Here is a 72,089-nt window from a genome sequence, read left to right on the forward strand (position 1 = left end):
CTTGCTTTCTGCCTCCCTTCAGGGACCCCTTCAGACAAGTATGGGAACAGAGAGGGAGACACAGCATCAACGTAGAAATGCAGAAGTTATAACAGGTGGGGACACCCAGCCAGCCTTCTCTGATTTTGAAAAATGCTAAGCAGAGACCGGAGACCACCAGGAAATCCGAAAGCTAGAGGACTTAAGTTAAAAAAAAGGTTAAAAAGTTCTACAATTTTTTTTTCAAAGTTTGTAAAGTTAAAATTCTTAATTTTAAAAAAAAATCCCAGAGGAAGAAGGAAGTCAGCAGCAAACAAGTTCCACATTGCTGCCAAGAAAACTACACAGGTGTGTCCATATAAGCGTATCCATACAGTCATCAAAAATTGAACTAGATTTTACCATTTTACTTGCAATGGAGACAATAAGAGAGGCCAGTTTTCCTCTCCCAATACGATGATGATACGAAGAGATCTGATGATAAGAAGAGAGATTGTAGTGACTGTGATAGAAGTGATGATGATTAAAATATTAACGATGGAGGATGATAATAGATAACTGTCCTGCAATTTCTATCCTGCTAATCCGGTTGGGGCTCCTGGCACAGACCACGTTGTTGAAGATGGCCCCTCAGAGTTGTCTGGTCTTGACTATGAGTCTTTAAGAGCTGGTGTGTGATGAGACTCCCCCAAAGCAGATTGTCGTGTCTGTTGGAGTCACCTTCTTCTGGGAATAAGAGCAAAGAGAACCATGACATTGAGAAATTAGAAGACCTCACAGCTACGTGGTGGGCTGCTGATTGAAGCCCCCTGTGTATTTCTTCAGTAATTTGCTCCTTAGGTTTACATCCCTGCCAAAATACCCAAGAGTATTTTGGCTCCCAAATGTCGGCATGTGGGTTTATCTGGGTGGGTGGGAGGGAGGGGTACAAAGATGAGCTTGTGGACTGATTTACATCATTGCTTCATTTAAGTCAGTGTTTCTCAACCTTGGCAACTTTAAGATGAGTGGACTTCAACTTCCAGAATTCCCCAGCCAGCCATGCTGGCTGGGGAATTCTGGGAGTTGAAGTCCACTCATCTTAAAGTTGCCAAGTTAAGAAACACTGATCTAAGATATTACTGAAGTATCCTTTCTTTTAGTACTTTGGCTTTTTCATTGTTTTTAATAAACCCAGGAACCCAGGAATAGTTACACAGCTGTGGGGTAGTTCCCCACTTTCTCCTGTCTGCAGACTGGTGTTGGTGGGCTCTTGGATTCCCATCTGACAAGCCAGCAGGGGCTGTAGGATGGGTCTGGTCTGTGGTCTTGATTAAAATGCAGGTGGGAGCTTTCTATGAATGAAACCAACGACTGGTGGGAAAAAAGGATGCCAGAAAAATCCCACACCAAATCCTTTTCCCGTCAAATTAATTGTGGCTTTCCTGGGTTCTCGTTCATCAAGTAGCCCCCATCTTGCATTATTTCTCCACTTGCATGCACGAAGCCGTGGATCTGAGAAAGGTCTGTGCAAAAGAGTACCTATTTTGGTAGGCAAAACCACAGCTTTTATCCGGTTCCCCTCCTTATGAATTCTCAAAAGGTTGGGGGAGTTTGACAAAACGAGGTGCAACGTTCGAACACGTGAGTTGCGCTAACAAGGATTGACGCAGGGGGTGGAACATTTTTCGGTCTGCCAATAGGCCTCTGAAGGTGCTTCGGTGTGACCCCAATTGTTCTTTACCATACATACACGAAGCTGGTATCATTGCTGTAGGAAGAGAGTTGTGGTTAAGCCCCAGGGTTTCCAGGAAGCCCATGTCTGCTTTTGCAGAGACTCACAGCAGCCGTAACTGCGCAATTGAACGCCACAGCCACTATCTAATGATGGCTCAATTCACGGAGTCTTAGTGTCATGCTTTCTTTACTACCCCTGTTCCCATGCCTTTAATTATAGTCTGATGCACAAAGAGATCTTGTAGGAAAACTCAGAATCATTGAAGCCAGTGTTTCTCAACCTCGGCAACTTTAAGCTGGGTGGACTTCAACTCCCAGAATTCCCTAGCCAGCCATGCTGACTGGAGAATTCTGGGAGTTGAAGTCCACACAGCTTAAAGTTGCCGAGGTTGAGGAACTCTGCTTTAAAGGCTTGGGGCATGCAGTTTGATCCTGAATCTCCCCCCATATGGGCTAAAAATGTTGGCAAGACTCCTTGTGGCCCAAGAAGATGGAACAAACTGGGAGTGCCAATTCTGGCAGCTGGAGGAGTACTAAGCCCTGCCGTAGAGTCAGGGACATCCTCAAGGAGTCAAAAAAGTCAAGATGGCAGTCACCACCACGTGGTCAGAGCTCCACCCATGTGTCGCAATGCATGTAAAAAAGGGGGTGGGGCTTTGAGCATGCAGTCATAACTGCCATCTTGACTTTTTTGACACCCTCGCTCCCTGCAGACATCCCTCCCATCTCTTTAGAAGGAGGATATAAATTTTCTCAGTACGTTCATTCTAAATGGCCTTACTCTTCTGATCGTATCTATGGAATCTGGTTGTATCTCTCTAGCATTTCTGTTTTTTGCATTAGAACTTCTGCAAAGTTGACCCTAAGTTGGTTTATCTTCCTTCAGGACTGTCTCCTACAACAAAATGGGAGAATAGTTCCATTGGCCTCCCGATCAGCACCCCACCAGTCATGGAAGGTAACACCAAGGATTTATTTTTGACATCTTGCTTGCAATAATAGCAAATTAATTCTCTGGGTGGACCCGTCTGAGACCCAATGAACACCGATGCACCTCATCCATGCAACAAGGTTTGAGGACGGCAAACAAGGTTTTTTTGGGGGAAAAAGTCCCTGAAGGAGGGTGTGTAAAAAAGATAGCTATTACAAAGGGATAGGCACACAAAACTGGCTGCAAATGTTTGTGCTGACTTTGAAGACAAACGCCAAGGGATTCCAAAATAGGATGGAACAAAGGTAAAGTTGGAAAAGTCCTGAACAGAATGAAATCAGATCCTGAGAAAGGCTTACCACGTCACTGCAACATGTACTACACTGCAGGACTGGTGGAGGGAGCGGGCAGAAGGGGGAATTTTTGCCACTGGGTGGGGAATTCTGGGAGTTGAAGTCCACACATCTGAAAGTTGCTAAGGTTGAGCAACAGTGCACTAGGCTATTCTGATGAATTCAGGGTTGCTGATTTTTGCGGGGGGATGGGTCCTCTCATTTTCTCCTGGCACCCCACAGGATTTTGTGGAGTCCCCATCCCAAAGAAGCACACCACTGTTAAGGTGATGAAGTATAAAGTGGGACAGCAGCTAAAGGTTAAACACTTGGATGGATCTGACATTATTACATGTGAGAACGCGGACAGAAGTGGGGTCTGGTCCAGCTCCAATCTGCGACGCGTCAATGACAGCCACTTGACTTCAGGGAAGCAAAATCCACGCCTCGATGCAGGTAAGAAAACTGTCTGGATGCGATGGAGTTCCCTTAGGGCTAAAACTAGGAAATCCAGGGTTCTGCTGTGCCTCCCAATTCATCTCTGTGCAGGATTTTTGCTCCGTCCTTTAGTCCTGAAGTTTGGAAAAGAATGTTTGCTGGGGATGGAGGGTGGGAAGCAATAATGTCTATGGCAGAGTTGGCACCGAATCTCATAGCACCAATTTCTTGGGGCATCAGCTTTTGCGAGCAGCTTCCTGTAGGACAGTGTTTCTCAACCTCAGCAGCTTTAAGCTGGGTGGACTTCAACTCCCAGAATTCCCCAGCCAGCATGGCTGGCTGGGGAATTCTGGGAGTTGAAGTCCACCCAGCTTAAAGTTGCTGAGGTTGAGAAACACTGCTATAGATAGCATGGAAGGTGCCACCAAACTCCACATCTGCTTCGCTGAAACTATTATGAAGTGGCGTTAATCCTGATGAAAGGATGTAGCGAAACTGGAAAGGAAGATGCCCCTGGAATTCATCTAGATTTGCTCCCATACTGAAGGAGTGGGAAGCAACCGCTTCACTTAGTGACCATGAAGTTTATGGCTCCCTTTTTCTTTTCCTTCCTCTTAGCAACTTTATCCATTATGGCTGTAGCGACTATGGTCTTCGTTTTATAAAGGTTCCTTGCCAGCAGAAGGAATCCAGGTAACTTTCACATCTACATCTTCTCACACGCCTCCCCTAACAGCGAGAGGTTTCCAGGAGGTCACTTTTCTTTGAAGCGAACTCCTGAAACGCTTAGAAGCATTTGGCATGATTAGCACTCGGTTGCGTATAAAGATCCAGGTTGAACATGAACATGAACATTAACATGGGGAATTCTGGGAGTTGAAGTCCACTCATCTTAAAGTGGCCAAGTTTGGACAACACTGCCTTAGTGAGACCTTCTGGTGTAACTTTTTAATGAGGGACCTGCAAGCTTTATATAGTTTAGGGCCTCACCAAGTCTAAATTCAGCACCGAAAGCACCCTGATTCTTTCAGAGAAGAACTCACCGCTCCGTGATCTGGTTCATACATCGTGTTAAAGTATTGCTCCCCTAAGCTGGGTTTATGGAATAACTCAGAATTGCTTAAATCAGCCTAAGATACTAGAACTGTTAACATCCTGGATTCGAAGAGGAGAAGGGTTTGAGGTGTATGTACCAGCTGTTGGCACTTCCTTAAATCAGACTTGCCATTTAAGGAGTCACCAACCGGTTTGATGTAAGGACCTTCTTGTTGAAAGTTGAAACATTCTGTACGTGCCTGTGAGGGAAATCTGAAGTACGTTTGATAACTGTAGCGGAAAAGGAAGCTATTTACCAGAAGATCATTACTGATATCGGTAAAACACCTCGTTAGCTATATCTCCCCAGGAGAAGAGTCAGACCGTGTGCTCCCTGCGTGTGCATTTAGGGTGGAAGGCAGAAGGAAGTGGACTCAGATTAGCAGCCTCTTGTGACCCTGGGAAGAGATGCAGCTGCTTTAAAGACTTGCAGACAGGGCTACATCAGGGGTCCCTGCACTGCACTGCATCTCTTTGGCATGGGATTCAAAGCACCACACAAACAGATCATAGCCCATGATATGTACCACTTCTTGGGGTTGGGTATACCACAGGACCAAACCTATGATTTTAAGGTGGAGTAGTCAGGGCCAACCTTCCCTGACTTAGATGAATTGGACCAGCAGATCTGCTGGGTTTGGGGTGAAATTGGCTGGGAAATAGGAGGATAGGTTGAGAAGCAAGGATCTCATTGGGCTATCGGCCAGGGACTGCAGCAAATCAGTAGACAGACAGTGCTAGGGTACTTTAAAACCAATGATTCTCAACCTTGGCAACTTTAAGCTGTGTGGACTTCAACTCCCAGAATTCCCCAGCCAGCCTTGTTGAAGTTGAAGTCCACACAGCTTAAAGTTGCCAAGGTTGAGAAACACTCTTTAAAATTATCACCTTGAAGATAGGCAATTTTAAATCCTGTATTTTATTATGTTTCTACAGGCTCAAGAAACCTCTCTGGGAAGACGCCCATCCAGTCTGATGAGCTCTGTAGTAGGAAAACAGGAACAGAAATGGGTCACCCAGAGCTCTGGTGTCCCATATGCATATGAACTGAGATGACTGAGGTCACACCACATGCTTAACTGTCACTTGGTTAACCCACTTTCTCAGTTTACACAATACATTAAACCACAAATTAACCACAAACAGGCTGGGTTTATATAACAAACCACAAAAAACCTAACCAAGTTTAAAGCTAATTAGGCTTAGCGTATTCTAAGAATGAAGCCACTGGAGTTTTAACTGAGCTGGTTAAATGTATTATAGAAACCCCGCTAGCAGGTTTCCAAATCTTTCTCAAAAACCATGTTTGCTACCCACCGTTGGAAGTAAACCTGTTTTTACAGAGCCTTTTCAGGAATGGCCCCTGATCATCTCGTTTCCTGAAGACGATCACTTGCTTTCTTCCTCACTGGCTGTGGACATCAGGAGGACTTCTCCCTGGGAGTTTCTGATTGCCCAGATCCTTCATCCTCCTCTTTTGTTATTTTTCCTTCTCTTTTTCTGTGACTGTCTTTATCCTGTTCTTAAAGGCAAAGTTTTGTTATGGTGTTACATGGTTTTTATTTATTCCTATGACTAACCAACATCATTCAAAGACTGACTGGCTGTTTAAAGCAAAGGTTGGGGTTTCCACCTTCTCTTAGGTGAGACTAAATGGAAGTGTGGCCAACGTTGAAGCTATGGAACTATCCAGATGGAATATTGCAAAGAGAGTCCATTGATGTCAAATATTAACCTTTACGTCTAAATGGCATCGTTACGGTTCTGAAACATCTCTGTAAATGAACTGTTGTTTTCCTAACTGACAGACATAGGAGAACTGGTTGCAAAATGCTTCTTTCAGAGTCTGAGGACTCAAACATTCCTTCTCTGCTTTCTGGAAGAGTCCTCTGAACAGAAGGTGTGCCAACCAGGCCCCAACCATGGGTCCTCATCCTTGGCTGTCTCCTCATTGCCAAATAAGATTTAAACCTCATTTACTTATTGACTGTGGATGGAATAAAGATAACACTGTGAGGACAAATCAGGAAAAAAAGTTTCCAGGGCACGTTTGTCTTATTGTTAGTCCAAACCAGATCTGCAAAAAATTGAGACCGTCATTTGAGGACATCAAAGACTTTGATTTTTCGGTATTTCCTGGCAGCCATCTACTGGCCACCCGAATATTTGCAATCCAAGTCTGGAATCCCAAAAACTCCCTGATTTGTCAATATGACTACAGTAATGCTACTTCGCTGCAAACCCAAGGCAATTTCTGTATCTATCTATCTATCTATCTATCTATCTATCTATCTATCTATCTATCTATCTATCTATCTATCTATCTTTGACACCACAGCACCCTCTGGCCTGGCAAATAATATCATTTATTATGATGATATTAACTGCATCCCTCTGGAATCCAGAATCGGCTTTTCTAAACCATTTTGACTGCATTAAAATCATGTGTGTGTAGTTTTGGAATATGCTTTACTAACTGCTTTGCAAACTTTGATGGAAAGGTGGGTTATAAATATATGAATGGATGGATGGATGAGTTTTGCAGACCGCTAACCATTAAACAGAAATAACAACTGAAATGTATTTATTGTCTCTGTGTCTAGTTGAGACAGTCTGTCTAGGTCACATTCTGCAGACAAAGTCTACACCACTGTTTCTCAACCTTGGCAACCTGAAGATGTGTGGACTCCAACTCCCAGAATTCCCCAGCCAGCCGGCTGGCTGGCTGGGGAATTCTGGGAGTTGGAGTCCACACATCTTCAAGTTGCCAAGGTTGAGAAACACTGGTCTGTACTCTCTCTGTTATTGAGTGAGTATCCCTACATGAAAGCCCATTTAGATTAACTTAGGCTCAGGGGGTTGGAAATATTTATGATTGACTGAAGGACCGGAAGCCCCTTATTGCCTCAGAAGAAAAAATGTGTGACTAGGTCCCTCCATTTCCCCAACCTTCTGCTGTTAGTGGCTGCTGAAGGATCCCCTCCATTTCCTGATCAGCTTATTCCCAAATGTTTGACCATGGAAAGATGGAAAGGAGATCTCTTAGTGTTCCAGCCAGAACGTTCCCATCTGAGGCACCTTTCCTCCAACAGGTTTGCAGTTAAAGGCGAGGAAGAATAAGCCTTCTTTACATCCATTTTGTGATGACCCTCAATTCTGTGACGTGTTGGAATATATGATTCCCACCAGAACTTTCCACACATTTTGCTGATCAACTGTCTTGTCATGCAACACACACAAACCCTATAGAGGATAGATTAGAGCCACTCCATCAATTCTACCTTGTGTGGGGAGGGAAAGGGTGTCCACAGTCTGCAAATGTAATTTGAGGAAGGAAGATCATCTTGTCCATTCTTTGTAAGATCTTTCCCCTCTCATTCTCCCTCCCGGTTCTCTCTTCTGCTTCTCTCTTACATTCTTATGTTGCTGTTCCTCCTCTTCTTCTGTTAGGAAACCTTTAAAAGGTGCTTGTGGGTTTTATTAAGTGGCGAGCTGCTGCCACCTTCTGCCCACAGTTTAATACCAACGGGGTCCTGGAAGCTGCTGAGTAACCATTTTTATCTGCACTGTATCCTCTAAGATCAAATCAGGATTTCTAATTGCAGGTTGATGGACATACTGTATACATGGAAAGTGCTAACAGGAAGGAGGCATTTTGGGCCCAGTACCACTGATATCTTGCACAGGTTTCTACATTTTCCATGGATAGAGAGAGAGACTCGGGGTTCTGCAACATCTATATGAGTGGTTTTGTTGGCAATGAACTGGATGATAGCACACAAATTTATCTGAACCCAGAGAAACACCAGGTCAGCTTAAGATAAAATAGAGGATAGGAATTCTGCCTGCCTTGGATGACTTATTCTCCCTTGGAAAACTCAGATTGCCAGCTTGAGTCTGTTCCTGCACGCTGTTGCAGAGAGGAATTTTTTTTTTTTTTTGTCTGCGCTCAGTCATTGCTGACCCTGCAGTGACTGCTTGGACGAGTCCTTGCAGTTTTCAAGGCAACTGTTTTTCGGAAGTGGTTTGCCGGAGCCTCCTTCCTAGGGCAGAGCCCAGCTGGCGAGCGCAGGAGGCGGGGTTTCCGTTGCTTCGCGCCCTTTTCGGGCACGCACGGTTTTTCGCGCTTACCAGCAACTGCTCCCGACTCCTTTTTTTTTGCAAGGCGCCGCCAGCATTTTTCCTCCCACCGGAGTGAGAGTCCCCATTTATCTACTCACGTAAGTTTTCGAACTGTTGGGTTGACAGGAACTGGGGAGGAAACAGGAGCTCACCCTGTTTAACGCAAAGGCTGGACTCGAACCGCTGAAGCGTCGACCATTTCTGGCCGGCAACTTTCAGCGTCATTAAGCCACTGCGCCACCGCGTCCCCCAGAGAGGAATAATAAGCCATAATCGATGTTATTCTCATAAACTACATGAACATATCTAATGGGCACAGATTCCAAAAATATATTGCAAGGATAGGCTTAACCTTAACATAAACTGGGTGTCCACAGAGTAGGGTAAAAAAGTCAAGATGGTGGCCGTGATGGTACACTGGAAGCTTCACCTGTTTTTGGGTGTGACACATCTAAACTCATGGCCACAAGAAGTCCACAGAAAAATAATGTAGCACTTAAAACTGTTGAAACTGATTATCTTTCTTCTTCTTTTTAAGTAATCTAAACCAACTGGCATTGTCTCTCTTTTTTTATTATAATGTTTTTTTTATTTTTACAACAAACACAAAACAAACATGAACAAACAAAAACATAAAAAGGCATAAAAAAGCATCTTCCATTTTATACCGTGTGTCAACCAGTTAAACTCGTTGGTGCCCCTTTCATAATCTCAGATTCTCATATCATCTATTCAAAAATATACTTGTATACTTATCAATTAACAATTATTAATCATTCATAGCTAATCTATAAAATCATATATTACAAAAAATTTTAACTTTCAATAGGATTAGTAATACATCTCCATCTATCTATTATATGTGTATATATATAATAATTAATATCAAATTTCTATTATAAAATTTCCTAATCTATTACATTACTATATTTTCTCATCTAATCATTAATAAAAACAAATCCCGTGTCATATAAAATTGCTTATCTTCTTACTCTAATTTCAAATCTCAATTTAACTCATCTCTGCACATTCCATAATTTTGAATAACTTCCTCCTGCATAAGTACTTTTTAATTTTTCCAATTCTTAAGAGTTACAATTCTAACCAATATCAGTTACAGTATCAATTACAATTCTAACCAAGTTACAGTTCTAACCAGATTTCACTACATGTTATACAATTTTTAACTATATATCTCAGATTTATACTTTATTCCAGCGCTTGCATAATTTTGAGTTCACCCTTTTCATTCAATGTCCCAAAATATCTGGCTATTCATTCCTTTTTTCTATATTATTGGATAAGAGAAAGCAATAATAAGTGTCCTTTTGAACATTCTGCTTTTGGAAGCTTCTGTCAGTTCCATCATTGTTGTATTCCCCTAATTTTCTCTTTAAACATCTGCAATAGTTTCTTTCAATATTGTTTTACTTCTTCTTTTTGTACATTCTCTTAGTACGATTTTCCATTATAATCTTGTATAATCTTTTTCTCACCCTCAGTGCCAAGAACAAATCTGTCTCTCTTCATTTATCAGTTGATTAACCCTTTTAATTCTCAGTTTATAGGCCTCACAATAATTCCGTTTAATGTTTCTGATTTCTTGTACTATTTCTTCCTTTTCCAATGATCCCGTTTTATGTTTAATTAAGTCCATTTTAGCTTTAATATCTTTTTTTTTTTTTTTTGAGAATTTCTGCAGCTCTTCTTCCAATTTTTTATAGTCATCCTCAATAGTTTAAAGATCTTTTTCTGCATTGTGTTTCTCGTATAGTCTATTATCTTGATAAACCTTCATTGAGTCAAAGGATTCTTTATCTTTGTTCTTGCCAAAAATAAGAGAAAAAAAGAAGCAAAAGGAGAGAAAAAAAAAGAAGGAAAAATAAAAAGAAAAGGAAAAGAAGGAAAAGGCTAAGCCTCTTTAAAAAAAAAATCCATCTGGGGGGAATAGAAAGCAAAGCAGAGCTTCTAGCAGAAAAAAGAGCTACTGCCACTAATCAAGGCTCTTGTGACTGGCTCAAACTTTCCATCTTAATGTTTTCAAAGTCGCTTTCAACTCCACTTTCTTGTTTATAGTTACGGATGGCACCTGTATAAACATGCACATCCCACTATCTTTTTAGAAAGCACAGGGTCTTTGAGCGTGCGTCACAATGAAAAAAAAAAAGCACTAATTCGCGCCTCTAAATGGCAGTGCAACTTTCTTTCATTTACTTTCTCTTAACTCCACTTTCCCCATTTCAAAGTCAAAAAGATATAAATTTCTTATAACAATAAAAAAATCTTAGTAAAAAAAAGGCTTAAAATAAAAAGTTATTGAGTATTAAAAAGAGAAAGCCAATCCAGTTAAAAATATATTTTTTTTAAAAGAAAAACATCTTGTCAATTCCACTAAAAAGGGAAAGTTGAAAAGAAAAATTTTCTCCCCCTTCTTTTTTTTAATAGGGTTCAATCTCGCCGCTTAATCCACTTTTCTTCACTTTTAAAAATCTCTTTAAGTTACTTAAGGTGTTCTCTAAGAATAGTTGAATAGTAAAAGTCCATCTCACCCAGTTGACACCCTTCTCTTCCATCTTCCTTTGGAGCTGTCCCGGCTTTCGCAGCCATTTTTGGCTGCCTCTCCTCCACCGGCTTCAAGAGCTTCTCCCCGGATCGATCTGGGACTTGCGGCGTCCCTGAGATCCGCGGGACGCGCCCTTTGCGTTCGCCATCTCTACGGGACGGCTTAGGTCCATCGGGACCGTCCGGGCGAGGAGATATCGGCTGCCATCCTGGGAGCCCAGGATCGCCCGCCGTATCGCCGCAACGCCAGCTCCGCCCCTCCGGCATTGTCTCTCTTGTTCTCTCGTTGTGTGTTTGTGTCTAAAAATCAAAGACCTCCTTGAGTTGAGCCCTGCTGCTGGTGACTTCATGGACCCAACCATCTGCTGGTTGACCCTTGGCTGTCGCTGCAATCTCTCTCCTAATTCCCCCTTCCTGGCCTGGGCTAAAGCAGCTTGGTCTTCCCAGGGTCTCCCATCGAAGGACTTTACAGGCCCAACAACTCTGCTTAGGTCCTGGACAAGATTCATATTGTGCGTCTGTATTACCTCTCCTTGTCACCATCCTTGAGATCTTTGCTTTCGCATAGAATGAGAGTTTGAGCAGCAGCTTTTGTGACTTCTCCCGTATTTTTACCTATATTACTGTACTATTGAACTATTACTAATGCACTATTATATATGATATTAATGTCCTACAGGAAAGAGGAAGAGTGGATGACCAGCAGAAAGGTGGATGGACTTAGTTATAGCAACAGTGAGTACACTGTTAGAAGATGTGAAGGACCACATTGCGGACAGATCATCCCGAAGAAGGTCTGTCTATTTCTGTCTATGTTGCTAAGAGTCAACACTGACTTGATGGCACATAATCAATCAATCAATCAATCAATCAATCAATGTATTGTCGAAGGCTTTCACGGCCGGCATACAATGGCTGGTGTGGGTCTTCCGGGCTGTGTGGCCGTGGTCTTGAAGTCTTGTTTCCTAACGTTTCGCCAGCACCTGTGACCGGCATCTTCAGAGTGCAGGAGCACAGACAGGAGCAGTTCTCTCTGTGCCCAGGGTGATGTGGCCCTTTTGTGGGTATTTATAGAGATCTGGGGGGGGGGGGGGAAGGGGGGATTGGGTGTGTGTGGAGAGGTTGGGTTACTGAGTGGCTGCTTGTTTTGGTGTCAGAATATGTGTGTATCTTCCTGGGGGTTATTCATGTGAACTTGCTAATCACCCTCAGCAGCCCCTCGTTAACAATTTAGTAGAAGAAAAAACCCTGCCTAATCCCCAGGAAGATACACACATATTCTGACACCAAAACAAGCAGCCACTCAGTAACCCAACCCCACCCACACACCCCCATCCCCCCCCCAGATCTCTATAAATACCCACAAAAGGGTCACTTCACCCTGGGCACAGAGAGAACTGCTCCTGTCTGTGCTCCTGCACTCTGAAGATGCCGGTCACAGGTGCTGGCGAAACGTTAGGAAACAAGACTTCAAGACCACGGCCACACAGCCCGGAAGACCCACACCAGCAATCAATCAATCAATCAATCAATCAAATGATCTCAAATTCAATCAGTCTAAGAGTATGCATAAATTTAATAAATAAAGAATAATAACTAGATTTATCGTTCTAATGTGAGAGAAAATGGAATAGATAAGGGAAAGATAATTAGATATTGTAAGAGGATGCTCCAGAGTTGGCCATTTGATAGGCTAGATTAACACAGCCCTGAGATTTGCTGGTGGTCTCCAATCCATGTACTAATTAGGCCTGACCCTGCTTAGTTTTGATCCCAGACCAGTTCGTTCAAGGGCCACCACTTGCTGAGGCATTGTGGAACGATTATACCTTTTATAAAACAGTCTCCCCCGGTTTCCTAAAGACACACAGAAAGAAGAAAGCATTTTAATTCATGAAGTGATAGCAGAAACCGGGAAAAAAGATGTATTGTAACACGATAAAATACAGAATCCAGAATCAATTCAGAAAAGATCAAATAAATCGGAAGGCACAGGCTACTAAGAAACATCAAGCAGATATATATATTTAAAATAAAATGCTATGATTCAAAGCCACAAAGAGCTTAACAATCATCATTTCAAACGTGTGGCATCGTCAAAAAGAATTCTTTGTGAAAAATACAGGAAATGCCAGTTTGGGAGCTAAAGATAATAGAACATTAGAGGGTGTGATTAAAAGATGAGTTTCTCTTCACTTGTGGGCTGATATTGCTAGCGAATAGTTTACAGGCCCCATTTTTCTCATATTGGATCAGTGTTTAAAATGAGGTAGGATTTTTTTTTCCCACCTGGGCTTAACATCTTCAACTCTAAAGATTGCAATAATAAGGATTCCCACCTTAAGGTCCACAGTATCTAGCAATACAGAAATCAAATAGCGGAGTTCAAATTCTCCACAGGCAGTGGCTAAATAGGATGTTACGCTGCAGCTGAAAACCCTTCAAGTTCATTCATTTTGCCAGTCTCAGTTCTGAGCAACATGTCTCCCCGTCCCCAGTGCCTCTCTGGTGGGGCTGATCTTGGCTCTGGTCCTCCAGGGAGACTAATTCTGCACCATTGGACCCTCAGCCCAGGCAGGGAAGGATCTGGTCAGAGATCTTGTCCTCCATGGGCCACCCCCAGGTTTTGAAGGAAGGGCCCAGATTTCTGTTCACTTCCTGAGAGAAGGTTTCAGCCCACAGGTTCATCTTGGATTTGTTGTCGTCTGGGATATTGCTCATGGTTTGATATTTGGCTAAAATGCAGATGTAAGGCTCCCACCCAAAGGCTTCCTGCAGCTGAAGAAAAATAAGGATTCCATCACTTTACTCCATAATTCTGAACTTGTAAATGATATACCACTCACTGTATTATTAGACCCCGAGAACTACAGACTAGTCTGACTATCACTGATATCAGGAAAAACTGTGGAGCAGATTATTAAGAGATGGTTTGCGAGCATTTAGAAAAGGAATGCAGTGCTCTGCAGAAGTCAACACGGTTTATCCCAAAACAAGTCATGCCAAGCCAACATCATCTGTTTTTGATTGAGCGACCATTTTAAGTGACTGCAGGAGTGTAGGCACGAGGTACTTTGTCTTCGCTTGTATTACATGAAATCTTTTATGGAGTTTTTGCTGCTCGGTGAGTTTGGTTGTTTATTTGCATATGTTTCATTACCCAACTAGCATTTTATATCAAGCCAAATCCAAAAATGCTAGGGAATCCCTGGAAGCTTGGCCTTCAGACAGATCAGCCATCAATAGACATGTAGAGATAAACCACATTTATACACCATTCAAAAGAGGCAATAAAAAAAATAGGAAGGAAACAAAAAAGACTTCCCCTCCAGCAACCAATGCTCAGATAAACAAGGATGAACTCCAGACAGACAATCAGGCAGAAAACAATACTCTAATCAAGGAATCACCAAGGAGGAAACCACACTCCCACCAAAAACTGGCAAGGGAAGCTACGATATATAAGCAATTCCACATCCACTCACACTGTTGATGTTACCTGGTGGGGTAATCAAATGTCTGCAGACGAACAACCAAGCTGAGCACCAAGAACTCCAACCCTGAGTTACGTACAGCATATTCTCTTCTATTGAAAGCCTTTTATGCAGTTCTAGTATACAATATGATAAAATGTGTGCAGCACTGTGTTACCATTAGAGGGTTACAGTGCTGACTGAACAAGGATACCTGTATTGAAGGTGAGTGTACTTCAATAGTTTCACATCGAGCTGGAAGGAAGTGTCAAGTGAAGAACTCACTATGCTAGGCCCTGTGGCGTTCAGCATGTTTAAAAATGATTTGGATTGGAACATGCGATTATTAAATTTGCAGAGGACACAAACATGGAGAGATATTAAAGTATCAAGTACCTTGAATAGCATGACAAACTGGAATAATGGGCAGAAAACAGCAACATTAATTTCTGCAGGGACAAATGCAAAGTCTTACGAAAGTATAAGATGAGGAAAAAACGCTGGGCACAACAATATATAAGAAAAGGATCTGGAGGTCATCATGGATCACAAGGTGAACATGACCCAACACCTTAATGAAACTTCAAAAAGGGCAAATGGAATCTTAGGCAGCACAAGAAAAGTATTGTGTCAAGAGGAAGAGATTCACTCTTCCTTGCTATTCTGTATCAGAAGAATAGAGAAGAGGAGGATTATTTATCCTCTTAATCAAACAGATGCCAGGCCCTAGCACCAGTGGAAAAGCAGGTTTATGTTCCTGAAGATCACATTGTGAAATCTGAATTCTAGGGGAATGCCATGTCTTTTAGAGACCCAGAGGGCAGAAAATGAGAAAAATCCAGCCTGAGCTGATGTACTGAAAAGGAGCCAGGCTGTGAGTTTCCAGGGTAACCGGTGCCAGAGGTGGATGTCACTCACCTGAAGGCAGCACGGGGACCACTCTCCATGAGAGCTCTGCCTGGTGTGATCCATATCTTGCTTCAGTGATACAAACCTATTTAGACGTTTGATCCCAGAATGCAGCTTGTGCTTTAGAGTTTCAGCCCATAAGGCATTCCTTGAGAGGAAGAAGCTTGCTCTTCAGCCGGGATTGCCCGTCTTTCCTCTGGGCCAAAAGTTACAGCTCCAGGACATCTTCCAGGATTATGAGGTTTTGTTAAGTCTGTAGATCTGGAACAGACACACTAGAACAATTTTGCCCAGTGTTGCTCTGTGACCTCATTCATTGTTTTTCTGGATCCTGCATTTGATTGTGGGTCTCCATGCAACATACACAGAAGCTGTCGCCAAGCTGTATTCAGTCACTGAATGCGTGTATCCACACAGTCTAGGAGAGCTGACAGATGGATGGTGCCAGGTGTAGCAGGAATCTCTCTTCTGCACACTTGCTTACTGCTCAGCTGCTTTTAGATATCCTAGACTAAGTTTTGACAGATGACTGTTTCTCCTGTTACCGCCCAGTTAAGGAGAAGACTGATTTCTGCATGTTCCTCTGCCAGCTGGTGACTTTTGGTAGGAGGGGCACGAAACAGTGCCAGGAGAATCCATCCATTCTTTTTTTAATGTGCCCTGTATACTGTAAATAAGGATGATCGAATTTGATAGCGGTATGGCTGTGACAGAAGAGGGGGCAGTAAATCTTTTCCTCTTTTTTTTTTTTTGCCAGCTCAAAGGTAAGAGGATGTCATTAACTCAGCTGTGGTGATGAGCGTGTGACCAAAGGAAATCGATGTAGAATAGAACAGACATAATTCTTTCCAGGATGCAGACGTGTAACAGTCAGCCTCCCTTTGAGCTCTTGAAAGATTTACACTTCCAATTTCCTTTATTTGTGGTAGAGCAATGTTACCCTTTGAAAATTCCCATTTAAAAAAAGGGGATTCCTGTTTTCCCTGGCTGCCAAGCTGGTCCCTCTGCTAGCTTCCCACTTCTCTGCTACTGCGCATGATAATGTAACCCACTCAGAAGTTATTTCCCATAACTTTGCTTCTTTTACTTCCAGATAATTTCCTCCTGTCTCCATCCATTTCTTTGGATAATGGGAGCTGCTTCCTTGTCCCTTAGCGTGCAGAAAGTTGTCACCTTTGTCATGATGTAAGGCTGAAGGCATTCCAATCTTTATTGAAAGATGAGTAAAAAACAGAAGAAAAATTTCTTTTTCCTTGACCCTTCCCCACTCCATACTTAACAAACTGTGCATTAAGACCAAGCTACAGATTAAACTGCATAAATATCCCCAAGGAGCTCCATATAGGAATACATTGGATGCCATATTATTGTATTCATAAGAAATTTCAGCTGTTTGACTGATATTTCCTTTGCATTATCTTTCCAAGTCACATCTCAAAACTTGACTCCTTATAACATTCAGAGACAACTGTATTATCTCTTAAAATTACTCCCTAAAAAGATTGGAATCTGGTTGTTTTCCAAGTTGTTTCTAGCTAGCTCTCGGAGTTTGCATTTCTGAAAGAGCAAATCAGCCTAAGATTTAAAGTTCATGAGGAATGTCTCCAGTTAATGGAACTGCAATATCTGGAACCAGAGTTGTGTATCTGCTATATTACAGTCCAGACAAAACCCAAAACCTAATTTAGTCTTCAGTATGTTCAATGAAGCATCAAGTAAAACTTTTGCAACTACCTGACCTAATAATACAATAATTGCCCCAAGTTGAGCTGAACTAGATATTCCCATGCATTTAATCCCTGGTATTTCTAAATGAGGTCTTTGAAAGCCCCTCCAAAATTCTGGAGAGCCATGTCCAGTTAGCATAGACAATGCTTAGTAAAGTTCTCACTTTTTCTTTATACTTATCATTTTCTTGTACCAAAGGATTTAATCTATCTGGTCTAAGTCAGTAAATTTCCAGTTAAACATGAATGATTTGCTTACCTTTTCAGAAACTCTTGCAAATTAGATGTGAGTCCTCAAAGTGTCTGCCTGTAAAGTGGGGCTAAGCACTGCCATGAACATCCTTTATATATTATTGGAATGAAAATTGTGGGTGGATGACACATTACTCCTTTTGTCAAATGACACAAATCCACAGGAGTGTTTCAAAGTGCAAAGGACGAGCCAAGAATTCCCAAGGCAGAAACAAGAATTCAGATTTTCAAAGAACTGGCGTATAAAATGTGTGGCTTTTCATTTATACAGAGTGCTTAGATAGACCAAGGATACAGGAAAGCAGGAAAAGAAAGTTGAGATAGCAAATTATATAGTTTCTTTTTCCTAAAAACATTCCAGCTGGCTTACCAGAAACCTATTTGCTGATCTTCAATATGTACATGTCACATAAATATCTGATAAATAAATATAAATATCCAACAACCTATTTACACACAGTGTTACATAAATATTTACAGCCTATTGGCTGATCTTCAACATCCTAGAGTGGGAAGGGGTCACTGAGGCCATCAGTGCAGGAAACTAAACCAAAACATCCCTGACAAATGGCCATCAATTTGCATTCAGTGAAGTGGATTCTGTGACTGAATTCAAAGAGACTAGGAAGTTTCTAATAAATGCATTTAGGAGTGCATCTCTGAACTCTTTCTTGCATTACTATAGAGCCTGTTGATCCCTCTGGAACTTAAACACATTGCAAAGTTCATCTTAATACTAGGATTTGGTTAGGACTACCACACCCGGCCTGCAAATGTGCAGTCGCTGAATGGCAGCAAAGGAACTCAGAAGACTCCTACTCTTGGTTAATGTCATCGGTCCTCTTGGGCTTTTGCAGCCCAACTACGCTATACCTATGTACTTTTGTATTTTCTGAAGTCTTGTTCCATCTTTTAACTCAGACTGGTAAAAAATTGACTTTGTCCTTAGCACCATTACTACTCTCATTTTACTGATCCTTAAATAATGTCCTAAGTTATCTGTCTTGTTTATTTCCATTACTGCTCTGATTTTAATGCTCCTCAAGTAATGTTGTCCTAAGTTATCTGTCTTGTTTATTTCCATTACTGCTCTGATTTTAATGCTCCTCAAGTAATGTTGTCCTAAGTTATCTGTCTTGTTTATTTCCATTACTGCTCTGATTTGACTGCTTAAGTAACATTGTCCTAAGTTATCTGTCTTGTTTGTTTGCTCTCAGTAGAATTCACAAACTGGTCTGGGTCTTAAAGTCCTACTGACATTTTTAATTCAGCCACCAAGGAAGAAACAACTTAGACAAAGTTATCCAGATGCTCTTATCTTCTGAGACATTACAGAACTACTATTGTTTTTATACAAGCATCTTGATAGTATCACAAAGAGAGCCACTTATATAATTCACAGTCATTTTTATTAAATAATAATGCAGATTTAGTATGGAAAGCAACAAAGAAAAATTGTTTTGAATCTATTTTGTACTATATATAATCACAGAGCAACAGCAGAAACTGGGCGGGGGGACCCACAGCAGAATTTCAGAATACAGAATCCAATGAATACAGAAAAAAGCTGAGAAATGGGAGAGTACAAACCATCCAGCCCCATCAAGGGAGATAAATTCTGAAAATAAAAAGCGACATCACCAAGACCCGCCTCAGAGCCTAAAATCATAATTTCATAAGTGAAACATTCTCAAAAATAGAGTTCTTCATGACAAGTACAGAAATGCCAATTCCTGAAGCTGGAATGGACCAGCTACATTAACTACTATAATGAAAATGTGAATTTCTATTTGCTTGTGGTCTTACATTGCTGCCAAATAGTTTAGAAGTTCAGGACAATCAACTTTGGTATACTTGATCAATGTTTAAAATGAAGTGGCTTTTTTCAGCTTTCTAGGCATTCACACCTCTAACCATGATGGTTCCGCAATGATGAAATAAGTCACAAGTTAATGATACAAGCTTCACTCATACTTGTGTTATGACGTTGCATGCTATACGTAAGGGGCAAAGCTTGCATCACAATATCTAAATGCACTTTTTGTCACCTCCACCCTCTAGGGATATGAGAGGCTTAAAAGCTTTCTCAAGGACGAAACCCCCCAACCTCTGCAAGATCTGCAATGCAGAGACAGATATTTCTTTTTAAAAAGCAGTAGTGAAATAATAGAGCTCAAATCTTCCACGGGAAGCAATGGATTAGGATTTTATGTTGCAGCTGATTGGTCATTTATTTTAGTTATTTCAGTTTGGAGCAAGCTGTTCCCCCATTCCCAGTGCCTCTCTGGTGGGGCTGATCTTGGCTCTGGTCCTTCAGGAAGACTGATACTTCACCATTGGATCCTCAGCCCAGGCAGGGAAGGATCTGGCCAGCTTCTCAGAGATCTTGTCCTCTATGGGCCACCCCCAGGTTTTGAAGAAAGGGCCCAGATTTCTGTTCACTTCCTGAGAGAAGGTTTCAGCCCACAGGTTCATCTTGGATTTGTTGTCGTCTGGGATATTGCTCATGGTTTGATATTTGGCTAAAATGTGGATGTAAGGCTCCCACCCAAAGGCTTCCTGCAGCTGAAGAAAAATAAGGATTCCATCACTTTACTCGATAATTCTGAACTTGTAAATGATATACCACTCATTGTATTATTTAGGTCACAGGCTAGAAATATAAAAACAAGTATGGACAAACCACAAATACGTATTTTATACAAATTCAGCTAATTTACTGGCCTATCCTTATATCCACCTATTCTTCAGCTGATCAGATTATCTCTGGTTAGAATTACTTCTCTCATGACATTATGAGTGGACATCGGTTTTATTCATTCCTCATGAGAGACTGTGGGAAGGAAGTAGAGGAGGAGTGTAGTTTAGATAACAAGAGGCAACACAGCTCTTGGAGGTGAGGTGAGAGTCATGGCAAGGAAGTGTTTCAAAGAGACTCTACCTTAATAACTCATCTTTGGCTGGGAATATACTGTACTCTTACAGTTTTCATAATTATGTTTTTACCCCAGTCTAACATTCAAGATGTCTTTCTGAAGCCTGTAAGATTCTTGCTTCTTTGGTTTGGCAACTATATTTCTAAACCTAACCTAAGGGTCTGGTTTGATTAGTCAGGGTTTGGTTAGTAGATTGGGAATTCAAGAAAACATCCTGGAAGAAGACAATAGGAAGCTAATTCAGTCTTGATCCCAAGAAAACTACATAGATATGTTCACCTAGCCTCTAGGATTTGAGCTCAACTTATGGAAGTTCTTGTTTTTCATAGGAAGTTCCTCCCCCTCTCTGCTCATCCCATGTACAATGGACCAATTTTTGGTGCCAGTGATGTCACATTAACATATTACTCTTACCTGCAGATATGGTTCCAAAGCAGTGAATACTTTAAAGTCCTCCAGGTTAGCTCCATTTTTAATGTAGTTCTCAATCCTCTCCTTTCTTGCTTTCGGCAGAAGATCTGGATGGGCTATTTCTCTGGAGATGCTCAGCACAGTCTCATTGACGTAAACAGACCAGAGGTTGCAGGTGGCTTCCGTGGTATGGGGTGGGAAGTTCCACCCACTTTTCTGCTGGTTGTGACCCAATTCATGAATTGGGCCCCAGGTGCCTTTGGCATAGAAAGCTTGCACGTCTATGATGTCAGGCAATGCTCCCACGTTACTCATGATTGGGTAGCCAGAGTGCATCCAACCTAGAGAAAGAGTTGGGGTAGATACGGTTAGATAGATCTCTCACTGTAGATGAAAGCGTAGAAATTGGGTGGGCAGGCTCCAGTACCAGAATTACATAATGTGGCCATTGGTCTGATTTCAAAAATCCTCTGCAAAAATCACTTCATGCTTCTGGAAATGGCTACCTATCCCTTCCCTGCAGTTTTCTGCTTAGCAAAGAGAAGGGGTGCTAGAAACAGAAGGAAAAAAAATAAGTGGCTGTGCCCTCACTGTCTCACCCACCATTTCTTTCCAGCTGCTCCCACTTGACAAATCACTCCTAGGGTGGTGGATGCCCACCAAAGGCCGATAGTAATCAAATATTTTGGATGGAACATATAGTATAAATTTGTGTGCAATTTATTTAATAAATTCATAGCTTATTTTTCTTTTTGGAGAGTTGAAAACAGTTCTCTTACGTACATAAAATATCTCATATATAACACAATAAAGCTAATACCCTCAACAATTCACTGATAGCTCTTATTTAGACAAGGTATTAATGGTCCAATCCTCCAAAGGTGAGGCAGGCAGACAAGATTTTACTAAGGCCAGCCTTGAATAGGACAAGTTTTCACACCACAGGAGAAGATTCATAGCCCATAGACTGTCCCTTAAGAAGGAATGGGTGTTGTTGTGCTGCAATAGGAGAATCCTTGCTAGCAATCTTTGAAATAAACATTTATTTGTTTGGCTGGTGTGGGTCTTCTGGGCTGTGTGGCCGTGTTCTGGAAGACCCACATCAGCCATCGTATGCCGGCCGTGAAAGCCTTCGACAATACATTTATTTGTTTGTTTGCTTGTTTATTCCATTTCTATCCTGCCATGATCCAAGCAACGCTTGGTGGCTTACAAGATAAGGAAGCATTAAAGCATTCATGGTAAGTCTTAAAATACAGGAAACAAGTTAAAATAAAAACATAAAGCCCAAGTGAACCAAGATAAAAGTTAGAGTAAGAAAAGTCTGTGGAAGAAAAGAATGATAAAAGAAGGCTAAAACTCCATAACTAGTTAAAAGGTTCCCCGCAATAGAAATGGTTTCAAGCATTCTCTTGAATGCCACCAAGAAGGGGCCAATCTGATCTCTTCCATAGAGTGGAAGATATAGACTGATTCAGAGGACTGGGAATGCCACCCAAAAGTGGTGCCTCCTGGCTTCAGCTCCCTTTGCTTCATCACACACTGATGATACGTCATCGCAAACTGTCAGATGGCCTCTCCCAGGCAGCTTCATGTAGAAGTTAAAAACTAGGAGAGAGAGGACCAACCCCTGCAAGGAGCCCACAGAATAGGGGCTGCTGAGGTGACCTTTCCTCCCCGCTACAACTACTGATGGAGACAACCCACTAAAAATCTTAATGCACCGTTGGGGATATCTTTGTTGAGATGAAATCTTTTGTGTTCCATGTCCTCAACTGAATTACGTTTGAAAGGTCAACAAGACTTGGCTGGACTTGAACTGGACGATATTGTTTCAGCTATGGGGAAAAAGGCTTCCCCAAATCAGTCCTGCATAATGGATGCTAACATTTGGGGGCATTTCTGTGTGCTGAGAAAGCCTGTGAATCATAGGTTGGTGAGGGACCTGGAGGCTGATAAGCTTATGAAACCACAATTCCCTCCTGATTTCTTTGAAAAAGGCTTGATGATAAAATAGTTCAAATGTAAGAAGTGTGGAATCTAAATATGTCTCTTAGTATAATAGCTCTGTTAAAACATGGCTAGGCTGTACAAAACAAGAAAGGACACTAAAAGTGTTTTATGGTTTTCCTCTACACAGGTGGGGTCTGTATTAGTATATACTTGCCTGTCGATATCTGGACATCTGTCACGATTCTCTCTGGTCTGGGGAAAAGAGAAGGGATGGAGGCTAACTTGGCAATGGCCCTCATCATCTGGTCCCAGGTCTTGAGAAGGAACTCAATCTTGTCATGACTACGCACAGCATCTGAGGGCAGTGTTAAGATGATATTCTCGGTTTCAAGTTCCGCCCAGGGAGCAGGGTAGTGGCAGATGTTCTCATGCCAGTCCTGGATGCTGGTTTCACCTAAGGAAAGATTAAACCAAAGGTGGGGGGGGGGAGAGAAAATTGTTTCCTATTCATGAAGTTAGACACCTGACAATTTGCTAACTCTAATGTCTCAATAGAAATGGTTTCAAGCATTCTCTTGAATGCCATCAAGAAGGGGCCAATCTGATTTCTATGGAAGACTGATTCAGAGGACTGGGACTGCCACCCAAAAGCAGTGCCCCCGATGAATTCTGAGCAAACCAGCAAAAAAGAGAAGTTTTGAACTTCATAAATTGAGGAGGGAGTTGTGTTACCTTGCTTGAAATAAGGAGCCTTGGTGGCCCCTTCTATGGTGACCGAGATGTAGCCCAGTGAAGACTTCTCTGGCACAATAACATACAGGAGGCCACCCCAGAGATTGGAGACCTCCATCTTCTTGCTCTGAACCTCAAATCTCCTTGTCATCACTGGGGGACGTTTCCATTCGTTGTGTTCAGTTAAATTATCCGTGTGACAGCCAATCTGTACCTGTAAAAAACAGCCTCTATTAAAACCAACGAATTACCATAAAGAGAGACGGGTTAATGAAGACATTAAATGGATGGAATGTGTTTTGACCATCTAAGGTGAGTGGAAAGCTCACAAACTGATTTTGTTTAGAACTAGGCTACTTTTTGTTTTATTATCTCTCGACGACAATATTCGGGGCTTCCAGTTATAACTCTTAGACTAAAAACATTAAGAGAGTGTTTAAATGATCTGGGGGTGGGAGTCAAGGGCTTTATTAAAGCCACCGACACTGCAAGTTGCTATGCCAATAATTATCCAAAACATTCAGTGACAGATAACAGGAGGCTCCATCTCCGAGTCCATCACAGAGGCACTCAGACACCCAAACACAGCGGTGGAACACTGAGAAGAAGAGCCTGAGCATATGGGGGGAGCATAATTTCTCATAGGAAGATTTCCTCAGAGGACAAAAGAGGAGCAGCTGTTAAACTGACAAGGCAGAGACTTAAAAAGCAAGAGAAGGTGATGGCTGGCAACATAAGATGGTTTTAGACAGCATTGTCTAAAGATCAATGCTGACAGATGAACCAGAGATGAACTGGGAAGTGCTGTATTGTGGAAGACTTGGTAATTTGAGGGAGGCCTAAAGTGTATGGGCTAGACCCCCCCAAGTCCAGATGGGAGATTCCACAGAAGGTCATGGAGAATAACAGGGCTAAGATCCTGTGGGACTTCCAGATCCAGACAGACAGGCAGGTCCTGGCCAATCAACCAGACATGGTGGTAGTAGGCAAGGACCAGAAGACAGCGGTGGTGATAGATGTAGTGGTGCCAAGTGATACCACATCAGGAAGAAGGAGTATGAGACTCTGGAGAAGTACCAGGGCCTGAAGGAAGAACTAGAGAGGATGTGGAAAGTCAAGGCCAAAGTGGTCCCAGTGGTGGTAGGACCACTCAGGGCCGTGACTCCTAAGCTGGCATAGTGGCTCCAGCAGATCCCAGGAACAACATCCGAGCTCTCTGTCCAGAAGAGTGCAATGCTAGGAGCAGCTAAGATCCTGCGCAGAACCCTCAAACTCCCAGGCCTCTGGTAGAGGACGTGAGATTGAGGAAGACACATACCATCCATAGGGGTGAGAGGGGAATTTTTATTTTTATTTTTTTATTTTTATTATATACATACACACACACACATCTTGTCAATTAAACAGGCAAAGGAAGAATGGAGTGAAATTTGGCTTGTCTAGTTATAAATAACTGTTACAAAGGAAGGCTGTGAAAACCACCAGTAGAGGTGGCTTGTTTTATGTTTTGTCTTAATAAAAGGGGAAAAATCACGAGAGGAGTTTTGCACTGTGAGTTTTGTATCACACCCTGTGAACCCCCACAGCCCTTGTCAGTTTTGTATAATATTTTTATTTATCTGCTTCTCTGCTGGATCAGGACATTCGGCCCTTTAAACGCAGTCAAATACAGTCTAAGCCTGGTCACCAGCTAAAACCCAAATAGCAAACTGCAGTTATTGATGGGAGAAGCAGATGATCCTGCTTCTATTGTTGTCCTGCCCCTTCATCTTAATGGAGATATGGACCTAAAACAGGAGAATGGACTGTCTTGGTGCTGCAGGAATCTCAACTTATGGTTATATTTGCCTCTTGCATCCTGAAAGTGAAATGAACATCCTGAAACTGCAAGTTCTGCATAAACTTCTTGATGGAGTAGAAATCTGAACACAGGTTTCTCTAGTCTAGATCTTCTATTCAGCACTGGCTTTCTATGTCTGCACTTGTTCTTTGCAACAAAATCTCAGTATTGATTTGCAAAGCTGTTCTCATCAATCTTTAATGGTTCATGTTTTGTCTCTTTAATCATGGAGTATAGTAAGATATACTAATATTACCTGCAACTTTGCACCAATAGCAGAGGATGGGAATATTAAGGTGACTGTCTTTGCTGGTGCAGCATACATGCCAGTACTTCTCCATGCTTCATTTCCTGAAAACAAAGTTGAAAATCTGTCAGAAGTCAAGTTCATATATATGAGATTGCTGAAAAGGCCAGGAATCTTGGGATTCGATGCTAATAGTTGTGTCAAGGACATATTCAACACTCTCTTCCATCAAAATTAAAGAATGCCCCCATCTCCTAACTCAACTATAACTGCAAAATTGCATATCTAAATTGGTAGTATGGATCTTCTTGTAGATTTAGCCTACATTTTATTATTCAGTTAAACAATCCCAGCTTTTTTCAGTCTAGATGTTTGTAGTCCACATTAAGATAGTCTACTGTTGGCAGATTTGAAACAGTGCATTGCTTGATGAAAAGAATGTAAGTCAGTACCCTGAAATAATGACCGCTGATTAGAAACTAAGAACATGTCTTACCTGCATTGCTGCCATTTACTTGAATGGTTTGAGGAGGTGCTGTAGGATAAGGCTTGAGAAAAGATGGGTTCAGGTGAGGTACTAAGTCTTGAAACTCTGGTAGAACATTGTAGAGCACAGAAGCTATTTGAAGGAAGAGGGCTTGGTCTGAATTGGCTTGGATTGGGTTGTATGCACTGACCTCAGGAATCCCTTTAAGTTGAACCAACTCTAGAACATCGTCATGAACCGAAGAGAAAGGACGGGAGTTCACAGCCGGGATCTCAAGGAACATCGCAGTGTCTTGTGCCAGCTTCTGGAGCCACAAGGAATATGGTGGTTGTAGAGTCTGCTTGTTCTGAATATATTCCTTGAATTGCAAGAGTGCTTTCCGGAAGTGATAAGTGGAAGCCACTTTGCTGGGCTCTCCTACAGGGCAGCTGTTATCAGGTATTTCAATAGTTTTCCCAGCAATGCCAATTCCAAACTTATTCAAGATCTTGTTTCCTGGATATTCTGCAATGGCACTGGAGTTAGGATTCTCATAAGTCCAATACCAAGCTTGACCCCCAATCAGGAGTCCTCCTCCTTCAGAGACAAACTCATGGATGCTTTTCATCTCTTTGGCATTGTAGGCTGTACAACAGTATATGCCTAGGCCTTCCTTAAAGTCGGTTAGCTCACAGCGGATCATTGCTTGATTTAACATAGAGTAAAGTTCCTGTAAGTTGTCTCCGATGCCCACCTTCCTTTCCTTTCCAGCAGAAAGCCAACTGATGGCATTGAGGAGGAAGGCTTTCATTGATGGCAAGTTAAAGAAGCCTTCATGAGAGGCAACTACGATGCGTCCTCTACCATAGTATGCAGCTGCCAGGAAGGAGTGGTAGGTATCACTTATGCCAACTGGAAATGCCAGCGTTCCATGGATTAGCAATGGAGATGGAAGTATTGGCTTCTGGAGGTCATCACCCTTTATATTGAATTTGATAACTCCATTCAAAAATGTCTTCAAATCATTTTGAATGTCTAATCCGTGCCTATTAAAAAGAGAGGCATTCATCAGTTTTTCATATTATTTGAAATAAACATTTTATGCTCAGGATGATGGACATGCTTAGCTTGCTTATTATAATGTGCATGCTTGGGATAAATCTAGAGTTTTGTTGTGGTTTGTGACATTTTGCTCAAATTTTTCCCAAACTAGCTGGGATAGCAGAGAATGCTGCATCTTGCACAGGTACAGAAAAGACTAGTAACTTTATCTATCTTATTAAAAATGTTGTGTGAAAGCCTCAATTGACCAAAGGAATTAAATGGATAGAGTTCTCTACCTCTAGATCTTACCAGTGACAACCAAGGAGGTTGTCTGGAAGACTGCAGCTTGGAATGTAAGACAAGAAAATGGTAAAAACTTGAATAAATGAAAGGGAAAAATAGATATATGTATGTCTGTGGAACTAAGAAAAAGGGGAAGGATGTGATAGATCTGAATGAAGGTGGTCTGACCCCATATGGAAGGGAGTACTGTAGAATACATGCAGAGGAATGAAGTTGTAGATTCAATTATAAATGAAAAGGCTAAAATGCAGAGCAGAAAGTATGCATGTTGTTGGTGTTGAATGGCGTTACAGATTAATTTTGGGGAAAATTGTACAACTCTGGGAGGAAAACATATTCTGTAGGTGCTATGAATAGATAGGTGGGAATGAAGTGAGTATATAGAAGTAGTTTCTAAGGTATTTGGAGACCCAGGAATAAATGAGAATGGTGACTGCCCAAAAAAGTCTATTTGTTTCAAATGCATGGTTTAAGTGTAAATCTATTCAGATATGCCCCTAGGAAAGGATTGACTGCAAGCCTAAAACATGATTAATATGACTGCTTATGATGAGAGAGTGAGAGAATTAGTGAAGGATTTAGGAATGATGAGAGTTGCTGAATATTGGACAGACCATTGTTTGATCAGGAGTGGATCCTGGGGAAAAATCAACGTACAAAGAAAGGAATTATGTGAAAGAAACTAAAGTGAAAGCAGAAAGACTGGAAGAAGAGAAAATGTGAGTCCTGTATGAAAAAGTATTCTCCCAACAAAATGAATCAAAAAGGGGTGTGAGGAAAGAGGATGAGGAAGCTGCTTGGAACAAACTCAAAAGGGTTATGTTACAGAGGGCCACAGTAGTGTCTGGACGTAAAAGAATACTTGTTGGAAATGTGAAGTGAATGAAGCTGAGAAAAGAAAAAAACAATTGTTACAGCAAATGAGAATGAGACAAAGATAGCGCATAAACGATTCTGGCTATCTGGATCGTATGGAAAACCAAGGAAGAATGATACTCACTCAGTGATCAGGGGAATCCTTGGGATTTTTGCAGGGACAGAGAAGACCCCGTTTTCTCCCACGTTGGCAGTGAAGTACACTCCAGCCACGCTGGTCACCTGGTTTCCAGGAAATCGAACCAGGACCGCCTCCTTCCCATGTTGATATGACCAGTGCCAGGCCTGGCCACCAATGAGCAGACCCCCGCCTCTCTTTACGAACTGCACAAGGTCATCAGCCTGCACATCATCGTAGGCATCTCTGCAAAACACCCCTGGGGAGTCCCCAAGCGTTGCATCCGGATAAATTTTAACGCCACCCTCAAGGAGCAACTTGGAGAGGGCATCCAGGCTTCTGTGGACCCCAATGAGTGCCGTTGGGGAAGGCTTGAGCCAGTCCAGAGCATTTTTTACGAATGGCAGGAATTGGGGATACTGTAACATTGCTTCATGCGCAGCGACCACCATCCGGCCTTTCCCATACTGGGTTGCAGCAATGAGAACTTGCCCATTTGAACCCACAAGCACTGGGAAGGCTCGGTCTCCTGTGAGCAAAAGCTGACAAGGATTGAAATCTCCCGTGACATTGATGGACTGAATGCCTCTCACTAGAGAATCGTAAGCGTGTTGGAAATCCATTAGAAAGTTTGGATCTGGAAAAGAAAGTATAAATTTCTGTCTGTATATTTTATGTTGCATGAAGTCCTGCAAGAGACATCAATACATGCAAATGTTCATAAAATCAGTCAGATATCTATCTGGTGTCAGGCGATGGGGTATGATTTGTTCTCACTATAATACTGCGTATTATTGTGAAGCTTTAGTGTTTTCTATAATATTGGCTAGGTTCAGTTTCCAAGGGAGGACTGTGTTCAGATGGATCTAAGCAGAACAGACAAAAGGATGGAGTAAATAGGGATTCTTAAGAAGCACCTGGCTACCATGAATCAATTTAGTTTTTGAGATGCAGACCAATTACATCCCAAAGTCTTAAAGGAGATTATGGATGTTTTCCGAGCCCCTTCTAGTGGTCTTTGAGAAGTAATGGTGGATCGGGTACAGCATGCCTGGCTGGGGAATTCTGGGAGTTGAAGACCACTCATCTTAATGTGCCCAAGTTTGGACAACACTGGGGTAGAGGTTTGGAGAAGACTGCATCAAATGAAGTATTGTGACAAAATGAAGAGAAGTTACTGTTCCTTTCTATTCTGCATTGGTCGGAATGATAGAGGAAGAAGAGGAAAGGTGGTTAAGAGAGGAATTGCTGTTCCTCTTAAAAAAAATACATGCCAGGCCCTAGCACCAGCAGAAAAGAAGAATCTTATGCTGGAATACCACAGTCTTGAATCTAGATCCCATGGGAACACTACCATCTTCCTATAGATATCTGGAGGGCAGAAAATAAGAAAAATCAGCACCACTCAGAGTCACTCTGCAGTGAGATGGGCAGTGACAAACTTGAAATATAAATAAAAATATAAATATAAATACATAAATACATAAATATATAAATAAATAAATAGGATGGCCTACTGAGGAGTAGCCTGGTGCCTCAGAGAGCCAGGCTGTGAGATTCCAGGGCACCAGTGCCAGCTGTGAATGTCACACTCGTGAATGCCATGTTGGGACAACGCTCCATGAAAGTCCAACATGGTGTGATCTATAACTTGCTTTAGGCAAGGAAGATCTATCAGAACCTTAACTCTAGTATATAGCTTTTCTTAGTGTTGCAGCCCGTAAGAGATTGCTTGAGAGTAAGAACTTTGCTCCTGAGCAGGGATTGCTGATCTGTCCTCTAGGCCTGTGTTCCTCAACCTTGGCAACTTTAAGATATGTGGACTTCAACTCCCAGGATTCCCCAGCTAGCCCTGGACAGCCAACAGCCGCCCCCCACCCCCCGCAACAATCAGCAAGCTGTCCATTAAAACTGAGCTGCAGATCAAACTGTATAGACATTTCCTGGCCAGGGGGTGCGAGGGTGGGCAAATAACAATACACAGGATACCATATTTTTCATAAGAAATGTCAGCTGTTTGACTGAATCTGATGTTTCCCTTGCATGGACTTTCCAAGTCACACCTCAAAATGGGACTCTTTATAGCATTCAGAGACAACTGTATTGTCATTTAAAATCACTCCTAGAAAGGTTGAAATCTGGTTTGTTTTCCAGGTTCTCTAGCTGACTCTCGCTGAGTTTACATGTCTTAAATAGCAACTCAGCATCAAATGTAAAGTTCATGAGGAATGTCTCAAGATGGTGGAATTGCATTAGAAAAATGGGCATATTTAAAGTCTGAGTTCTATTCAGACTCTGCTACATTTAGAGTCCACACAAAATCCAAACTATATTTAATCTTCGGTAGGTTCAATGAAGCATAAAGTAAAACTTTTACAATTAACTGACCTACTAATAACATTTGGCCCAAATAGGGCTGAACTAGATATTCAAATGGATTCAGTCCCTGACATTTCTAAATGGGGGCTCCAAAAGCCCCTCCTCTGAAATTCTGGAGAGCTGTGCACAGTTAGCATAGGCAATGCTTAGCAAAGTTCTCACTTCTTCTCTATAATTATAATTTCTTATACCAAAGGATATGGTCTATATGGTTCAAGTCAGTAAATTTCCAGTTAAACATAAATGATTTGGCTTACCTTTTCAGAAGCTCTTGCAAATTAGACGTGAGTCCTCAAAGGCGTATCTGAAAAGTGAGCTAAGCACTCCTATGAACATCCTTTATATACTGTTGGAATGAAGATTGTGGTAAATGACACGTTGCTCCTTTCAGTATATGGCACTATTCCACAGAAGTCCAAAGGAGGAACCAAACATTCAGGTTTCCGCAGAAGTCCAAAAGAGGAAGGTTTCCAAAAACCAAGGGTTATAAATGTGATTGTTTTTATTTACACAGAGTGGTTAGATGTATAAAGGTTATAGGAGAGAGGGGGAAAAAAATATAATTGTTAATAAAGAGTCTAGCAAGTCCCAAATTTAGGGATGCTTTTAGGAGTGCATCCCTGAATTTTTCCTTGCATTCCTATAGGTCCTGTTGCTCCCTCTGGAACTTAAACGCACTGCAAAGTTCATCTTACTAGGATTTGGTTAGGACTACTACACCCAGCCTGCAAATGTGCAGACAGTCACCAAATGGCAGCAGAGGGACTCAGAAAACTCCTACTCTTTGTCATTGTCCTTGGTCCTCTTAGGTTCTTGCAGCCCAGATCTGATACACCCACTTTTGTACTTTCCTAAGTCTTGATCCATCTTTGAACTTGGGTTGATGATCATTTGACTTTGTTCTTAGCAGAGTTTCCATTGCTACTCTGATTTTAATGTTCTTTAAGTAATGCTGTCTTAAATTATCTCGCTTATTTGTTGCTTCTCTCTGCATAATCCACTGACCACAAACTGGTCAGTGTCCTAAATCCTAGTGTTCTGCTGACATTTGTAATTTAGACAGCCAGCAAGAAACCAATTAATTTCCAATTCATTCATCTTCTGAAATAGTTTTTTTTCCCCTGCTATTATAACAAGAAGCTTGGGTGACCCACTCCTCTACCCCTTCCATTGTCTGTTTGAAGTTCTCTGAAGAATGTTTCTTTGAAACTGTTGGGCTGCATGTTCAACTGTATGTTTTCCTTCCGTTGGACAGAGTACTTCTTGAACTTCTGTTCAGTGATTTCATTGTCTGTATATTTGCTATTCCACAGCACTATCAACAGCTTCCACTTTTCCAGCATGCCCAACCATATCTCCAGATATCACTCACAGTATTGCCGAGTCTCCTTTCTCTTGTTAGTATCCTTTATGGTTTACCAGTCTCTCTTCAAGCCCATCCTTGTCACCAATGTTATGTTTGGAGGATCAGAAGAAAACACAGTGTCTTTAATAAGCAGTCAGACTACATCAAAAGCAGGAAGTGAAGGAACAGCCAAAGCAGTCAAGAAGAATATGTAAGAGGTCAACAATTACATGGAAATATACCTAGAGCTACAAAACCTGTTCTATACCAAACAATCTTTCTGATTCCCTGAAACTTAATTAGAATAACTCCTGCCCAAATAAGGGCGAGCCTCTGGAAGCTCATGCATTCTTATTAAGGAAGAATTGCAATGGCAGGGTGAGAAATTACATAATGGGGATAAACCCCCTCATATACTGGCTGTGAAATTCAGATATAAAGATTTTGAGCTCATACTGGTAAATGTTTATATTCCCCCAAGCACATCTTACTATAACTTTGATTACTGTTTAGAAATAATGTTGGAAGAAATAATTACTTTGCATACTTAAGCCATAATCATATTGCTTGGTGATTTTAATGCCAAACTAGGCCAATCGCTTCATGATTTTGCTCAATACAGTGGACTTCCAAATGAATTTTTTGATAATCATGCACAGTGGTTTTCAAGAGACGACAAAAGTAATACTGCTGGTTTACACTTGGTATGATTGATTTTTAAATGTAATCTTCAGATTTTGGGAGGTAAGGATAATAATTATGTATATCCATACACCTTTCATTCAGCCCAGGCAAGCAGTGGGTTAGATCTTATTTGTGTATCAAGAGGTAAAGCTGACCTCTTCTCTATCCAAGAGGAGAAAGCGACCATCAGCCAGTGAGTGTGAAAATCCCAGCTCATTCAGATTTAAGATCGTATAACGTGGCCGACAGGTGGGTTACTATTAACTCAGAGGTGAGTCAAAAAAAAAGGTTAATATGGTCCAAAGTAGATACCAATAGAATCTAAGTAGATTCAAGGCAATATTGAATAGCCTCAAATCAGAAAATGCTATCAGCTGGGCCTTAATAATCCAGTCACCCATGGCTGACTGGCAGTCAGTCTCCAATGCATTCACCAATTTGTGCCGTAAGTTGAAGAAACACCTAATAACTAAATCCTCCCCCAAAAGTTTTCCTATAGGTAGATCTCCTTGGTTTGACAATGAATGCCGCTTGATGAAAAAGAAATCAAAGGCAGCTATGAGACTTGCACAACAGCATCTCTCTGGACATATACAAGCTACGATGCTGTCTCTAAGAAGCAAATATAAGAAACTCATTAAATCAAGACAAAAAAACTATGCTGCCTCAATTTGGCCAGGACTTGAGCTGTCAGCAAAAAGTCATAATTCAGCTATAGTCTGCCATTCTGTAGCCAGAATCCTGAAAGAATGGAGATTTGCATTCGATATACCAATCTCTGCCGAGGAATGGGAAAACTGCTATCATGACCTGTTGAGAAACAGTTTCTAAGTAGTGATTTATCACTTACTGAAGCCTCACCTCTTTGGCCACCAGTATTAGAAAACGAGATCAAATCTATGGTAAAAGGCTTGAAGAGCTATTCAGAAAATATCCTGACTGGTGGGGCCTTCTATTGGCGGGTTTATTTACACATAAAAATAATACCTGCCATATCCCAGCTGGGTGGAAGATGGCAGCAGTAGTTCCTATATACAAAAAAGGGAATAAAAAGGACCCTAGCAATTACAGGCCCATTAGCCTAATAGATATTGTGGCTAAAATATATTCTAGATTCCTTCTGAGTCGAGTCGAGAGTTGGGTAGATGAAAAGTGTATTCTCACAGAAAAACAAGCCAGCTTTAGACAGAGTTGATCCACTACTGATAACTGCTTTGTCTTGAACCATCTAGTTACAAAATATATCAGTAACAACTGTTTGCTGCCTTTATAGATCTTAGTACGGCATTTGACACAATAAATAGAGAAATATTATGGAGGAAATTGTCCTCAAAATGGAACCCAGACTGCTGGCGTTGATCAAAGCCCTTTATACAAGCACTAGTTTGAGAGAGCAGTTTGGGATTAATAGAGCCACGACCAGGATACTTAGAAAGGGGTAAGACAAGGGTGCCTACTTGCACCATTGTTATTTAGCCTATACATTAACAACTTACCAGGATCCTGAAGTACATATGCCCAAGGTGTTAAACACGTAACACCTTGCTATACGCTGACAATATGATTTTACTACCATATTCGCAAGTTGGGTTGCATAGGTTGTTAAGACTTGGCTCCTACTGTCAAAATAATTCTCTAATCATTAATCAATCAAAGTCAAAAATTATGGTCTTTGGAAAACGACATCATAACCGTAGATGGCTATTAGATGGCGAGACAATAGAGCAAGTTAATACTAGGGGTAGTCTAGATAGTTAATACTATCTAAGGGTAGTCTTCTCTGAGACTGGATCTTGGCTCCCTCATCATCAAAGGAGCTCACTTAGAGCAAGGGCATGTATGAACTTACTGCTCAAATTAATAAATCATAGCTATCCAGGCTCCTTAGCCCCAATTATCAAAGTATACAAGGCCAAGGTTACCCCTATGCTCTTACATAGCGCTGAAGTTTGGGGCTTAAAACACATATCTCCATTAGAACAATCACAGTATCTGAGAAGTATCTTGGGTGTGGATAAAAGAACTTCAGCTGCTGCAATTAGAGCTGAATTGGGAATCCATACAATTTGTTCTTTGTCTAAGGGCTTATAATTATTGGTGCAAAATCAATGCTATGGAAACTGACAGACTCCCAAAACTGTGTCTGTTAGAACAGACAAAATCTCAACTACAGACTTCTTGGATAGTACAATTGACAAATTACATTAGGAGCTGTGGTCTCCCTGTCTCATGTCCAATTGTTTCTGGAGAACAAGCTAAAATGATTGGTGTACAAAGACTGGTGGATATAGAAGCCCAGAAAGATATAGGCACCCTTAGTAAGGCTGGCACCCAGAAATGGATGAGCCATTACAAATGTACCTTCCAAATTGCCAAGTATGTTAACACAGAAATACCCAAATATCTTAGGGCGGTATTTACTTGAGCAAGATTTGAGCAGTTGGACACGATGGTCAAATATGGAAGATTTAACCAAGTCCTTTATAATGAACACACTTACATTTGCAGAGCTCCAGAGATAGAAGACATAACACATATATTATGTGAATGTCAACTGTATAAAAAGGAGAGGGATCAGTATCTTGGACCACACATTAGATGAATGACCTGTTCGGATTCTTATATTAAAACAACATATTTCATGTGGGGTCAGAATTCAAAAATTACATATAATACGGTCCTTTATTTGAACAAAACAGTACAGCTGAGATCTGCATATGTGGATCTGATCGGAGTTAATTGTAGGGGTTATACAGAAATATGATTTGCATCTTTTTTCTTTCTTTTTTAATTTTAATTTGTTCCTCTTATCCTATGTTTAATATATGGTCTTATTAATGTCTTACATTTTATGTTTTATATTCTGTATCCTGATGTGGCCTAATGGCTAATCAATAATAAACTGAACTAGAATAACTAAGTTCCTCTGTTATTCTGTTATTGCATAGATTTATATTTTTCAAAGGTTGGCATTCATAACCTGGGATTCAAATTTATACCAAAACTGGGTTCCTTTGCCAAAGAGTTTGAGAGTGCACTTGTCCAAAGCTACCTCAGCCCCTTGTATGTGTGTGCAAAGCATGTAATCCACATTTGATGATGATCTTCCCGAAACGACCGCCACAGGGATCTAATTTCATGAATCTCCAAGAGATTCTTCATGGATGTTGCCTTCCAGTATCTGAAATCTGAGCATGCATCTCAGAGACTGAATAGTATAAGAGGATGCTAAGGTAGTCCCCGTGTTCAAGCAGCCTTTATCCTTAGCAGCAAAAGGGAAACCATCTAATATCATATTTCTTTCGTTGCAGCAGAATTGGTAGATAAAATTGTTCCGATGCCTCTGTCACTGAACCTGCTGTTACAGACCAGTCACTAAACTCCCTAAAGAATTGTTAGAAAGCGGTCACAGCCTCTTTGGCCTCTCAGGAGAGAGCAGTTTCACTAAAAGCTATTGCCGGCTGTTGTTTTCAGCTACTTGGAGCTTTGAGCCAGCATTTTTACCTGCCCTACACCTGATCTGCTTATAGAGCAGGTAGCAACATTTTGGGTGATGTTGAAAAGACCCCGTTTTCTCCCACGTTGGCAGTGAAGTACACTCCAGCCACGCTGGTCACCTGATTTCCAGGAAATCGAACCAGGACCGCCTCCTTCCCATGTTGATATGACCAGTGCCAGGCCTGGCCACCAATGAGCAGACCCCCGCCTCTCTTTACGAACTGCACAAGGTCATCAGCCTGCACATCATCGTAGGCATCTCCACAAAACACCCCTGGGGAGTCCCCAAGCGTTGCATCCGGATAAACTTTAACGCCACCCTCAAGGAGCAATTTGGAGAGGGCATCCAGGCTTCTGTGGACCCCAATGAGTGCCGTTGGGGAAGGCTTGAGCCAGTCCAGAGCATTTTTTATGAATGGCAGGAATTGGGGAAGCTGTAACATTGCTTCATGCACAGCAACCACCATTTGACCTTTCCCATACTGGGTTGCAGCAATGAGAACTTGCCCATTTGAACCCACAAGCACCGGGAAGGCTCTGTCTCCTGTGAGCAAAAGCTGACGAGCATTTAAATTTTCCATGACATCGATGGACTGAATGCCTCACCCTAGAGAATCGTAAGCATGTTTCACATTCATAGTAAAAGCTTGCCTAGTGATGAATCTGGAAGACAAAAAACAAGTTTTCATATTTACTTTGATTGGCTGCACCTACAAGATACATTCATTAATCAAATAAATCCCATTAAGAAACTTTACCAAAATAGGAGCCCTCCTTTGCTGACCATGGGTTCCTGCACTGAGGAAACTCCATGGCCCCTTTCCATGCTTTGATCCTATTCTAATTAATATTGTCCTTTTTTCTATGCAGCTTTTGTTCCCATTCCCCTTCAGTCCATTGCTTTGGGTGAGAGAGTAGACTCCTCGTAACTCCAGGGAACTGAGCAGCAAAATACAAAGAACACACTGCCTGCCAGGCTTTCCTCCTTTTAAGTATCTTTTAAAGGTTCTTTCACAGAAGTTCGCTCAAATGTCACATGTCTCACAACTCAAAGGTGTGTTTCAGGGGCTTTGGCCAAGGCAAGGGGCAAGAGCGAAGCCCTGGAACAGAAGGTGTCCAAGAGAGCCCTTGCCATCCGCTGGTGTGCTTAATCACCCCCAGGTTTGAACGTCATCAGCACGATACACAGTACCCCTAATGCATACTTAACCCTTGAGTAAGGGTTCTCTCTCACATTATTTCCTGTAGCTAGAGAAGTCTCTTTTCCCCCAGCAAATCCATTGGCAGAGTCCCTCAAAGGTCCCCACATCCCAAAAGGCTTCTTTGTTTCTGGAGAGGGGAAAAGTTGAAATCCAAAGAGGGTGGCTGTTTTCCTGACTCTCCCACTTACTCCGCAGCCTTTCCCAATCCTCCGCTTCAGCCCTGCTCTCCAGGAGCAACTATGGCTTGCTGGAAGACCACATCATACTTCACCAATCCTACTTCTCTCCAGCAGGCCCACTGATTGGTCTGGACAAAACAAGGAGGTCGCTCAGAAGTATTTGCAAGGAGCGATTATCCCCAAAGCCTTTACTTTTAAGCGGCTGCTCGAAAGAACAGCAACTTAAGCTTTCCAGCAAGTGGCAACAGACAGCAAGCTGGTTGGTTGGTTGGTTTGTCAATCAAATTTGGATACCTGCCCATCTCACAGAAAGGCGACCCTGAGCGGCACTCAGGGGAGGAAGAAAGCGACTGGTTTCTCAGTTTCCGTGGCTGGACTGGAACAGATAAATGTGCATTCCCCTGGGGTGACCTTTAAACCTTTGACCGCAAAGGTGGCCCAAGGGATCAGAAGCTGTTTGCCATCAAGAGGATCAGCTGGTCCTGGCTACTCATCTCACTCAGGCTGCTTGGAAGAGCACATGCGCGTGTGCACACAGACACACACAGACACACCCCTGTCAGAGCCAAACCAAGGAAGGGAAGGGGCTGTTTTAAAAATAACATTTTTGTTATGAATAGAGGCCTCCAAGCTTGGTCAGAGTTATCAAAAAAGTAGCTGGCGGGTTGTTTTTTCCAGTGACATGTGGCTAGGCGAGACTCTTAATAGAAACTTTTCGAGGAAAGGGATGAAATTAACACTTTACATATTTTCAGCAGAGAGTAGCAGGGCCTGGCTTCTGCTGCTTCTCTTTTTCTTTTGGTTACTTTAAAAGTTGTTGCTGCTCCTTTTCTTTTATATTTAAAAGTTCTCTACCATAAGTGATAGGCTGATTAGACACTCCAGGACTCCTGAGCGGTAGCCCTGTGCGGTAGCCCTGTGCGGTAGCCCTGCGCGATCACCCGGTGCCTGGGCTCACAGAGGGCGTTTATCCAAGAGAGTGAAAACCTAGCGGCTGCATGTCAGGCTAGCTTAGTCTGAGGCTTGTTGTATCTTAGGATATTGTGCAAAGCCAGCCCATTCATCTTATGACTCAGTGCATTGTGCAAACCCAGAACGTGGGTTAATTCAGAGTCTACCAGATTCCGTATTACTCTAACATGTTGTGCAAACAGGGTCAAGGTCTCGCAGAACAGGGCTCAGTGGGGTCCCTCCTAGTTTTGTTTCCTCCCAGCCCTTTCTCAGGAAAGTGCTTTCCTATCTCTTCCTGTTGCAGACCAGCCCGTGATTGCTACAGCCTTTCTCCTGGACGGACTCCCTGCTGGGTTTCAGAAGCTCATAAGCTGCCCTCTTTTCAGCCCTTAAGAAGCCTGGGCATCCCCCTGCATTACGTCTCCCACTCTCCCACCTTCACTCTTCTCCAGCCCGCTGGGGCTAGTGCTGGTGCTAGCTGACCAGGGCTGTCAATGAGCAGGTGACCTCTGGATGGCGCTAATGTATCTGTATCTCTTTCCTGCCATCTGCTGTAGTCCGGCTTTTGGCACCCCAAATTTGCTCACCCTTGTCCCAGATAGAAAGCCGTAGGGTCTCCCCCAGAGTCTGTTTTACCAACTCACCATCAATTCCAGCCGCCGTCATTTCAGTAAATTTCTGGCTACGACCTTGAGGCTTCAGTCCACAATTTTCTGTCTTTTTCAAGAGGTATGCAATCTTTCTGAAGCAGAGGAACCTGCAGGGAGTGATGTCGTTTGGCAGATTCATGTCCCCATGATGACAAAGCTGAATGTTTTAAGATTTTTTTTCTTTACTTTTTGGAAAAGTTGTGTTTTAAGGTGCAAAATTGCACTTAGTTTCATGGAGGCTGAACAAACCTATTTTGCACACTTTCTTTGTCAAATAATGCATGAATTCATACCACTGGAAGGTGATAGTTTGCCCAGTTAAATCCAGCAGCATAATCTGGGGGTGGTTTGGGGACCACCAAAATAGGGCAGTTGGCATTTATGCATCTCATGAGCTAAGAATTGTCCATTCCAAATTTAGTGACTTTCTTTTGAAAATTGCCTCAAGAAAAGGGTGTTCCTGAGCATGAATAGAACATTCTTCATCCCACCAAGGCAAAGAGTTCTGCAAAGTTTTGAGTCCTGCTTTCTTCACATTATAATCAGTCCCTTGGCATCTGTTTCCCAGAAAGAGAATACAGGTACTCCTCACTTATCAACCACTCACTCAGCAACCATTCAGAGTTGCGATGGTGCTGAACGAATGGCACTTATGACTGGTCCTTGAAGTTCTGGCCATCACACCAGCCCCTGCAGTCATGTGATCACAATTCAGGCACTGGGCAACCAGCTCACACTTATGACGGTTGCAGTGCCCCGGGGACACGTGATCGCCATTTGCAACTTTCCCTGCCAGCTTCCAACAAGCAAAGTCAAGGGGGAAGCCAGCAGGGAAGGTCACAAGTCACTCTGGTAAGTGCCCTCAGCCTGGCTGGGGAACACTGGGAGTTGAAGTCCACCCACCTTCAAGCTGCCAAGTTTGAGAAATACTGTAATAAATTGTCAGTGGGGCCTGACATTGTCTATGGGGTCTGACTTTTGGTACACCGTATGGAGGGTAAGCCACATTATGCAAATAAGAGAAAATGATTAAGAAAGCCAAATAAATTAAGGCATAGAACTTTGCACTTCTCTTTGTTAACTTCTATTCATTTTAGCCCATTGATCAAGACTGTCTATATTTTTGAATCTGCCTTCCCTCTAAAACAGTGTTGTCCAAACTTGGCCACTTCAACTCCCAGAATTCCCCAGCCAGCCCCTAACCCTAACCCTAACCCTAACCCTAACCCTAACCCTAACCCTAACCCTAACCCTAACCCTAACCCTAACCCTAACCCTAACCCTAACCCTAACCCTAACCCTAACCCTAACCCTAACCCTAACCCTAACCCTAACCCTAACCCTAGCCATGCTGGCTGGGGAATTCTGGGAGTTGAAGTCCACTCATCTTAAAGTGGCCAGATTTGGACAACACTGCTCTAAAATATTAGCTATCCCTCCCAGCTTTGTGTTATCTGCAAACCTGACAAACCTTCCCTCCTCTGTCTCATCTAAGTCACTGGCAAAATACGTTGAGCAGCCCAGGGCAGAATCCGCTCGATACGCCTCTTCAAGCCAAAGTGGAGTCATTAACTGGCACTCTTGGGGTACGGTCATTCTGCCAAATGTGAGTCCATCTACAGTAGTAAGAACAAGCTAACACTAAGAGAATACAACGAGAGAGTTTGTCAAAGATTTTGCTGAAGTCCAGGTGCACTGTATCTATGGCATTCCCCAATCTACTAAGCTCTTAATTCTTAAATATTAAGTATTAAATTAATAGTAGTTAGACTTGCAAGATTTGTTTATGACAAACCCATATTGACCCCCATGAATTCTAGCACACCTATTCAAGTGCTCAGAAACTGACACTTCTATAGTCCTACTCCCCCTTTTTGAAGATGAGGACAACATTTGCTTTCCAGCAGTCTTCTGGGACACGGAATTTGCAGATTGCCAACAGTTACTTCAGGCCCCTAAGATGCAGTCCATTTGGCCCTAGATACTTGAATTCATTTAAATGTGCTAATTTTTCTCTTACTGTCAGCTTGTCCATTCAAAGCTGCAGTTGTCTATTTCCTTACTATCAGTGGCATGATGATGACTAGCGAGACCTCCATTTACCTTCTTAGAGAAGAGAGATAAATAGGAGTGAAGTTCTGCCTTCTCACTTACCAAATCGCCACTTTCTTCTTGCAAAGACATACAGGCAGTCCTCTACTTGCGAACTTTCATGTTGTGAACTTTCACCAATATGAACAAGATGGGCCCGGAAGTAAGAACCGGAAGTCGGCGCCGGAAGTTGGGAGAAGGCAGGGAAGGGTTAGTTTGCATTGGAGTTGAAGTTCCCAGAAAGGGTTGGTTTACACATCCCCGGGTGAGGCAGGAGAGGGGGCAGAGGTCCCCTGCCTCGCCCAGTGACAGAGTGCACTGCATAAACTCACCCTTTCTGGGAACTCCAGTGCAAACCTCCAACCTCCTGGAAGGTGGGAGAAGGCAGGAAAGGGTTAGTTTTCAGCACGCCTCTGTCCCCTTTCCCCTCTTCTCCCCCCCCCCCCGCCGCCTCACCCAGCGACGACTGGCAGCAGAAGATGGGGCTCCTCTGCCCACACCGCTGCCCTGCCTCCCTCCTCCTCTTTTTTTTACTTTTTACTTTTTACTTGGTAGTTTACTTACCTCTTGGAAGGTAACCCGTTCATAAGTAGGAGACTGTCTGCACATCCCTGTGGCTTTCCTTTTGTTTCTAATCGACCCAAAGAGCCCTTGCTTGTTGCTTTGGGTACCTTTGAATCCTTAGCCCTTTCTGAGCTTTGCAGGGTTTGACTACCTCGTACTCTTCTTTGGTTCTGTTCTGTTCACCCTTTCAGAGAGCTCTGTGTGAATGCATGCTGGCCTCCTTAGATTTCCCCCAGTTTTCCTTCTTGTAGGAATTGTTTGTAATTGTCCATTCAGACTTTTATTTCACAGGATTTTGCACCCTTCCTGGACTCTTCTCCTTCAGGATTTCAAGCCACTGGAGCTGACCAACTTTCCCTTAAAGTTCATTGCTGAATGCAGGGTTTTGTTTTTGTGCCTTCAAGTCAGTTTTCTTGGCAAGGTTTTTTGGAAGTGGTTGGCCCTGGCCTCCTTCCTAGGGCTGAGAGAGAGGGACTGGCCCAAGGCCACCCAACTGGCTTTTGTGCTCAGGCAGGACCAGAACTCACGGCCACCTGGTTTCTAGCCTGATGCCTTCACCACTAGACCCAACTGGCTCTCATCAAATGCAGCTTTAATTCTTCTCAATTCTTTCCTGCTTGAATATCATGAATTCAAAGATTCCACAATCACTTTCCTCCAAGGCACCGCTTCTTCGCCACTTCTTCCCTGTTAGTGAGGTCTGAGTTCAGAATAGCAGATCCCTTTGTTGTCTTTTCCACCTTCTGCAAATGAAGTTTGACCTATGACTCTTGGCACAGTGAGGTTCCCAGCCAATGTCTGGATAGTGGAGATTCCCCCATTATCATTGCCACATGCCTCTTTGAGTGACTAATCATCTCACGCAGGAAGGCCTCATCGGCCTGCCCAGGCCATCTGGAAAAAACTCCCACAGAGGCACCACAATTTTTCTCTCCTTTTATTCCTGCCCAAACACTTCCCATAAGATTTCCATGCTCTAATTCCTGAACTGTGAAAGTATTCTTTTCCTTGATCTATGGCAGTGTTGTCCAAACTTGGCCACTTTAAGATGAGTGAACTTCAACTCCCAGAATTCAGAATCCACCCATGGCTGGCTGGGGAATTCTGGGAGTTGAAGTCCACTCATCTTAAAGTGGCCAAGTTTGGACAACACTGATCTATGGTGATACATCCCCACCCTTTCTACTGGAAACGCTTCTTCCAGTGCTGGGTGCCAATCACGAGAATCGTCCCCTCAAATTTCAGGGATGCCTGTCACATCGTATATGTCTTCATGAGTTAAGATTTCTAGCACTCCAGTTTATTCCCCCCACTTTGTGTATAATATATAATGCAGGCATGTTCTGGTTACCTCTCTCTTCACAAGTGACTCTTGTGTCTCATCCCAAAGTGAGGCACTGATTAAAATCAGGACTCGGGACAGCTCCCAGAAACACCAGCCTTGACAACTGACTTTAAAGATTTCCCTGAATCCAGCTTGACTCCTAGGGAATACATGGCATGACCACGTTGGTTCCTTGGCAATTGGCTGGAAATCATTTTTCACTGCTTTCTTGGTGAAAGCTTGGGGAACCTTTTGCAGAAGCCACTTTCAGCCTTGGGACTGTCACCAACTTTCATTTCAGTAAAGCACTGGAGGGTGGTTTCCAAAATGCCAGGTCAGGGAAAGAGAAGAGTTATGGCTATTCTTCTCTTTTTTTTGCCACCGTTAGAGAAAGCTGTCATGCTGTAAATATTTACTGTAGTCATCCCACCTCTTCTCACATTGGCTGAAGTGTTTCTGCCGGCCTTTTATATCGTCAGAAGAACCTTGTGAGGCAAAGAGAGAGAATAACTTTAATAATGCTAAAGAGGGGGGATAGTTTTTAAGAATTGAATCTACGCTGACATCAGTAGGTAGCTATGTGTGTCTATTGGTGTGATCTCAAAATATTACATCTGCTCTCATTTATTTTCTGAAAAGTTGTACACTCTTTTAGACTAATAAAGCCCATCTATGTAGACTCTGTAGAGAAATAAACAAGGCACTGTTTGGGCTGTATCCACATAGCACACTTAACCTAGTTACTGAACTAACCCACTTTCTGTTTGTAACTATAGTTTGAAACAAGCTAATACAGCAGTCTGGATTTGCACAGCCAGAAATTAAAAGAAACCAAAATTAAACTAACCAAGTTTAGCATGTCATGCAGATAAAATGCTAGACTTCTAACTGACCCAGTTGTGTTTGTTCTGTGAATGCAGCCTTGGTCTGGGTGGGGTGGGGTGGTCCCCTGAAACATTTTGCACGTTAACAACACCACAGAAAAGACGAACTGCCGCCTTTCCGTCAAGGTCACTTGTTTTTCCAAGTTGCTTCCGAATATGATCTCCTTATCCTGACAATGCTTGCAATGACAGTTCAGAAGCTTCAGTGATTGCGGTGACACACACAACAGGCTGCAGTCCAGATGTCACTGTGTCTATTGACTCTGCCATCAGTGATGACATTCCGTAATCCCTACACCCACAATGACATTTGTGTCGTGGCGCTCCCTAGTTTTTCTATCCATATTTCTTTCATACTCTGCCCATTTTCCTTTCCTGAGTTGGCCAAACCGGGGCCAATATCAGTTAAGATGGAAAATTTAAAGCTGATGCTTTTGGCTTTCCTGACTTTAAAGTAGAACATGGACCGTGTTTGTTAATGTCAATAAACTTATTATCCAGCACCCTTGAGGTATTACAGATGCTTGGTTCTAATTACAATAGAAATTCTGCTTTACTATTTGGTTTTCTTTTCAAATATCACTTATTTTGAATAGTATAGATTCACACGTATAATCCACTTGTTTAGATAAAGTTCGATTTAAAAAAGTGATGAAGGTGTTGGACTAAGAACAGAAACCCAGGTTCAAGTCGTTCTTCACAAAAAAACCAAGGTTTGTTTGGGTTTTTGAATAAGCCCTGATTCACTGGGCTTGCGCCATGCATGAAGGGTGGGAAAGGGGTGTCCTAGAGCGGGTGCTAGAATTCAGTTTTGTTTGCACCAGCTTTCTGAACTCCCCAGGCTATTGACCACAAGGAGGCAGTAGATGTAGAGCTAATGAGGGAAGCGACTCTACGCTTGTCTAACTCACTTTGCAAGTCTCTGGGGAACCTTTCTCTGGTTTAGGTTCAGATCAAATGCATGCATAATATCGGATCAGTTCTGGAATCTCCTACGTTCCTGTTATGTCTCAGGCTGTTCAGTTTCCAGAGGTGTCTGCAGTGAAGCAGAAGGTCAAGATGGCAGCTACAATGGAGTGATTGCCCCTCTTTAACATACGTCAATGCATGCAAAGGGGGGGGGGCTTCAATTGCCTGATTATGGCCACCATTTGACCCACCTCTGCCTATTTCATCATAATATTGTCAACCATGCTCAATTGCTCTTGCCAAATTGTGTAACTGTGTCATACTGGGAAAGACATCTATATTTATAGGTTCTTAAAAAAGTGTTTTCCTCTAAGAAATACTGTATTGAGTTATTAAAGGACAGTGCATCTGTTGTCAATATCATGCAAGCTTCCACTGCATTTCTAAAATTATGTTGCTATTTTTCCAACATAGATATTAAGGGCAGGGGATGGAGAACTGTTAATTTGGAGAACCATTAATTCTGTAGCTGTTAAATGAATGTCTCTCTCTCTCTCTCTGTTTATTGGGGGTTGGTAATTGTGGAAAAGAATCCCAATTTTCCCACCCAAAGCTAATGTTTGATAACATATGTTGAAGTCCTCCAATTACCCCTACCAGTGGCAAATGCAGATTTTTATGTGGTTATCCATGTATTCCTGCCAAGAGATTGGCAAATAAATGATGAAGTTTGAAGATGAAGTTAATCTTGTTTATATATAACACAAAACACATCTGTTGAAACAAGCCAGAGCAAATAATTGATTTTCATGCTTTCCTTCCCCTGTTGTCATCCTGCATACCTGGGAGACTTTTGCAAACATTTATTTTTTCTTTCACTGAAGTCCAGATTGTGATCTCCAGACTAGAGACCTGAATCACAAATACTGGGAGGCAATAACCCATGATTTCAAGTTCCCTTCTTCTGGAACAGATCAAAACTTGGACCAAGATTTCCTGATCAGAGAAATGAACATGAGAGTTCAGTCACGTGTCTACAAGAGCATGGAAACACAGCTTAACATTTTGTGCAATCACCATTTTATGTTGAGAATATTTCCCACCCACCCCCAGCAAAATTCACACTGAAGTTCTCTGCATGCTTGAAATAAGCCACATTGAATTCCTTAACATTTATTTATTTAATAAACAACTACAGGATAACGTAAGATAGACTGTATAGAAAGCCATAATAATAAAATCATAAGCTTTAACTAGATAGAAATGCTCCAATGCCTTTTTCGGAGAAGATCTAAAATCTGCCATCAGAATCAACAACAGGATGAGTGTGTGCACTCCTGTGCAACAGTATGCTTATTTTATCCTCTCCATATCTCTTGATGATTCCTGTTCTCCCTAGGTAGTAGAATCAGAAAAACATCATGGTTTCAAGAATCTCTCCTTGCCTTAAGAGTGATCCAAAGAATAAATTTGGAAGAAATGGCCTATTACTGCATATGCTCAAATGGTCTCCACAAGGGAACTGCAAAATAGGGAAAAGTGAACTACAGCATTACATTCCCAGCTGAATGACATTTCAGAATTATCATGCAAACGCAGTCTTTGACACTTATCTAGTTCCATGCAACATGACATAGACACTTCATATCACCAACCGTCTAATGCCAATTAGAGTGAGTGCAAAAACCAACTTTCAGAACTGACGTTCCCAGGTCAGACAAACACCAGATTTGAAAAAGACCTGATGATTCATGTTCTCCCTAGGATATTTTTCATTTCCATGCTATTTGGGTGTAAGAATTTAGCTGGAATTAATTATACAATTATATAAGTATTTGTATATGTATATGGTATTATATGCTTTCAGTTATGCTTCTCTGATGGCACCTTTAAGTGAAGAATTCTTGTTATGATGCCAGTTTGTTAGAATGTGTGCCTTGACCAGTGTTCCTCAACCTTGGCACAGCTGGCTGGGGAATTCTGGGAGTTGAAGTCCACACAGCTTAAAGTTGCCAAGGTTGAAGAACACTGGCCTAGACAGGAAACAATAGATTCAGGATGTACATTGTTGCTGTAAAGAACAGGATCAGCTACTTAGAAGAACAGACAGAGCCTTCATACCTCAAAGCTGCTAAGGTGCTTCCAAGGAAGGTGTCTGTATTATCTTCACACCATGAATCAGGCCCATGTCTCCCTTAGAGTTATCATGTTTCCCTTATCAGTTATAAAGCAATTCTCTCTTTTTAGGATCCTATTCGTGTATAAGCATGCTCACATTTTCTTTGATCAGCCTTCTATATAAGACCTATGTAACGTTGGGGCTCCTGTTTTGGCTTGCCTGACCAGAAGTAACTCATTGTGACCTGCTAACTTTGCAGCTAAAGTGATTCTTTAGATTCTCTCCAGTTGTTGGCATTTCTTGGGGGAAGTTTTTCACTCCATGTTCCCACCAGAAAAAAAATGTGTCCAGTTCAGGGATGGTTGTGTGTGTGTGTGTGTGTGTGTGTGTGTGTTTGTGTGAAAAAAAATCAATATGACAGCTGCACCATACAATCAAAGCCCTGTTCTATTTCTGTGTGCATTGCATGTGTGATGTACATAAAAAAAGAGCAAGACTTCAATGGTATGGTCACAGCCACCATCTTGACTTTGTTGACACTCCCTCCCCATGCATGCCCCTGGTCCAGTTGGGCATCTCTTAACAGGAGCTGTTGAACAGATCAATTTTCTCCTTCCCATAGAGTTCAGCAAGCACTTTCTGCAGTTTCTCCAAGCTCCATTCTTTTACTTCATTCTCGTTGTTTTTTGCAATGGCCGCCCATGAAGCCCTCTTCTTCTTGTCCTTCATGCAGCATGCCGCAGACCAGATGTGGCTGGGTTTATTGACCCGGTGCTCCGAGAGATAGTCCTTTCCAAGAATGACCCCCACAATGACATACATATCATGGCAGGCCTGAGCTTCTTTTCTGATACGATTCTCATAGTTTGCCCAGGCATCTTGGTTGAGTTTGCTGAACTGAGGCACAATGTTAGTCAAGGTGGAAGTTGCCGCTCGGCTGTCTCCATCAGGTTGATGGCCCACTGGGTTCAAGTGTCCCCTTTCAAATATTTAAGGAATGGACATAATCTCCAAAGGTGGCCTGGCTCTTCTTTATCAGATCAGCAGGAACGTTGGCTTGACGCTCATCTTCCATGCTCTTCCCTAAACTGGGATCTACAGTCTGGAAAGCAAATGGAATGGAGTTAGTAGCTCACAGGAAACATGCAATACTGAACCAGGTTTGGGGATCAACAGAAGAGAGAGTTGATCCTCTGAGGGGAGAATCTGGAGAGTTATAGAAACCCCTGTTCAGTGCAAGGATCCAAATTAAAACAGTCCAGATAAACAGCCTTCCAGTCTCCACTTGAACACTTCTGGTAAAGGGTACCAGACTGGAAAATCCAAAACACATCCTGGAAGACCGCAAGGGCAAAGCAGTCCCATATTCTTGGCAAGAAAATTCCATGGGTGAGGTCATGAAGCATCAACACCTAGCCAACTTTGGATGAGCTAAAACAAAAAAACTGAAGCATTATTGGACCCAGTTAGATAATGAGAACATTTCAGGGATGTAGCCTAGACCGGGAAGTCGAACAACCCAAAATAACGTATTGCCAAAAAAAAGTATAGAAGTCACCAGGAGATCTGGGATAAAGTCCATTCGGGGCTATGTCTGCCTGTCTATCAGCCCAGCTGATCTTGTAAGGAAGTCTGAGAGCTAAAATGAGAGGGAAATGTTCCAGAGGAAAGATAAAATTGAGATGTAATTAGGCAAATCATCTCAATTTGGTGCCTTCTACGTTCATTGGACTTCTGGTGGCCACTTCATCTGCTGGAACTAATCTCCACTACATGTGCTGTTGCAAGATGGGAATGGCAAAATCCAACCCATTTGGAAATCAACAGATCACTATCTGGAAATCCACCTCATTTTGAGATCAACAGGTCAGGAAAAGCTGTTGCAGGCTAGAAATGAGATCTGAGCCACAAATCTGGCTCATCCATTCCAGAATCTACTCTTTTTTTCTTTTAACTGTAGGAAAATTAATTCATTTTCTCTGCTACTTCATTATACAAAATTATTTCCAGCTAATTTTATGGTGATGGAATTGGATGATTTAGCATAAAAGTCTTTAGCTTTTCTAGTTGTTGTTTAGTCGTTAAGTCGTGTCCGACTCTTCGTGACCCCATGAACCATATTGCGCCAGGCCTTCCTGTCCTTCACTGCCTCCCTGAGTTTGCTCAGTTTCATGCTCATTGCTTCAGTGATGCCATCTAACCATCTCATCCTCTGCCGTCCTCTTCTCCTTTTGCCTTCAATCTTTCCCAGCATCAGGGTCTTCTCCAAAGAGATCTCTCTTCGCATTAGGTGACCAAAATATCTGAGCTTGAGCTTCATTATCGATCCTTCCAATGAGCAATCAGGGTTGATTTCCTTTAAGATTGACTGGTTTGACCTCCTAGCAGTCCAGGGGACTCTCAAGAGTCTTCTCCAGCACCACAGTTCAAAGGCATCAATTCTTCAGCGCTCGGCCTTTTTTATGGTCCAGCTCTCACAGCCATACATTACTACTGGAAAAACCATAGCTTTGACTATGCGGATCTTTGTCGGCAAGGTGACGTCTCTGCTTTTTAATATGCTATCTAGGCTTGCCATAGCTTTCCTCCCAAGGAGCAAGCGTCTTTTAATTTCATGGCTGCTGTCTCCGTCTGCGGTGATCTTGGAGCCCAAATAAATGAAGTCTGTTACTGCTTCCATTTCTACCCCTTCTATTTGCCAGGAATTGATGGGTCCAGATGCCATGATCTTAGTTTTTTTAATGTTGAGTTTCAAGCCAGCTTTTGCACTCTCCTCTTTCACCCTCATCAAGAGGCTCTTTAGTTCTTCTTTACTTTCTGCCATTAGGGTGGTATCGTCCGCATATCTGAGGTTGTTGATGATTCTCCCTGCAATCTTAATTCCGGCTTGTGATTCTTCCAGCCTGGCATTTCTCATGATGTACTCTGCATATAGGTTAAATAAGCAGGGTGACAGTATACAGCCTTGTCGTACACCTTTCCCTATTTTGAACCAATCGGTTGTTCCATGACCGGTTCTAACTGTTGCTTCTTGGCCCGCATACAGATTTCTCAGGAGACAGGTAAGGTGGTCTGGTACTCCCATCTCTAAGAATTTGCCACAGTTTGTTGTGATCCACACAATCAAAGGCTTTTGCATAGTCAATGAAGCAGAAGTAGATATTTTTCTGGAACTCTCGTGCTTTCTCCATGATCCAGCGAATGTTGGCGATTTGATCTCTAGTTCCTCTGCCTCTTCGAAACCCAGCTTGTACATCCGGTAGTTCTCGGTTCATGTATTGCTGAAGCCTAGCTTGTAGGATTTTGAGCATAACCTTGCTAGCATGTGAAATGAGTGCAATTGTGCGATAGTTTGAGCATTCTTTGGCGTTGCCCTTCTTTGGAATTGGAACGTAAACTGACCTTTTCCAATCCCGTGGCCACTGTTGCGTTTTCCAAACTTGCTGGCATATTGAGTGCAGCACTTTAACACCATCATCTTTTAGTATTTTAAATAACTCAGCTGGAATACTGTCATCTCCACTAGCTTTGTTGTTAGCAATGCTTCCTAAGGCCCACTTGACTTCACTCTCTAGGATGTCTGGCTCAAGGTCAGTGATCACACCAGCGTGGACATCAGGGACATTAAGATCTTTCTTGTATAGTTCTTCTGTGTATTCTTGCCACCTCTTCTTAATCTCTTCTGCTTCTGTTAGGTCCCTGCCTTTTTTGTCCTTTATCATGCCCATCTTTGCACTAAACGTTCCTTTCATATCTCCAATTTTCTTGTAGAGATCTCTAGTCTTCCCCATTCTATTGTTTTCCTCGATTTCTTTGCATTGTTCATTTAAGAAGGCCTTCTTATCTCTCCTGGCTATTCTCTGGAAATCTGCATTCAGTTGCTTATATCTTTCCCTTTCACCCTTGCTTTTTGCATTCCTTCTTTCCACAGCTATTTGTAAAGCCTCATCAGACAGCCATTTTGCTTTCTTGCATTTCTTTTTCTTTGGGATGGTTTTAGTTGCTGCCTCCTGTACAATGTTACGGACCTCCGTCCATAGTTCTTCAGGCACTCTGTCTACCAAATCTAATCCTCTAAATCTATTCATCACCTTCACTGTGTACTCACAAGGAATATGATCTAAGTCATACCTGAGTGGTCTAGTGGTTTTCCCTACATTCTTCAATTTAAGCCTAAATTTTGCAGTAAGAAGCTCATGATCTGAGCCACAGTCAGCTCCTGGTCTTGTTTTTGCTGTCTGTATAGAGCTTCTCCATCTTTGGCTGCAAAGTATATAATCAATCTGGTTTCAGTATTGACCATCTGGTGATGTCCATGTGTAGAGTCGTCTCTTGTGTTGTTGGAAAAGAGTGTTTGCTATGACTAGCTTGTTCTCTTGACAGAACTCTATTAGCCTTTGCCCTGCTTCATTTTGTACTCCAAGGCCAAACTTGCCTGTTATTCCGATTACTCCTTGACTTCCTACTTTAGCATTCCAATCCCCTATGATGAAAAGGACATCTTTTTTTGGTGCTAGTTCTAGAAGGTGTTGTAGGTCTTCATAGAAGCGGTCAACTTCAGCTTCTTCAGCATCAGTGGTTGGGGCATAGACTTGGATGACTGTGATGTTGAATGGTTTGCCTTGGATACGCACTGAGATCATTCTGTCGTTTTTGAGGTTGTACCCCATTACTGCCTTTCCCACTCTCTTATTCACTATGAGTGCAACTCCATTTCTTCTAAGGGTTTCTTGCCCACAGTAGTAGATATAATGGTCACCCGAATTAAATTCACCCATTCCCGTCCATTTCAGTTCGCTGATTCCCAAGATGTCGACGTTCAATCTTGTCATCTCATGTTTGACCACATCCAGCTTGCCTTGGTTCATAGATCTTACATTCCAGGTACCTATACAATATTGTTCTTTACAGCATCGGACCTTCTTTTCGCTTCCAGATACATCCACAGCTGAACGTCCTTTCGGCTTTGGCCCAGCCGCTTCACTCTTTCTGGAGCTACTTGGAATTGCCCTCCGCTCTTCCCCAGTAGCATATTGGACACCTTCCGACCTGAGGGGCTCATCTTCCGGCGTCATATCTTTTAGCCTTTTGACATTGTCCATGGGGTTTTCTTGGCAAGGATCCTGGAGTGGGTTGCCATTTCCTTCTCCAGTGGACCACATTTTGTCAGAACTCTCTGTCATGACCTGTCCGTCTTGGGTGGCCCTGCACGGTATAGCTCATGGCTTCACTGAGTTACGCAAGCCCCTTCGCCACGACAAGGCAGTGATCCATGAAGGGGAGCTTTTCTAGGGATGAGGCTAAACGAATGTTTTTGCTGAATTGCCCTTCAATTTTTTGGCTTCTCCAAATTTTGTGGTACAGTTTTCTTATGGAAAAAAGTAAGCAAAAATGCCTATGTGAAAGGAAATGCAATATTTTGGAAAAGAGTTACAAAAAAGGCATATGTTTAGGAAAAGTGCTTGCAAACATAGTGCTAAAGTTCATTGCAAGTGAATTTTTATGTGAAGAATAGCACTTATACATTTTCCTACACACTTTAAAAATAATATTTGAAAACTTGCAGAAAAGGAGAAGGAACTTGTGCTTGAAGAATTGAATTGTGGAGTGTTTGGGGTTCTCTGAGCTTGGTTGTTTTCTTCCAAACATTTTGTTACCCAGCTAAGTAACATCTTCAGTGCTAGAATGGAGTGGAGTTCGCTCTCTATTTATATACTGTGGCATGCCTTGCCAGTGTTGGTGGGGGTGGGTTTTGGGTTTTTTTTTTAATTTATTCATTTATTTATTTTTCAGAGCATGCGAGAGGAATGGATAACAGCGGCGCCAGAAGTAAATCTTAATAGTCATTTGGGCTTTGCAAGGAGGGTAATTCTCTGGTGGCCGTTGACAGCCCTGTTTTCAGTACCTGCTATTTACATAGCTTTGAATTTTCTGTAATGATACAGTCTGGTTCTTTTGAACACAGCCAGTTCTCCCTGTAATAGTCCTAAATAACCAAGATTTAATCTCTCTGCATCCATTATCAAAGGCGTATCTCGTTGATATTTTATTCTATTGCTTATGGCCCTTTCAGAGTGAGATAGGAGGATAGGAATGGGACAGGATAGGCAAATGCATTTGTGCAGGATAGGCACAAAGTCATTGAACTCGTCCCACTGAGTTGAGTAGCTCACCATTATTTGAAGATATTCTTATACCTGTGTGAGTATATCTCCATAGTTACTGTTTCTCTAATTGAAGTTAGAGAAAGCAAAGTGGTTCCTGGAGCATCACTGGAGGTTGGGTGTCCCAGGACAGAAGGGGAAAAGGCTCCCTTACAGCACCCTCTGCTGGTCATTGGAGGTGAATTGACAAGGAACCCACCTAGGAGCACCCAAACTGCAAACGCTCCTCTCTTAATTCAGAAAGTCCTCGCACATTAAACAAATCCATAAGCAAACCACATTCCTGTGTCAGCATATCTCTAATTACACTACAGCTGTTTATATCTGATGCCGTAGCACCTGTCAACATTCTCCCAGCACAGGACTTCCTTCTTATCCATGTTTTCTTGGACCCTGACATATTCATTTCAGTGTATCGCTATCATTCCTGCACAAATCCATAAAGTGCTCCTTTCAGTATTCTCTCCCTTCAGCTGCAGCCCAAATTGTTTCGTTACACTCTATTTTTAACTCATTGCATTTTGCTTGGGTCTTCTTGGGGTGTACTTTGCATCCATTTCCCAAACAACTCTTTTAATTCCATTCAAAGAGCTCTGCATTTTCTCTGCCTCTTTTAATCTTAACGTTAAACCATTAAGATGTTCAAATTACATTTCAGAAAATGAAAATGAATTGGCCGCTGTCCCGATGACCAGTTTGTAATGGGGCAAACTACAGCATTTTGGTTGATTAGGCAAAGACTCTGGGATGTAAGCTGGCAGGGCTTGACTTGGAGAGCTAACTCACCCTGTTCTCGAATGTTCGATAACAGATGCCTAAATCTAAAACAGATTTAGGCATCTGTTACCGAAAGAATTGGCGCATGGCCTCATTTTAACCAATGTAAGTCATAGTACTTATCAGATTGCTTTTGCAGAGGCGCAATTAAATGCCTTTCCGCCACAGGTCCTGTTAGGAAGATTCCAGGATATGCCTCTCGTACAAAGATTTGTAATAACTTGTAATAACTCAGAAATAGAGTTGGTGGAGCACATATGTTTGGTTTGTGGATTGTATACTAATTGATCTGAGACAAACCTGTATTTCCCCTTTACTGATTTTTCAACCAGGCCATTTAAACCATGTATATGTCTTACATGCATCCATCTCTAGGGCCAATGTGCTCTAGCCACATGGATTAGATGTAGGAAGAAACTCTGTGCCGAATGATGCTTCCCATGAAATGTCAAAATGTATGCTGCTTTCTTTCTTTGCTATGAAGTTCATTCTTGAGTCCTTTGCAATAAAACATTCAGTTTGGTTTAGTTCAGCCTGCCTTTTTAATCTTAACCATTCCTTGTTCCCTTTGACTGCAATCTTGGCAAGCATCTTTTTCTGTCCCTATGCAGTAACTTCCTCTCACCCTCATTAAGCAGTAATCATTCTCATTGCTCTTATAATTAAATAATTATTACATTTTTAAGTTGCTCCAGTGATCAGCAATGGGAGCATTGAAGTTCTCCCGTGTGACACCTCTCCTTGGAGACCTGCGCTGGACTTCAGGTGCAATTCAAGTTGCTGCCCTCCTTCTTTGAACACCGGATCTCCCAAGATCAGACAAGTTCTCACTCTGTTAAGGAAAACTTTGGGGGCGGGGGGGGGGGAGATCTGGGCATGGAACTGCTATGAGTACCAAGCCCCATGACAGAATTTTTGTTTGATGATTCCTTGGAGACCAAAGATATTTATAATTTTAGTTGTAATTATTAATTCCTGTATTGTTACACTGGATTTTAAAATTATTTTAAATCTTTTTTCTATAAGAGGGGATGTAAGACAGATCTCTTTGGACTGAAGTAGCATAAAAGCGATAGCAACTGAGGTAGGGAGGGAGGAGACAAAGATTTTAAAAACTTGAATCCAATAATTCTGACAGCAGTCATCTTTGTAATAACCTGCCGCGGCATTTTGGATTGATATAAATCTGCATATTAGCAAATAGGAACGTCAGAAGACTGTTAACTGTGCCACGATGGCTAACCAGAGGTACCCAGGAAGCTCACAACCATGGAGACTTCCACTCTTCCTCCCAGCAGCTGGTACTTCAGGCAATGCTACTTGTGATTCAGGGGGAAACACGCAAGCTTAAAAGGAGAGGAGCCGGGTGGTGCTGACTGAGACAACAGCTGACTGGGGTGTGGCAGCAGCAGTGGCTCCTCCAACCATCCTTCCCCACTGCCCCCCACTATGGCTTCCAGTGGGGCTCCCCACGACCAGCTTTGTTGAAGGTGTGGGGCAAGGGGAAGCCCATGTGCTGTGTGCCTGCAGGCCCCAAGGTGGACACTCCTTCCCTGTCTTCATTATTTCTACACCTATAGCCAGGTGGGCCATGAAAATGTCCGGTCACCTTTTAAAGCCATTTTCATGGATGGTCACCACCCCTGCTGTGGCAGCAGAGTCCATAGTATTAACGGTATTGTCTTGAACCTGCTTGCGTTCAGCTTCTGAAGATGCCCCCAAGTTCCAATTTTGTGAGAGGAGGAAGAAGCTAAAGACTTACTGTTACACTCAAGCCTCATTCTCCTAGGATTTTTGTCGTTTACTTAAATATCTTGATATTTTAAGTTTTGTATGGTGGATATCATTTGTGGCTTTTATATTTTAAGAACTTGCAGAGTTCTTCTTCCCTCTTATCTACCTTCTTAATCCTATGCCGTCGATTAGGTCCAGTTGGTTAGGGTGGGTCTGCTTCTGGTTGTTGGGTGGTTTTTGCCATCTTTTGTTCCTTGTTTTTACTATTATATTGGTTTGTGTGTATGTTTTATTGTGAACTGCCCAGAGTTGCTGGGAGTTGGGCTGTGTACAAATTTAATAAACAAATTCCAGGTAATTTCATGGACAAATATTTACCATGTTTGCCTATCTTCAATAATGTGCAACTCAAATTAAGGACATGCCTGAAACCACCTCCAGCAAGTCACAAGGATGCCAATGTTTTGACGCATGTGCAATGATGTAATTACACAAATGCCACTGTAATAATTTTCTATTAAGTGTGTATTAAAGGGAACAGGTATTTTAAATGGGAGAGAGTAATACCACAGACGCTTACACATTAAGATTATCCAGAAATGCCTTTCCTGCTCGGTTTCATTGAATTACAGTTGGAAAGCTGATGTGAGTTAACTTTGGATTAAAACCAGTGTGATGTTTAAATGAACCTTTGCAGGGATGCAAAATTATTCCAACCACTGTGGCTTCTCCAGAAGGAGGTTCTTGTGCTCTGGAGCTGTTGTGAGGGACTTCTGAAACTTTTAAAGCTGGGATATAGCAAAAAATTGTAGAGCCTGGCCTAGTTTATATGGCACTCAGCCACAATGCGGTTGTTCAGTTTTGCCTGAACCTACTCACTGTGATTTGCAAGCCATGGTTCATAGTTTAGCAGAGTTAGCAGGTATGGAGACTTGCAGGCTAGCTGGATCCTTGAGCTGCGATAACCCAGAGTGTTCTGTAATAAAGCCCCATAGTCCACTTCCAACTGGAGCCTGGGGTGGGGTTTGGGGGAAGCATTAGAAGTATCTTTGTTCCTAAGCAGTCAGCTTCTCACCAGTCTCAGAGAAGCCAGATATGTAGAAACAGTGATTTCCTGATTGGGCCCAGAGTCCTGGGAGAACCGGATCCAGTAAGAGGTTCCAACTGGCCGGGAGGTGCAGGCAGACCCACGTGACTTTGTCCTTTCTTTCCATGGCCATTTTTGCTCCATTAGGTACCATTTTATCTACTCCCATTCTCTATCCTCCCCCCTCCCCCTCCCGTTCTTTCTGTTAATGATTACTAGCTTTAGTAGGAAAATTTATCTCTGGCAACTAGGGCTGGCTAACCCATTTTCTCACATCCTTTGTTTCCGGCATTCAAATAAAAATCCATAATCCTTTATTGCAACAGTGTTGCGTTTCTACTAGCACCATGCACTCCAAACCCATTTCAGCCTGGTAACCTGGGTTAAACAGGGAAAACCAAGCCATGTTGCAACACTTAATCCTGGGAAGGAGGCAGGATCTCTTGTTCCGCCCCCACAGATTTCAAAGGAAGGGCATCATTTCCCTATGCAAGAACAGGCAACGGCATTCACTCTCTGACCCAGGTGGAGCTTTTGCACCTGGGGGTAGCCACACCCAGGAACTCAAAGAGAAGGGAGTACGTGGGCAGAGATCAGGCAGAGAGATACCTGAAAGGCTGCTGTTGATGGACCTCGCTACCCAGTGTCCTGGTTTCAGGTTACACTAATGTTAACCAGTTCAGCCCCAACTGGCTGGGTTCATATTGTGCTAAACCATTATCATGATTTGCAAACTATGTTAGGCAAGCCAAAACCAAGCAAAGCGCATTCATTGTATTCACATGCTTGCAAATGAAATAGTAGATGCATTTGCATTCTGTGCCAAGCTTAGTTAATGTTCATCTTAGAGAATGATTTCTAGCTTAATGTGTTGTGCAAACCTGCTGCTTGACGACTGTTCAATGTACTGTGTGGACTCAGAAAACAGGTCAATTCAGTAAAGCTAAACATATTGTGTGAACGTACAAAATATGATTTTGCACGTATAAACCTGGGAACTGTGGTATTTTCAGCAAGCCATGATGTGACAAGGACACCATGTCAAGGCAACAATTGAGTGCAACAGCCACCATCAGGCTCTCATATGTACTCTGGATCCCCCTTGTGCCCAGTGGCTGTAATTACTACCTAAAGCAACGACAGCGTATTCGGTTCTCTTTGTGTCCATCTGAAACATTTGCTAGGAATGAAAAAAGAACCAAGGAAATGAATGTAAGCATGAGCGACGGGCCTGGGAGGACAAGAGGACTTGCTCTGCATTCAGGAAATGAGTCTCAAACATCAGTCCTTGCATCGCCAGACAGAAGCTCCGAATCTTCATGCAGCTGAACTGGTCAACTCATCTTCCTGGCTGGAGCAATTCCACAGTTGGGGAGGCTGGAAGGGAATGACGCCAAGCCACCATTTTTGGACCCGAGGAAGAGGCCACCCCACCTTCCTGCCACATCTGCAGTTCCTGCTGCTGACCCGGGGCCTTGCTCACAGTTTACTCTGTAGTGTAACCTGACAAGGCCAGGATCCGCAGAAGCCTTTTCTCAAAGGGGCTGCAGAACCACGTAACATTTGGTCAAAGGTTGGCATCATGGTGCCCCAGGTACCACCTGCCTTCCAGCACTCTCCAGATATTTCACACCACTCCACTTAGGCTCATTCAAGAAAACAGGACGGAAAGCTATCTTTTACTTCCAAAATGCCTCTGGCTTTATGAGAAAAAAGATAAATAAAAAACAAAAGAGCAGGGGAGGGGGGCTGTAGTAGTTCAGTGCCTTCTTTGGAAATGTAACATCAGCCCAGAAGAAGAAAGGTATGCTGGCACCACAGAAAGCATTGGGTGCTTGTGCGTGCGTGAGGGTTGAGGACATCCCATTTTCTTCGAATTGGCAGCTTTTCGGCGATTGGGCAGCTCCAGTTACGGCCGGCTTTTCGTGCTCTTGTTCTCAAACTTCCAGAACAGAACAGCCACCTAGTTGCTTACCTGGTAACCGCTGATGGCTGCAGGGGAGGAGAAATGATTTCTTTGGGTTGGCAGAATCAGCTGCCCCCACCATGCCTGGTTAACATGGGATGCAGCATGGCCCCCCTCCCAGTGAGGAACAACTCATCCTAGCAAGGAACGCAAGGTGTACACTTTTCTGGGGGGGGTGTTTGGGGGGGCATTTAGAAGGCTGAGGCAGTTTTCAGCAAGTCAGAGAGCACTGCCTGGAGCCCACCTGGATGCCTCGAGCTCTCTCTGGGAACGTGACAGACTTATTAAGGGTTTTGGTGCAGGGGGGGCACTTTGAGTCCCTCTTGACTCTTGGAGACTACACGGACAAGTCCCTGTTTTCTTCATTTTGGGAAGTGACCTTGCCTTGCTGCTGCTTCTTCCCAGGGTTGAGAGGGAGGGACTAGCCCAAGGCCACCCAGATGGCTGAGTCCAAGGCAGGACTAGAACTCACTGTCTCCCGGTTTCTAGCCTGGTGCCTTTAACCACTGCGCCAAACTAGTTGTTGTTGGTGCAATAGTGAGTGGCAAAATAATGGGCCTGCATAGCCCTGATGGAAATGCAGCTTTTCCATCACCCGCATTTGCTTATTTTTTTGCACGGTAGACTGCAGAGCTCCTTTGTTCGGCCTTACCTAGACAGAAGGGGTTTGTGGTTGAAGCCTGTACCCGATCTGCTTGCAAACTCATCCTCTAGAATAGTACACCCCCCCCCCCAAACCCCTACCTGATCTCCATCCATTCTGAGTACAACGCCCTCTCCCTGATTGCTTTAATGCTGAGCCCTGTGGGCTTCTCTGATCCAGCGTGGCCTAGATCCATCTAGAGAGAGTGTCTGGGGTTATGAGATACAAAAACCAAAGTGTAGCAAACCCTCAATAATTTTAATCCCTTACCTCTTAGAAGAGGGAAACCACGCTTTGTAGATAAAGGTAAAGACTCCCTTAAGATGAGCTCAACTTCTGTGACTTCAGAGACGCATCTGTATTATTTTCTTGGCAACAACATGGAAGTGGTTTGCCATTGCCTTCTTCCCTGATGTTTTTTCAACTCTTTAGCTTACCCTACAGCTCTGGAGTTTCCTGGTGATCCCTCATCCAAGTAATAATCATACAATGTTTGAGCCCGTAGAGTTCTAGCTAAAAAGATCTCACAAAACTGAGGCAAGCTCATCTCAACTGCAGGCTAGTACAACACACCTGTAAAGCAGCTAATTAGAAAATGCTGAATTAAATCATTCCACGGCTGCTCTGTGTTTCGTAACATCCTCCCAGTTTCTGCCCTTAGTAACAAATACAGCCTTACAAATGTCCATAAAGTACTGAACCACAATTGTGTACAACTGAACTTCCTCTGGTGCGTGGTTTTGGAAAGGGATATCCCAGTGATGTAAAATAAACTGGTTCATGCCATATCAGTGGCCAATGACACACATTATGGAGTGTGGTTTGTTTTAGTGAATAGGACCATTTGAAAGCAGAGAAATGTAGGAGATTTGTTGGATATTCCACAGTCCTTTTCTCCCCTACTCAGCAGCATACAAGTCATTCTTCTTTGTTCTTGTCAAGCAATGTGTTCCGGTAATGAGACGCTGGGCCTTCTCTTGCTCTGCATGTATACACACACAGGAGAGAGAAAATCATTCCACTTATAGTTACGCTGCTGTGAAGTGCAGTCTTCGCTGCAACTGGTTTCACAACAGTCTGATGTTGTAGGCTGTTTCTCACATCACTTCAAATGGGGGGAAAGCAGCGTGGCCCAGTTGCAACTTCTCTCTCTCCCTTGTAATCTCAAAGGCCCATTGAAGACAGGCATGTCAGCTAAGCTTTCACTTCTAAATCTTACCACCAACACCTGTTCTCCATCTGTGTTCAAACATGGCGACATTCCCCAATCACTATAACCGATTTCAAATGGTGCTAGAAAGAGGAATAGACTCCGAACACCAGAAGAAATCAGTTATCCTTTAAAGGGGTCACTGGAATCTGCGAAGGCCAAGACTGGCAACAATCATACAACATAAAGAATTTCTGAAATATTTTGGTAGAGCTACCTGTTTCCATATTTATAAAGCCCAATTAAGAAATGGGATTTTAATTTCTTAAATTTAATTATATCAATATAACAAACTCTGTTCTATTTCAGATGTTGGCATTATTTACCAACATGCCTCAAGTTGCCATCTTTCTCCAATTTGGGGTCTCTCAGATATGTGGGAATACAAATCCCACAAATTCCCAGCCAGCTGCACCAACACACCTGGGGGGCATCCTCCAGAACTTGAAGCCCCTAAACACTTGTCCATTTATTTTAAATGGTGGCAACACATTTTATTTATCTGGCAGAGAAACCATTCTGAAAAAGAGCTCTTCTGCTATCTGAATCTTTCTTAAATCTTTCTTAGAACCAGCTTTGAATCTCTATTTGCAATCTATCAATGACATTATCGCAGAGGTAATGGTATGCACACACACACGCACTTCCAAACCCCAATATTTTCCTGACTTGCCGCCAGATATATTTTTGTAAGTTAATAATGCAAAGGAATGTTAACATATATTGCAGAAAAAAAGCTTGGTGTCCAGCAGATCCTTTGTAAGTAGACATCCCCATTTAAGCACATGTGGTTTTGCCCTAACGAGGGTGACTGTATCTTATATTAAATGTTGCGTGACAGAAATCCTAAACAATTCAACTTTCTTCTTTTAGCCGTTTCCTAGGGAGAGATTCATTTCAATTGTCTAAGTAAACTGGCTTTTCGTCTCAATTTTGCTGCTGAAGCTGTATGTGAACAGAAGCAATAAATCCATGTAAATGTTGTTGCAGAAGCTTTTATCAGAAGCCTATCAGAACCAAAGTCGACTCCAAGACTGGTTGATGTGCAGCCATTCTTCCCCCAAAAACACTGATTTCAAATGGTGCTAGACATTGTGTACTTAAATCTAAACCACCATATGAAACCAGATTCCTGAAGAAGCTCCAGACAAGACTTCCTTGTAGATGGACATAGAAGGAGAGAGATTAATGCATGCTGGCTATTTTCTTTCCTTTTCATTTCATTTCTTTTTGTAGGACCACACTGGCAATGAAGCGTAAGACAGTTAAGACTCTCCAAGTGAAGGCCATGTTCTTTTCCTCCTGCGGCATCCTTCTGACTCTTGAAACTGCTGAAATATAGCTCCAAGCCTACAGTAGGAGACATTTAACCACTCTCACGGTGAAGGAAGCTGCAAAAATAAAAACATGGCTGAGCCCACATGGAAGAAGAAGCTGTCTACCTAGCCTGGTTTCCATTTACAGCAACATACCTTAAGTCTACAGAAATTCATAAGCATGGCACAAAGATAACATATTACATACCTTGGTATCTAACCCCCAAATGCAGAACCTGAGGTTCCAGGGTTGTATGAGCATTCTGAAACCCTCAACTGTAGCTACCAAACAGCTGTGAACATTTTTACCAAACCAAGCCTGGACCTCCCTCGGCTCCCCCTTCCCTTACCTCTGTGCTTGCTGAAAAGCATTGCCCCCAGCCCCGTGGTCAGATGGGAAGGAGTGGTCCTGCTGCAGGCCAAGTGGAGCCCTGGAGTTGCTGATGCTGATTTCCCTTAAGTTCCTCCTCCAGGTGACAAGAATGTTTGCAAACAAGGTCTTCTTCCAATTTGTAATAGAAAACATGAGTTTCCTGCTGGATCATCTTGCCTATCTCAATGGCCAGCTGATTCAGAGACGGAGACTCCGTTATGATGGTATTTCCTCAACAAATGATAAACAGATCATCTTGGAACTGGAGCATGGGTGGGATGAGCCTAAAGGACAAGTCTACACAAGCTGCCACGGTATAAAAAAAAAGTAAAACTCTTTTGTGTTGTGCTCGACTCCTGGTGACTTGTCCATGTAGTTTTCTTTACCATAGCATGGAAGTGGCTTGCCATTGGCTTCTTCCAGGATGAAAGTCTGAGACTTATGGCCAGAGGATGTTACCAACCACTGACTAGCAACCCGGAAGATTTTCTGCTCTGCATTCTGTAATCAAAAGATTCTTTCTTGACCAAGGCCAAAACGCCTTGAACTTTGAGGTATCCAGATCTGACACCTAATAATAGTGCATGTCACTGTACTGGATTTTTGGGAACTAACTCTTTAGGTGCTGCCTCCCCCCTGCCCCATCTTGAAATGTTCTGTTTCTTTTTTCATTTCTTATCATGCAACCTGTGAAGAGTAAGAAACATTCAAACTCTGTTCTGCAGCTGAACCCTTCTTTCTTCTCCCTTCCCTAGAGAGGGACATTTCTCTAAAAATCCTAAATAAGAAACCATCCATAACAGTAGTTAGTGGACCTCAGTGGCAATGGTGCGCAGCCTGAAAGCATGACTCTCAGATTATTGACAAATGACATGAATTGGCATATTCTTCAAGCAGTTTCTTGAAGGAGATAGCATTTCTTTATGAAACGTTTAAAAAATATCAAGGTCACTCTTTTCCTTTGCCTACTTTCCCCCTGACCGATACATATAAAAATGTGGTTTTTAAATTACAGGGCAGTTTTATCCTTCATAATCTTGCACATGGGCCGGACTCAGAATGAAGTTGCTGCCAGGAAAGCAGACAGGAACTCTGATGTCAGATGACTTAAAGTTCTTTTTTTAATGAAATATTCACAGACTTGCTTATTCTGACTTTCAACCATATTGCCCGTTATACTGTGGTGTAGATCTTTCATCTCGAGTCTTGGCTAATCTAGGTTTCCTGCTGGGTATCATATATTTAGGTATAATTCAGATTTATAAAGGTCATCCCACTCAACATGGATGCTGGGTGGTGTACAGTTAAAATCAATACAATATCTAAAAATAAAATGTAAAAATAAAATCACATAGAGCTAAATGTAACTGAGGGAGGCTATGCACCAAATGGGCATAACATCAGTCTATTCCAGAGCCTGGGAGAAAAGCCAAGTTTTTAAAGATCATCTAAAGATTTGTAGGGCTGGGGAGATCCAAACCTCTGGGGGAGTGTTATTCTGAAGTTCATCATGACGCTGCCCATCCTCCTCTGTTTCCTACGGAACTCCCATCTAGGCATTAACTGCATAATATAGAAATGGAGAAGGGGTGCAGGCTATCTAGTCCAACCCCAGAAATTCAAAGCTAGAGTATCCACAGTGGCTTTCTCACTTCTGCTTGAAGACCTCTGAATGAAGAGAACAGAAAACAACACCAAGATGTTCCCTTCCAGGAGGCCTCCACTATCTTTCTGTCACTTTTTAATCTAACCCAAAACTTTTTTTTCAGACCTTTTACTAAGCTCCTTAATCATAAGACAACACCAAATCTAACACCAAATCATGCCCCTCATCTTTCCCTGACCTGTTTTTCATCCTTTTGATTTCTTAGAGTATAATTTACATTATGTCACAGCAGGGGGCAGCAGTTAACCAAACTTGGCTGATCTCAAAGCATTGTGAGCTGTTGGACCTGAATATGGGAGATCACCCAGAAATTCCAGGACTATCGATGGGACTGTCTCTATCATATCACCAGGAATCAAGCTTGTCTCTTCCTCTTGGTTCACCTTTCCCAATGGTTCCGTTCACACAATACGTACAGGTCACTTACAGATCTGGTGGATGTATCTGAACAATGTAGCTTGATTAATTTTAACCTTGCTTTGTGTTTCAGCATATTGTACAAAACAATGCTTCACTGGCAACAGCAGAGAAGTGGATTGCCATTCTCTTCTTCTTTTCAAATCCTCAATCTAGCTTTGGCTCTAGGATTTTTTGCTGGCCTCTACGTATTAACCAGGTCAGATGGCAACTTAAAATTTTTGAGATCAGCCAAGGTCAACTAGGTGCTGCCACCTGTGACTTATTTCCAAAGCACCTTCTTATTTCAGCTAACCCCACAAGAAAGTTCTGAAGCTTCCATTTTTAGGCCCATTACACTGATTTGAGAATAAAAACCTGTTTGATTATTTATTAGCATTAGGAATAAAGCCCATGAACCGGAAAACAAAACCCATCTCACCTTTGTAACAATCATGTTTTGGTTCAAGGCATCCTCCTGACAAGAGTTACACCTGAAATTAGAAAGTGGCTTTGTTATTATTCGAAACATGCTGGCAAACATCCTTTGCATTCATTACCCGCCATCCACTACTTAGACCAAAGTAGAGGAAATCTTTGGGCCTTGAATAACAGAATTAAGCTTTCACTCACCCCAACAGTTTGTACTGCTCTTCTTAAAGTCATCCTGAAACAACATTCCTACTGAATGTTAGAAGAAACTTCCTAAAGTTTTAACAATGGAACCAGTGACCCCCAACTTTAAGATGTGTGGACTTCAACTCCCAGAATTCCCCAGCTAGCATTCTGGGAGCTGAAGTCCACAAAACTTAAAGACGCCAAGGCTGAAAAACACTGACCCAGAGAGGTGGTGGGTACCATTTCATTGCACATGTTAAAGCAAAAACCAGGCTGCTGCTTGTTGGAGACTCCAGCACTAAGCAACAGGTTGGACTCTACGCCCTCATAGCCCCTTCCTTCTCTAGAGTTCTATGATCAACTGTGCAATAAAAAGTGTAAATTTCAGAATGGTTTTCTTGGGACAGGAATCATGGCTCAAAGCTTGGGTTAAATTGAACCATGAAATCCCTTCTGCAATCCAGTTCTCAGTTTGCACATCTCCTTGGCTAGCATTCCCTATAAGTTGTCGATCATGGTTGTGACAGCAATGGGTATGAAAACCAACTCATTTCTCTCAGTTTATGAGTTTCCTCCTTTGGATTAGACAAGTGGGGTCATTTTGAATGATAAATGATGACAACCAGTGGGGAGGTTCTGGCAGAGTCTTCCCTGTATCCATTCCTGAAAACTATCAGAACTGGATTCTTTAATTTGGCATCCTTTGAATGGAGCTAATGGCAAGCCATAGCCTCCTCGTTTAAAGCGCCTTGATTTCTAAAAATGTATGCAAAAGAACGATCCTATATAGTCTAATACATGCATTCAAAAAGAGGTCAAAGTATTTTATTTATATATTACTTTTATGACCCCTACAACAATCCTGCAAGAAAGCTAGCCCTGTTAAATTGGGGTTGCAGATGGAAAGCTGAGGAAATACAGCTCCCCAGTGTACCTGCAGCAGAGCTGAGATTTCAACTTCCACTCTAAACTGAAATAATCCCTGCGAGTTGCCAACACAAAATTGCTGAGCTGGATCAAAGTCTCTGTCTAGCTCTTTAATTTCACCCACTCCCAATGCCCATCCTGAAAGGGAAAGGGGGCTTCATGACTCTGTGCCCCCACCCACCTAACAAGTTCTTAAAAAGATGGCTGTTTTGTAGCATCACCCCATAAAGATTTATGAAACTCTCTGGAGTTTGAGCAAAGGAATGACAGAAAGCAGGCCTTTGGCCCTTTCTCAGAAAACAGCCCTGTACATACCGTACAAAGCTAGTAACTTCTGGAATTTTGTTGATTTCCGTCATCTAATTTAATAAATCAGAGACATGTTTGCTCTGTCCTCACCCTCCCACTTTTTGCAAGCCTTTTGGTGAACTGGTATAAGAGAGAAAAGGTAGGGAGGGAACAGAATTATGGGATAGGTGTTTCTGATCTTTTTATGCATTTGTTTCAGGACATCGGTAGAAAATCGCAGAAAGAAGTAACTACTCTGCTGGCAATTCTACTCAGACATTTAAAATAAGGGAGTAAACATGAAGGAGCTTCTTGGAAAACGCAAGAACTGCACACTGATGGAACCAATTAAAATCCGGAATCAATTCAGAAGAGAATCAAACCAAACAAATAAAAACCTACATGTACAATCAATGCCAGGAACCAAAGGGTTATTTTAAGTATGTCCACTGGGATGCTTGAGGGTTTTCTCCTTCCTTTAAACAGCAAAAGGCCATGCTCTAAATAACAGTGTGCAAACTTACGTATATTTGTATATTGAACTCCCCAGTAAGTTTGGTGGAATTTATTCCCAAGTTCTGGTGTACACAAAGGACTTCTAAGAACTCCTGTACTGTATTCTCAAGACTAGTTGGCCATCTGGTACAAAGAGCTAGTTACAAAGAAGCACCAAAGTCCTTGATATCTTTGCTCTTAAATTAGGCAGGTTTGTATAAAATCCACAGGTTAAGAGGCACTGCATGTAGAATGCATGGTGCATGCAACTATGTATTTCTAGCACTAAAGATAATGCATGACATTTATTATAAAAGTTTATAAAGAATTATATCACAATACAAATACATGCCATCAGTCTAATATCAAATCAGCAATGCCAATAAAGGCTGCTGAATAAATTTAACAAATGGCAGAAGTTCAACAATTAGCTTAGGATTTAGCACAGTTTTAGAATATGAAAATACTATGGAAAAGCCAATTCGTTGTCAAAACAATTTCCCTGATTAGGGCTATGATGTAACAAGAATACAATTTCGGATCATCTTAATCCAGCCTTGTCCCAGCTAGTACCTCCCACCTGTCTTGAGATGACAATGTTCAGAATGCCTAACCACTGGCAAAGCTGTCCAGGAGTTCTGGATAATGTAGTCACATATCCACCATTATACCCAAGGAATTCTAGCTGACTAAATTTTTAGCCTATCATATTTTAAAAAATTATACTTTGCTTTCTTGTAAAACAAATTCCTCCTTGTCACCTTTTTAAAAACATGCATCAGTGGAACCAAGGAAGGTATTATAAGGCGGTAACTCTGCATGGGAGAAAAGGACAGAAATTATTATTTCAAACTGTTTTATATATAGGGAGAAAAATAAAGTAAAAATAGAGAAATTCTCCCCTCTCCAAAAGGTATGAGTGTGTGGAAGTCTTGTAAGACCCCATACATGGGGCATGGCATAATATGACATCTATATCTCTATGCTCTGAGCACTTAAGGGAAGGTGACTGTATATATCATTCTAATATATATTTCAAACTGAGAAGGGATAAGCAAGTAGGTTTTTTTTGGGGGGGGGATTCACAAAGTTCAAAGAATTGCCATTAAATTTCCCAAAACAGTGAATTTTAAAAGCAAATTCATTACTTTTTGAACATCTCAGTATAACATTGGAAACATTCCAAATATCCATTTATCATTAATCCAACTAAAGGGTCACCCATCTTTGTAAATTGTGAATATCTTCAAATCTTGTAAGATGTTGCAAAAAAGCAGGTTTAGGAGAATGAATGAGGAATCACACAGTTATGCTCAAATCTTGCATGCTTTTTACAAATCTAGAATGCAAGTGAAACTCCACAGCTCTGTTTGCATCTCTTCCCACTTTCCATCACAACTGTAACCTTGCTGACTGTGTATCTTCAACACTGTCAGTGATTTCCCTCAGCTTGCACAACATTACAGTTTGCCTAATGAAGGGACCTGATATTTTCAAAAGCTTATATGGACTGAAGACTTCCTAGTTGACTGAAAAGTTAAGGGTCTTTAAAATGATTTGGAGGGAAATTTGGGCTGACAGTTTTCAATCTATTTTGGTAGCCCCATGATGTTTCATAATGAGACAAGGCAGTTACCTATTTAGCACTGGATCACTATTTACCAGGAGTACCTCAGACAGAGGTTAACTGGTCTGTCCAAGGAGATTACATAGGGCCTCCCCCATCTTTGCCTTCCCCAGACAAAGCTGCTGCTGAGATGGGGTGTGTGTGTGTGTGTGTGTTGGAGGAGTCGTCTTCCTTAATCTTTGCAAAGTGGCACTACAACAAATTGAGCTGCTAACACAGACTCATGTTTTATATTCTTTGGTATGTAGACAGTTCTTTAGGCTGTTTAAACTGAGGAATGATATGCCAAAGGAGTAAATGCAGATGATCGAACAGGCAGAACGGTGCTCACAAAAAGGAAATAGGCAGTGAAGGTAGGCATGCATGGTTAGAGATGGGGGAGAAATCTGGTGATTATTCACGTCTTATTTTGCATTTCTGAACCAATACATGAGTCAAAACTTTCTTCATTTTATAGAATTTTGCAATGAAGTTTGTGAATAATAATCATCCAAGAAAAAGTTGTACAAAAAGAAAAAAATGTGTAACTGCGCATTATCGCAAGAAAATTTGTTTGCAAAAATGGTGTACATTAACAAAAATATATACTTGTTTTTTGTAGCTAAGCATGCTGTGCAAATCCAAACTGGTTAGATTATAGTTCAATGTACTATGAGATAATATGGTTAAATTCATTATCTAGGAGAAGTGTGTTGTGTGAACACAACCACAGTGGTCCTGCAAGCAAACCAGATGCCTTGTAGCATCCATCACCAAGAATCTGAACTTCTTCTCACAAACATACATACCAGCTTCAAATCCAACCCACAATATAATTTGGCAATGTGCGATGGGAAGGCCCATTAAAATCATCCGAATTCACTGAAACCCATACAAACAAAAGGGGTTCTCTTTCTCCATTTCTTCTGGTAAAAGCATTTCCTGGCACACTGGTCCTGTCCAGCATTGCTCAGGGTTCTTTGATGCTGAACTAAGCCCACAGACCTTTATAGATGTACAAAACCCAAGGAAAGTATTTCCGATCAATGGCTGCAAAGGCTTGACAGCAGAGGTTTTGGGACCCATCATTATTTCTAAGAGCTGCATAATTAGCACTGAAATTTTGAAAAGCTTGGAAGTCGTGCACTGCAATGTTCTTGAGAGAGAACATGGGCAAGCTTTTGCTAATTGGACTGATTGTGTAACTGGTGCCAACAGCATTCAGCTGCAACAGGGCCCAGCTGGTAGACATGGCAGCTCACACCTCCCAGAGAGAGGCCAGTCTCCCTAGGGCAAGTGTGCGTACTGTGTGTTTGGGCATGCGCACACAGAAGCACAAAAAAGCCAGAGACTGTGGTATTAACCACAGGGGAGAAAAATCTGAGAAGTGCTGCTCTTTCTTAAAAACAAAAATTAAGTTTCTAGTCCTTAAACTTAGAAGCAGGAAAAGAGTTATTCAAGTGAAGTTTAGGAAGCAACAAAGTGATGAATGAGCTTTGGTGCTACGTATAAATCCTTATGCTACCTCATAATTAACAGAGATGTTTTAAAGTATTCAATAAAAATTCAAACTGTTTAAATGTAAAACTTTGTGGTATATATTTTGAAGCACAGAACATATAGCCATTCTCTAGGATTTGAGTTCATACAATATACGGTACCTAACCTGATAAAACATTCCTGTGTTCACATAACAAACCGTCCCACCCAACATAAACCATATGATGCCTAATATGATGGTTCAATATAACATAACATGCTATGACAGTGGCTGGGTTCTCACAATATGCTAAACTATAAACTATCCAACATTTTAGCTTAGACTAGTGTATAATAAGAATCTAGCCAAAAAGCTCCCCTCCCTGAAAAAAATTTGAAATATGTCTTGAGCAAAGAAATGCTTTCACGCATTTTGAGAGTTCTGTAATTTCCTTACTAAAATTGCATTTAAATACCTGAGCTTACAGTAGATATAAATGTGTAGGAGAATCATATTACGTAGCTTTTCCTTCCTCCTTTCCACAGAATCTTCTACTCATGAGAACCTAGCACATCAGAGAAATCTCTCTCCTAAAACTCTTCTCACTGTCATGCTAATTTGTACATGTGGAGAACCAAGCAAATACATGAACTCAACTTCCAGTCTGAAAAGTAATTGTAACCTAAGCCACATTTGGACATAATATAAACTATGATTCAGCATTATAGCAACTCTAAATTCCCTACCCCCAAAACACACGTGCTCCTCTCTCCTCCCCAGTGCAGCTTTGAAGAAGACAAAGGCAGCTTTCACTTCTGCTTTTCGTAAGGATAGCGAGGAGAAAGAGTATATTATTAAAACAGTTAAAAAAAAAAAAAACGGGAAGCAAGAAATGCTATGTGAGAAGAAGAATGAATGACCTTTTTGGAGCAAGCCAAAGCCTGTTTAGTCCAGGGTTCTGTTTTCAACAATGGACCTCCAAAAGTTCACCATCTTGAATGCAAGCCTTACAAACATGGCTCTTACATTGAGCTATCGTAACTAATCGCTGCTGACAGAATGACTCTTCAAAGATTCTTCTCATTCTTTTTCAATGTGATTCACAAACATCTAAAGCCAAGCCAGCTTTTGGCTTGAGAAATCAACTCCCTATCAGGGTAGTTATCAATTATTTACAGTAGCATTCACCTACCCAGTAGTAAAACAGCAGTTGTGTAAGGATACAATAGTTTTAAATAGGACAAAGACTGTCAGGGCTTTGATTGGTTGCAACTATTTCAGTTTGGCTGTACAGGTAGTCCCCAGTTTAAGAACAAGTTCCATTCCCAAGGGCAGTCCTTAAGTTGAATTTGTATGTAAGCTGGAACAATATTATTGTATAATACTGTGTAAGTAGTATTGTGTAATATACTTGAATTTTGTTACAATAGGGTCTGTTCTTAACTATGGGTCATCCTTAACCAGGTATTCTTAACCCTGGGACTAGCTATAGTCATATAACACATAAAAATCTAGCTCCTGAAATAACCTACTGTCTGGATTTGCATGATACACTGAATCATAAACAAACCATCTAGGTGGATCTGCATCAGTGGCTGGAGCATAAACTTGGATAACCATCATATTAAAGGTCTATCCTCAATGCCATATTGATATTATTCAATCACTGACTGCCTTGTACCCAATTACTGTTTTTGGTATATTCTTCCTATGAAAACAGTGCTGTTCCTTTTTTTTGTTTTTTCACAGCCTGAATAGTAAAAATGTAATTTTAGGCCACATCAATCAGAAGTATAGTTCTCAAATCAGAGTCAATAGTAGTTGGACAGAACCTGCCCCTCCCTCCCTTGCCCAAAATATTGTGTCCAGCTGTGGGTGCTATACTTGATTCAGAGAAACTACAACAGGTTCAGAGAAAGACAACAAGATAGATAAGGTGACTGTGAAGAGATAACTAAGGAAATGGACATGTTTAGCCTTGAGAAGACTGAGGGGTCATATGAAAGACCAGGCTTCAAGTAGTTGTAAGGAGGTCATGCAGGGGGTTGGGTTAAGACTTGTTCTCTCTCATCCCAGCAGGCCTCAATTTAATGGATATAAGT

The 72,089-nt window shown here is 42.1% G+C and overlaps 3 protein-coding genes across 3 annotated transcripts in view; 1 reads left to right on the forward strand and 2 right to left on the reverse strand.

The window, feature by feature from the left end:
- The window catches only part of LOC148215992 (uncharacterized), a 12,675-nt gene extending 5,623 nt beyond the window's left edge, over nucleotides 1-7,052 (forward strand). Inside the window, exons 3-6 of the mRNA XM_088141418.1 lie at nucleotides 2,582-2,653; nucleotides 3,202-3,414; nucleotides 4,015-4,089; nucleotides 5,428-7,052. Of these exons, the coding sequence (XP_087997544.1) occupies nucleotides 2,582-2,653; nucleotides 3,202-3,414; nucleotides 4,015-4,061 (332 nt within the window). The 3' untranslated portion in view covers nucleotides 4,062-4,089; nucleotides 5,428-7,052. The remainder of the gene's footprint in view (nucleotides 1-2,581; nucleotides 2,654-3,201; nucleotides 3,415-4,014; nucleotides 4,090-5,427) is intronic.
- Nucleotides 7,053-18,904: 11,852 nt separating this feature from the next.
- On the reverse strand, nucleotides 18,905-31,233 carry TCAF2 (TRPM8 channel associated factor 2). The gene is made up of 8 exons (XM_088141419.1): nucleotides 31,099-31,233; nucleotides 28,469-29,099; nucleotides 26,152-27,167; nucleotides 25,665-25,759; nucleotides 23,569-23,782; nucleotides 23,051-23,290; nucleotides 20,887-21,224; nucleotides 18,905-20,101 (listed from the first exon to the last, which is right to left on the reverse strand). Exons 2-8 carry the CDS (start codon nucleotides 29,083-29,085, stop codon nucleotides 19,850-19,852), a joined length of 2,772 nt encoding a protein of 923 aa, XP_087997545.1. The 5' UTR covers nucleotides 29,086-29,099; nucleotides 31,099-31,233; the 3' UTR covers nucleotides 18,905-19,849.
- Nucleotides 31,234-32,343: 1,110 nt separating this feature from the next.
- Nucleotides 32,344-36,981, reverse strand: LOC103048430 (TRPM8 channel-associated factor 2). The gene has a single exon (XM_088141420.1). It carries the CDS (start codon nucleotides 36,947-36,949, stop codon nucleotides 36,395-36,397), a length of 555 nt encoding a protein of 184 aa, XP_087997546.1. The 5' UTR covers nucleotides 36,950-36,981; the 3' UTR covers nucleotides 32,344-36,394.
- Nucleotides 36,982-72,089: the final 35,108 nt, after the last annotated feature.

Source organism: Python bivittatus, unplaced genomic scaffold (genome assembly GCF_059951505.1).
Source record: "Python bivittatus isolate LINGU-HERP-01145 unplaced genomic scaffold, Pbiv_v1 ctg000330_np1212, whole genome shotgun sequence".
Lineage (NCBI taxonomy): Eukaryota > Metazoa > Chordata > Lepidosauria > Squamata > Pythonidae > Python > Python bivittatus.

Coding starts and splice junctions, on each gene's coding strand:
- TCAF2 (XM_088141419.1), bottom strand. CDS start 29,085: ATGGATTTCCAACACGCTTACGATTCTCTAGTGAGAGGCATTCAGTCC. Junction 25,760..26,151: donor AGTAAATGGCAGCAATGCAG/GTAAGACATGTT, acceptor CTTTGTTTTCAG/GAAATGAAGCATGGAGAAGT. Junction 23,783..25,664: donor CTATTGGTGCAAAGTTGCAG/GTAATATTAGTA, acceptor TGTTTTTTACAG/GTACAGATTGGCTGTCACAC.
- LOC103048430 (XM_088141420.1), bottom strand. CDS start 36,949: ATGGAAAATTTAAATGCTCGTCAGCTTTTGCTCACAGGAGACAGAGCC.